General features: G+C 38.6%; 2 protein-coding genes across 2 annotated transcripts; both read left to right on the top strand.

Moving 5' to 3' along the window:
- The first annotated feature begins 26499 nt into the window (after positions 1–26499).
- PRMT6 (protein arginine methyltransferase 6) lies at positions 26500–34632 on the top strand. Its single transcript, XM_089617587.1, has 13 exons — positions 26500–26970; positions 28172–28237; positions 28307–28375; positions 28480–28515; positions 28969–29034; positions 30382–30450; positions 30530–30607; positions 30793–30871; positions 31623–31717; positions 32491–32575; positions 33130–33323; positions 34006–34124; positions 34221–34632. Exons 1-13 carry the CDS (start codon positions 26683–26685, stop codon positions 34261–34263), a joined length of 1287 nt encoding a protein of 428 aa, XP_089473713.1. The 5' UTR covers positions 26500–26682; the 3' UTR covers positions 34264–34632.
- A 22770-nt stretch (positions 34633–57402) lies between these two features.
- On the top strand, positions 57403–59399 carry LOC149394126 (Eukaryotic aspartyl protease family protein). Its single transcript, XM_089618457.1, has 2 exons — positions 57403–58448; positions 58727–59399. The coding sequence occupies exons 1-2, from the start codon at positions 57542–57544 to the stop codon at positions 59275–59277; spliced, it is 1458 nt and encodes a 485-aa protein (XP_089474583.1). The 5' UTR covers positions 57403–57541; the 3' UTR covers positions 59278–59399.
- The last annotated feature ends 1038 nt before the right edge of the window (positions 59400–60437 follow it).

Here is a 60437-nt window from a genome sequence, read left to right as displayed (position 1 = left end):
AGATCAAATCGGGCTTATACTTACGAGAGTGCGACTGAAGAGCCTCCTTCGTCCCGGAGTTTCCCAACCCCCGGACGTTCCAGAATAGGGTGATCATTGCTCCCGGTCGCCCACGTCACTGCGGGGCACCGCTTCAATCGTCGAGAGGACCTCTGCCGAATCCACGTGACTGGAAACAACAAGGGTCGAGGTGAGGGTAGAGGCTGTCGTATGCATCTCATGGTCCTGCCTCTGGTAGGGAACAAGAGAGGTGCCGCTACAAGGCTCGGTCGGGCCTAACCCATTGGTGGAGAGATCTTTTCCAGCCGAGCAAGGGGTAGAAGACGAAGATTCCTGAGCTTTACGGGCTCTCTTTTTCCATGAAGCTTTCTCCGCCGTCAAAGACCTTGCTCGTTTTTGTACTCCCTCCACGACTCTGGAGCTCTTGCGTCGCTGGAAAGTACCCTCCGCAGTAGGCCCAGACTTCCTCCCTCCCACCTCTGTCTCTCCTGGGAGGGCCGATGAGGCCGTGAAAGCAAACATGGCCGGGGTTGTCGCCATGGTCTCCAGACCCGCCAAGCTCTTATCCTCGGCCATCTCCACATCACCGAACCCCTGGGTTGATCGATTCGGGGCCAAGAGAAGCTTCCCCTCCAACAGTCCATCGGTGTCGCTCCCATCTGCCGCCGCGTCGGCCCTGTTACTTTCGCGACCTCCAGCATCAGTGATCACAGGCGACTTTAGCTTCGCTCCACCTCCCTGTTTCGCCACACTCAGAGACGCATCAGTCGCAGCCTTCTTCAGGCCCTCGCATTTCTCCTCCGGTATTGGGTTCTGAGGGTAATGGGTGTTGGCAGACTGGGTTTCACTTGGTGGCCTTGGGTTCTTCAGCCTGGTCTTCTTTTTCAAAAAATTTGGCCCAGCTGGGTCCTTCTGAGATCTCATCTGGCCCTCCAAAGAAAATATCTTGTTTTGGATATTTGGGCCCACATTCTGGCCCATCAAAAAACCTCTCTCTATCCCTTCACGCGCCTTGGGAATGGTCTCGGCAGAGTGAGCCTTGGGAACTTGCGAATTCCCCTCCCCCAAAGCCGCAGAGGATTGGCCCTCGGAGGACCCGCTGGCACGAGGGTCCAGGCCGCCGCCCAACTCAGAACCGCAGCCCACCCCGGTGCTTGCGCCGCTGTTCTGCTCTGGGTCGTTGCCGTCACCCCCGGCTCATCATTCCTCCTTATCCCCGGGTCTTCACTGGTCTTCCTCGTCGGGGTCGGTGGGGAGGAGCCCGACGGTGTCTCCGCAACCTTCAATCTCGTTGGAGATAAGAAGGAGCCCCCCTTCTTCGTGTCTGCTTTAAGCCACGGGCCGAAGGCTTTGCTCTTCTCTCCGTCATCGCGCTGGATTAGGAGAGCCGACTCAGCACACGCCTTAGAGTCGTGGTTCAGCGCGCCGCATTTGAAACAGATGGGCGGGAGCCGCTCGTACTGAAACTCAACCCAGACTCTCTTACCTCCGAAAGGCACGAACCTTCATGGGCTGAGCCGTCCATTCAACTCCACCGCCACCCGGAATCTGAAGAAATTATTAAAGATAACTTCCTTGGGCTTGTTCAAAGTCAAGTCGCAAACCCTCCCCGCCGTAGCAGCAACTTTCTTCGCATTGTTCACCGTTACCATAGTCGGGGGGAGTCCAACTGCTTGAACCCATAGGAGAATTTCGTTCATCTCTTCAGACCTCCAATCCCCATTTAATGGCCACTTACGAACCAAAATTACCCCCTGAGTATAGCACCATGGATCCCTCGAGGTAATATAGAGCACCTCATCCTTCCTCTTGCACCAGAGTTGGAAAAACAGATCTTGGTTGTTGGCCTCCAGGATTTTCAGACGCCACCCCTTAGACAAACTCCACAACCCCTCTAGGAGGGCTCCCAAAGCTTGCCGCCGGAGTGGCTTCCTCATTAGCACCCTGCCAAGGATTCCTTCTTCTGCCAGAGCTGATGCCGGCTCTTCCTGTGTCTCCCAGTCTTCTTCCTCATCTTCCACGCCAAGCATATTGGCACGTCTCGTTAAATCCTCCATCGCTGCATTGTCGTCTTCCATCTCCTACACGAAGTAGTCTCACTCAGAGCCGAGAGCCGAGTGCTTTCTGAGAGAGAACTTTTGAAACTAAATCTCTTTTAAACAAGCCCATTAACATGTAAACTTGCAGAGTCTCAACTTCTATATCTAACACATTTAATTCTACCAAACTTGTAACAACTATATATGAATCCGATATGAATGTCGCTTTCTCAAGAAGTAACTTGTAGACACATGAAATTGAAAACAAATCAGTAATAACAAAAAGAGGGTGACATAAACTGCCCATAGATCTGCACATAATAAAGGAGTAATTATGCACTGGTCATAATTTCGCCCTCGTCTTTAATTTGCTATAAATATTATAGGACTCACCATTTGTTTAATGGTCATGATGACAACGACGTTCGATGAAGTCCGAGGATGAGGAAGAGGAGTTAGGGATGAGGACAATGGGTTCAACATGGACGTCGGGGCAGATAAAAAAATGAAATGAAATTAGGTTGCATTCGTGGTATGGATTTTAGGGAATTTTTATATTTCGTTGATGATATGGAGATATAGAAAATGACACAGAGATAGAATTAGTAAATGTAGCAGCTTATCTTTATTACTAGAACAACTGTTCCCTCTTATAGAATGAGGAAAACGCTCTAGGGTTTTACAATAGCCAATCAGATATTTACAAAGAATATAAATTACAACTATGAATAGATAATGAGCTGTAACTGTCCTTGTCTGGTACACAACGGTAATCATGGTATATTCCAATGTGATATACTCAGCCACCTCACCATGACAGCTTGAAGCAATGTGAATGTCGTTTAACATTAGTCTACACGTCGTTTGTATATATCTTGACACTTCCCCTTGCTTCGAGCTGTCCCCATGGCATCACTCCGAGTTTGTTCCTGAGATTGCTAAAGAAATTGTGCGAGAGTAGCTTTGTGAGGATATCAGCGATTTGATCTTGACTTGGAAGATGCCTGACTTAGAGAGTCTTCTCAAGAACCTTTTCACGGACAAAATATAGATCCAATTCCATGGGCTTTGTGCGCGCGGTTTGAATTGGATTCGCAGATAGGAAGATTGCGCCTAAATTATCGCACCAAATGATGGGGCTTTGTGTCTTCTCAACCCGGAGCTCTTGCAGAAGTGATTTCAGCCATAAAATTTTTGATGCAGTCGCTGCCAAGCTCCGGTACTCTACTTCCGTCGATGACCTAGAAACGGTCGGCTGCTTCTTTAAAGACCATGTGACTAAGTTCTTGCCGAGATAAATACACAACCCACTTGTTGATCTTCTATCATTGATATCTGTGGCGTGATCCGAGTCTGAGAAGCCAGAGAGTGTGAGCGACGGCGATCGATGAAGGAATAATCCATAGTGAATTGTGCCTCTGAGGTATCTTAGAATTCGTTTTACTGCTTTCCAGTGTGGTTGTAGCGGAGAGTGCATGAACTGACTGACTTTATTAACGCTGAAGCTGATTTCAGGTCTAGTGATCGTCACATACTTGAGGGCACCTACTACACTGCGATAAAATGTGGCATCTTCAACCGGATCACCATCGTGAGCAGATAATCTGAGGCCGCTGAGCATTGGTGTTGGCAGAGGATTGGCATCAAGCATTTTGGTTCGCTGAAGAAGCTCGGTAATATAGCATCGCTGTGAAAGATGCATTCCCTCGGGCGAGTACTGAACTCAACGCCCAAAAAATAACTAAGGGCGCCTAGATCTTTTAGTGAAAATACATGGTTCAGTACTCATATGAGACGTTGTACCTCTTTATCATCACTTCCGGTGATGATTATATCATCAACGTAGACCAGCATGTACGTTGTTGTGGTTGGTGTGAAGCGAACAAACATAGACGTATCTGCTCGTGATGCTTTGAATTCGAATGTCAATAGGATAGTGCTCAGCTTGTTGAACCAAGCTCGTGGAGCTTGTTTCAATCCGTAGATGGCTTTGTGTAAGCGACAAACAAGAGGCTGTTGGGAGTGGGACTCCAAACTCGGTGGCTGTGACATGTAGACTTCCTCTGTGAGATCGCCATATAAAAAGGCGTTGTTGATGTCTAGTTGACCAACACTCCATCTTCTGGCAAGGGAAATAGTGAGGATGACTCATATGGTAACTGGTTTGACCACAGGTGAGAGCGTGTAACTGTAGTTGAGGCCTGCGATTTGATCATACCCTTTAGCAACGAGCCGAGCCTTGTACCGTGCCACTGACCCATCTGAATGTCTTTTGACTTTAAACACCCATTTTGAACCAATGACTTTTTGTCCGGTAGGTGGTGTTTTGAGAGACCAAGTTCGGTTTTTGTTGAGGGCTGCAAGCTCAAACATCATGGCTGCCTTCCATTGTGGCGTTGAGAGAGCTGACTCAAATGTCATGGGTTCTATTTCAGAGAGGTCAGTGCTAATATCATCAATAGCAACAGTAAAAATCTTTGGTTTTTTTATTCCTGCTTTTCCCCGAGTGACCATGTGATGTTGATTTTGAAATTCAGACTGATTTTCAGTAAAAGGTTGATTTATCTCTACTATTGGTTGCTCATTCTCAGTGATATGTGTAGAGTGTGTGGCTGAATTCTATGTTTGTGATGTGTAGGCAAAGTATGAGGCGAGGTATGAGAGGATGTGGAAGGTGTATTGGAAATATCCGCACAAGATGTGGGTTTAGAGTGTACCTGATTGTCTTGGAGCACGGGGAGCTTGATCAAGGGCTGTTGAGAGGGGACTGTATCACGATGAGCATCTGAGGGTGTTGATTATGAGACAGAGAAGCAAAGGAAAAAACTGATTTGTTGAAGGTCAAATTCCTAGAGATGTAGAGTCTTCCATCCCGAGCTAAGCATTTGTAACCTTTGTGTTGTGGTGTATAACCTATGAAAGTGCAAGGTTGGGATCGAAATTCTAATTTGTGTTTGTTGTATGGACGCAGGTACGGGAAACACTCACAACCAAAGACTTTGAGCATGTGGTAGTTGGGTTTTCTGTTGAAGAGCTTTTGGTATGGACTGAGGCTGTTGATGACACTCGAAGGTAGTCTGTTTATGAGATATGTACCGGAGAAGAACGCATCATCCCAGAAGCGTTGTGGCATACTGGCTTGTACAAGTAAAGTAAGCCTAGTTTCCACAATGTGGCGGTGCTTTCGCTCCGTCACGCCGTTCTGTTCTGGTGTGTGAAGACATGAAAGAAAATGTTCAATGCCTTGGTCATGAAAGAAAGAGGTAAGTGATCGATACTTACCCCCCCAATCCGACTGCACTCTGTCAAGATATATACAAACGACGTGTAGACTAATGTTAAACGACATTCACATTGCTTCAAGCTATCATGGTGAGGTGGCTGAGTATATCACAAAGGAATATACCATTATTATAGTTGTGTACCAAACAAGGATAGTTACAGCTCATTATCTATTCATAATTGTAATTTATATTCTTTGTAAATATTTGATTGGCTATATTGTAAAACCCTATAGTGTTTTGCTCATTCTATAAGAGGGAAAAATTGTTCCAGTAATAATGATAAGCTGCTACAATTACCTATTCTATCTCTGTGTCATTTTCTATATGGTATCAGAGTTGGAATAGCAGCCTTTTTCAGTAACCTCATCAATGGCAGACCCAATGCCTATAAACCCTAAAATTATGAACCCTGGCCCACAAAACCAACAAATAGCCATACCTCTATAGCCAGTTATAAACCTAGGAAACCAGATACTCACCATTCGCCTTTCAGATTCAAACTACCTTCTTTGGAGGCAGTAAGTCACTGCAGTTGCAAGTCATGGTCTTACCGGCTACCTAACCGGAACAACCACCAAACCACCAGAAATCCTAAACAACCTCCCAAACCCAGCCTTTGATTTTTGGGATCGGCAAGACCAGTTGTTGATATCCTGGCTCTTAGCCTCGATCAGTGAGGCTGTTTTGACCACCGTCGTTGGTCTCAATACCTCCAATGAATGGTCAGCCCTTGAGCAGGCCTTTGCAGGCGAATCCCATGCCAAAATCTTGCAATACAAATTGAAAGTTCAAACCATGAAAAAGGGTCACTGACCATGCGTGATTATCTAACCAAGATGAAATCGTGCATGGATTTTCTTGCTTCAGCAGGTCATAAAATGAAAGAAAAAGATCAAGTCCTACACATTCTGGCAGGACTCGGAAGCGAGTACGATCCAGTGGTTGTTCCCATCACCACACGAACCGAGCCATTCACCATCAACGATGTGGGAGCTCTACTCTTGAGCTTTGAGGCAAGGCTTGACCGGAACCCAACAACAACCAATGACACCTCTTTACCAAGTGTCAACCTAAATACACAAAGAAGGCCAAATATTCCACGCTCCAACCAGTCCTACCAACCCAAGAATAGCAGCAACAACTTCAACAACAGCCGTGGTGGTCGAGGCACCAACAGAGGTAGTGGTCGCTTCAATCCAAATCGAAGTCTTCAATGTCAGATATGTGGAAAGCAAGGGCATTCAGCTCAGAAATGGTTCAACAGATTCAACAGCTCCTACAACTACAACAACGACAACAACAACTATCAAAGCAACACGTGTTGTCAATGGTGCCCACAAGAAGAGTTGTAGTCTTTACTTATGTACATTTGATGTAATAAAGTCTCACGAAGACTCTTGCTTGTAATTTTTTATTTATTAATAAAAAGTTGAAACGTTCATTCATTATTCCTTGTGTGAAGCTTTATGATAAAACCTTAGTCTTTTAGCCCATAAACAAACCTAACAACACGTGAAGAGACAAATGTAGATTTGCATGAACAAACTCTTCATGGTTTGCTTAAAATGATATATTCGCAATCTAAAGGTCAAAGGACTATTGACCTAAGTACGATTGTAAGGAGAATATATGATTATGGGACATTGAGAGTTGGAGACTCTATAGTTCTTCTAGGTATCTTCTGAAGGTACTGAATTGACCAGTGCACTTCTAGAGACAAGATAAGAACAAACCATTTAACATCTTATGTCTCGAGGTCACTACGTATGAATTGCATCATTCTTACCTCAATCCTGAAATGAGACATGGCATTTCATAGCTTACGTATTCTCATTTGAGAAAGTCAGATTTCGGATTCACTATGTGATTCTTAACAAGACTTATTGGTGAAATACTAAGTTATGAAGATGTCATGAGTAACTTTGTGAAGATCTCATAGATATGGAATTCATATACAAGATTGCTGAAATGCAATGTATATCACCTTATGCTTTGTTCCTGGCCAGTGTCCAAATTGAGTCTTGACTCTTTTGGATGAAACAATGTGACTTGTTATCTCCTCTTCAATACATTGTTTCTAACTTATTCACAAGCGACAAAGGAGTTGGGGAAATAACAGCTAGAAGGGTATAATGGTAATTTTGTAAATCCCGACTAGCTGATGATATTCATGAAGGGTAAACATAGATAATATTCAGTGGATCCACTCATCACAATTAGTTGAATTCTTGAGTAGAAAATAAATTCATTTGAACCGAGAGATTCTCAGTGTCAACTCTTTAGTGGAGTCAGTTGACATTAAGCTAAACTTTGAAAAGGTTTGTGAACTTTTGAGTCCAAGTATTTTAGCTCAAGCTTTGTTCATTTGGATCCATGAGGTCACTGTCACAAATCATATGGAGTAGGAGTAGTTAAACTAGAAGCTAAGTCAAAGCAAGAACGAGACAAGTTTTACGAAAATTGTCAAAAGGGTATTTTTGTCTTTTTGGACATAGGATGAAATGAATGTCAATAAATTTTTTGACATGGTCTTGTGATGGCTTAAATCACTCGGCCATGATGAGTTCATTGGGTCTTGTGGATTAATTTCATTTCATAGAATTTTACTTGAAAATTCTTAATGGACATTTCTCATGTTGTCATGAACAAATGAAGAAGCTTCTAGAAGCTCCTTCTAGTGAGTCTTGGCCTCCCAACCCAAAGAAAGAAAAGGGAGATTATTTTGTGCATTAATGTATGAAGATACTTGATAAAAGAAAAAGAGGAAACAAATTTGCATCTAGATGCATAGGGGATTTCGGCCAAATGGGTCAAGGGAGAAGCAAACAAAAGAGGAAACAAATCCAAGGCTTCTAGAAACCTTATTTGGCCGTGTGGAATAAAGGAAATGAGAGCAAATTTTGCTCATGAATATGTGATATTCTATAGAAGAGGAAACTACATTATTGAAAGTAAAACCTCTCCTATAAATAGAGCCCTCATTCTTCACATTTCATTCATCCCAAGTTTTAGAGATTGAGAGCTTATCTCTCTAGCTTGGCTGCCCTCTTCCCTCTCTGTCTCTAAGTTTTCTTTCGTTTTTGTTTTGGCACCTAGGTCCACATTTGACCTAGTATTTTTAGCTCTTCGACTTTGAGACTTGTTCTCGAGTCGTCGTGTTTAAAAGTGCCCACATATTAATTCCTTTCTTTCTCGAGTGATTTTAGTGATAGAAACTTTCGTGGTTGCTCGAGTTGCCGATGAAAGAAGAGAGACGTGCTGCGAGGGGAAACGAACGTTTCAACCATCCAAAGGCTTCTCAACGTTCAAGCTTCTCAAAGGTTAGTAAACTTATATTGCTCGTTTATAATTTTAATTTATATGTACTTGCTCTTTGTCTAGGTTAGTAAAAACGTTTTACTTGTTTTAAAGAAAATTTTAAATTCCGCCGCTTGCTTGAAGCGTTAAACTTTTTCTTAACCCTAGATCAATTACAACAACAACAATGGTGGCTTCCAGGGTCACAACCCATCATCCATGGTAGCATTGTTCTCACCAAATGAGCAGATGTCAGATGATTACTGGTACCCAGATTCAGGGGCCACAAATCATGTGACTATTGAGCTCAACAATCTCAACGTGGCCACGATATACACAAAGGAAACAGTCAAGTTCAGATTGGTAATGGTTTACTTATCTCTCACATTGGTTGTTCAGCTCTTTCCTCACATGAAATTATCCCAAATAAATTTCTCTTAAAAAATCTTCTCGATGTCCCTACAATCACAAAAAACCTTATTAGCGTAGCACAATTTGCTAATGATAATAACGTGTTTTTTTAATTTCACCCCTTTCATTGTGTTGTTAAGGATCGAGCAACGAGGCGAGCTCTTCTTCAAGGGCATCTTAGAGGAGGCCTGTATTAACTTCATCTTTCACCTGTCCATCTTCTCAAAATTAGTAAGGTCAACAACAAAATAGTCCGAGGCAGTAGTGTGTTTTCAGTTTCGTCTTTAAATTCCCTAAAGGTCACTGAACCTAGTGTTAACATGGTTCATGAGACCACAGAGTCTGTACCTAGTGAGTCTAGCAATCAAAATGAGTCGAGTGATGTAATCTCGGGCACCAACGTCTTGGTCATCCCACAATTAAAGTCATCAAGAAAATTGTTTCTCTTTGTCACTCTTTTTTTCCCAAAAAAATACTGTTTGTGCTACCTGTCAACAAGGGAATCACATAGACTACCTTATACTCACAGTGAAACCGTTGTAAACAATCCTCTTGATATCATTCACTCCGACCTTTGGGGAGCCTCGCCTATAACCTCTAGAAATGGCTACAAATACTATGTTAGCTTCATTGATGCCTTTACCCGTTATACATGGATCTACTTTCTCAAAAATAAATATGAAGTCCACCAAATTTTCATAAAGTTCAAAACAAAAGTGGAACTACAGTTCAACAAAAAAAAAATTAAGAGAGTGTGTTAGGAATCCCACATTGAAAGTGAATGAGAACTAACAAGACTTTATAAAAGTCATGGGTTACTCTTCTCATTACCAATTGGTTTTGAGATGGAAGCTCATGATATTTTCACATGGTTTTAGAGCCCATTAAGCCCAAACGGGTATCCGATCCAATCGTTGAGATTCGGCCCAAGATGAGCGAACGCAAAGAGCCGGCATCTTGAGGGGGCGTGTTAGGAATCCCACATTGAAAGTGAATGAGAACTAACAAGACCTTATAAAGGTCATGAGTTACTCCTCTCATTACCAATTGGTTTTGAGATGGAACCCCATGATACTCTCACAAGAGATATAAGATAGGTTAGAGAAGATGAACTTAATTGGAGATATAAGATGGGTTAAAGAAGATCGACAACATGTTAAGTTGATAATAACGCGGTTAATTAAAGCACAGACAGAGCCAATCAAGATCTAGCAGGGGCATAAGTTCCCCCTAAAAAAATTATACATTTTTTGACCTAATTATTATTTTTATCTTATTTTTTACTTTGAAGATGTACAAATTAATCCTCCCTAAGATTCATTTTAGCCTTTGAAATTTAGAGTCTAGCTTCACGTTAACCTAATATTAGCAGTTAATCCAAGTGACATACATTTAAACTATCGTAACATATCGTAAATCATCGTAAAATATCTCAATTGAACATAAATTTTATCATAAAAAATGATTAAGTTTCATCCTAATCTATCATACTCCATCATAAATTACGTGAAATTCCAAATTTTTATACGTCAGATCTAACATCTTAAATGATTATATAGAAATATATCACTAAATCGATTTAAGATAATTAAATAAATAAACTTACCCATTATTCAGCAAAATCTACCAATGGAGAGAGAAATTGAAGGCTCTTCGAGAGTTAGAGAGGGAGAGAAAGAGAATAAGAGAAGAAAAAGAAAATTAAAGAGAAAGATAGATTGAAAGGACATTTACATCCAATTTTGATTTAAAATTCTAATATTATATATTTTGCAACTAATAAATTTACTCTAGATATTTTGCCGCGAGATCCCCTTTATGAAATTTCTCAAATACTTTCACATGTTATGAACTACACGTAATATTCGTGTTGAGAAACAGACGGAATACCATGATAATAGACCAAGGTTTTAAATTCCGGGGGAACCGGTCCGGTTCCCCCTTTTTTAAAGTCCCCGGCACCGGAACCACCAAAACCGAAAGTTTCCGGTGATTCCCGAGGAACCGGACCGGGATCCGGGAAGGAATCCGGTTCTCACTTCCCGGTCCGGTTCAATTAAAAAAAAGGAAAAAAAAAACGGGTCCCGACCGGTGAGGAACGGATTGGCTCGCCCAAAAACTGTCGCGACCCACACCAAAACTTCCCACTTCTCAACCGGATCCCGCCGACCCGCCTAGTTCCCGACGCAACGAAGACCATTTCTGCCCAGATCCCCCCGGTCTCTCGGCCAAGGCGCACGGTGATGGCTCGGTGCTGGAGCTGTTGGCAGAGCACGGGTGAGGAAAAAGGAAGAGTAAAGGAGGTGAGGTTGATGATGGTCGGCCGGTGATGTGGAGTTGTTGTTGTTGTTTAATTTTTTTTTTTTTTTTTTTTTTCTGTTCTTCTTTGATGCAGGTCGCGCGCGTGAGGGAGGAGAAGAACCGAGAAGAAGGAAAAAGAAAGAAGAAGAAGAAAAGAAAATAAGGAAAAAAGAAAAATAAAATTTCCTTTTATATGAAATGAGAATTCCATATTTGCTCATGAAAATCTTCAATTCTCCACCGCTTGTAAACTGACCCCGAGCTCCACATTTTATTTCAACTGAGCCCAGAAAACATTACAACCACGTCCTTGTCACAAAATTTTGTGACTAAAACCGTAACCGATCAAACTTTTAGTTAAATGATTTGAACCGAGAATTTTCTCATTCGTTCTCGATTGATTCAAATTTATTTAAGGTTTCTCGGAATTCATTCACGTCCTTGAGAATTTATTTTCTCAAATTAAATTCCGGAATATCTCATCGGAAAATAATTTCTTATTCGAGACGAACTCGATAAATCCTTCCTTTTTATTCCGAGATTTCTCCTTACCTTAATATATTTCAAATTAATTCGATAAATTCATTATTCCAAACCCAAAATGATGAAAATAATTCTTGGAAAATTAATTTACATAATTTTCTCGTCCTTTTGGCGTACTTAATTTACAACATTAAGCTTAAAATTTCGAGTCGCTACACACATGGCCGCTGTACGACTATCACTTGGATATGTACTTTCGTGCATGTGCTCATTATATGACTTGATATGATTACTGTATGACCGTTGCATATGGTCGCTATGAGTAGTCATTTCATTTATATCATTTTTATGTTGAATTTGTTGAACTATAGTATTTGATGGATTGCGTTGAACTTTATCATTTTGGTTTGTACTATTGAACTTACTTTTTGTTGTGTTTGTAATTTTATATTGTGTTGTAACATTCTACACTATTTTTAATTTTATGAATTTTATCTTACGTACTTTGTATGTTTTTTTGTATATTTCTTTTATGAATTTCTCTCGGTAAATACGGTATTTGACGGTATTCCTCTACGGTAACGGTAAGTTCAACGGTACCGATTTCCTTTTTTTTCTTGCTTTCCCCGGTATTCATTTACGATACCGGGGGTTACCAATAAATTCGAAAGCTCGGAACGGTAACGGTAACCGTACGTATTTTGATCCTTATAATAGACATTCGTGATCTTGGTAAGTTTTTATAAAGGGAATGGGTTCAAAGAATTACAGCTAGTTAATAGAATAAATACATTTATGGGTGGGACCTACCAACGACATCTCGTAGAAGGTCCTCAAATTACACTGCGTCTGACATTGAATTATTTACTCTTCGAATTCATGTACGACCCATGTGTGAGTGGTTCACTAGCCTAGCATCGTGCGTACCTTCACAGCTACACTAGCAACTACATTTAAAGAGAAAAAAAACCCTATATTAGCAACTATACTTAATATCGCCTCAGAAATGGGGGAAAAAAAATTGATTCCCAAAGATCAAAGGTTAATCACCAATGAATTAGGCGACTTCGCTTCTCTCTTCCCATCCCAAACCCTTAGCCGGCTTTCTCTCCTGTTCTAAAAAATAATACAGATTACACACTCAAAATACATAAATAAAAAAATTTGATTTTCTAAGCATTTTTTCTAATTAATTACTTGAGATGCTTTATCTGAATAAATCTTTTTTAATATTATTTTTTTGAGATATTTTATCACAGAAGATCGCCATGCTCATATGCCAAACAAGAATGATGTTTTCTATTGTATTAAATGATCACCAATAACGTAAAAATCTTTATTTTTTATATATACATTATCACGAGGGTATGTTTGTCTTTTTATTAGACATTACATTACGTTGTCAAATCAAACACAGTAATGCAACATTCATAGGAATCTATTTAAATATTAACTTTCATAACCAAACATTGTAATCTTACTTTTTTTTTTGTGAATCTGATTACTTTAATTAAATTTTTGAGAATGTGATTACACTGTATTACTTCCAACTAAAAAATAGTAACAAAGAGCAAATAGATTTTGTGGTTGATACATCACAGAGAACAAAGAGATGTGAAAAATATCGTCTAAAGTTCAATGTAAAAAAGAAGAAGTTCACATTCAATGGAGCACACTTTATCTTGTAAAGGACAAGCTCATTGTTTGACGAGTGAGTCCAAATGAATTGGAATCTATAGAGATTATCCAACATGTAGGTTGCTATTTATCCCCAAATACAATTCAACTTTGTACGCTATGGTGTGTTTGAAATTCTGATTAATCGCAAAGATAAGATGTCGCACACAATGTATTGACAATGTGTCCGACAACTTGCTTGAACACAGATTATGGATAAACAACCAACAGTGCAATAAGAAAAGTACACACGATATGGTTACCCAGTTCGGTGAAATACACCTACGTCTGGGGGCACGTTGCCAGTGGAAAGTATTTCACTATCTTGTAGTCAATAGTACACACAAGGTTTATATCTGATTACAATCAACAAATCAATAAAACCTAGAGACTATTACCACCAGTGATCACCTAGTCAGGGACTCCCCCTGAATTTGAGCTCCGTCTCAATTCCACCCTTCGAGCAACCTCCTGGCTCGGATGACCTTTAGTCTTCAGCTGTACGTGAACCTTCAATCACGAGAACACAAAACCCAACTCTCACAGACACTCAATCTTTGTGGAATAGTGTTTGAGAGAATACACCGCTATCAACAAAACACACAGCCTCCCAGTCTGCCGGTCTTGCACGTCTAAGAGCTCTGAGTATTTTATCAAAAGCGTCGAGGCTGCTAAGGGGGAGCGCATGGCTTTTATAGCAGCAGTACAATCCTGGAAGGTATCTCGGGTTTCCTTACCCGACCTCAAGCGAATATCACATAGTAAAGTTTCCAGCAAGGCGAATATCGTGCAATGAAGACAACAGCGAGAGATATCTTGCAATGAAGTCACCAGCGAGGCAGATATCTCGTAATGAAGACAGCAGCGAGGCAGTAACTCAGCAATAAGTCACCAGCGAAACAATCTGTCAAAACTGGAAACTTGCTTGAAAAAGAGTCTGCACACAGGAGGAAAGATGTCATACTAGAAGAGAAAACATAACGACCGACATCTTTCCACACATCTTGCACTAAAAAATAAAGCCAATAAATAACGTATCAACAATCTCCCCCTTTGGCTATTTTTTAGGCAAGCACTTCCAGGACCAGTTCTCATACAAGCGTCATGACCAGAGAAGAGAGTCAAAATAAATGACCTCATGACGCCTCCCCCTGATTGCCTCAAAATAATACCAAAAGCAAGGATAGACCAACATAGAGGGAGGAACAACAGCCTGTAAAGGAATGAGAACTAGAGCAACAACATATCATTAACCAGCAAAAGTACGAGAAAGCTGTCTTACAGACCATCCAGAAAGAACACCTCAGTCTGAAACACACAGACACAGTAGCGAAAAACCAACAAAAAGATGTCTAAAAGGAAGTTAGATGTTACAGACCGGAACAAATAAACATCAACAAGAGGGATTAGAAACATCGTTGGCATGACCTTCAGGACCCTGTGAATCGCTACTGACATCATCCTCTGTATCTTCATCATCAGGACAAACAGAAGGACTCGGCTGAGAGGTAGTTGCACCATCAGTGGTAGAGGAGGGAGTCATGACAGAGATAAGACGCTCACAAGCGGTCTTCCTTCGAGTAGAGATGTCAATGATGTCTTTGAGAGCAGCAACTTCTTCCAACAGGCCTTTGAGAATATCGCTCTTGTCATTTTCCGAAAGGGGAGCCACTTTGATGGTACGACCAAGGGAGACAGAAGTTGCGACAGAAGGCATAACAAGATCTCTGGCATGTTTCCCTTCAAACAACTTAGGACTGAAGGAGAGTTCACTGGGAGGTTTACCTGCAATGTCATCAGCCCTTAGAAGATCTCTCTTCTGAGCCACCAACATACCTGACAAGAGATAGGGGAAGCCAATAGGAAGCTTCACGGCATAGGACTTAGCATGCTTGGCCAGGTGGTTGAACACAAACTCCCCAAAATCGAAAGACGCCCGAGTACCAATCTGATAAATGAGGCATGCCAGGTCTGACTTGATGCTTGAGCCGTGAGAAGAAGGAGCCCAATTCGCAATCCCAATTATGTACAGAACAAAGTATTTCGCCGAGAGATCTGAGGAAGGCAGAGAACCCTTAGTAGGCCAAGTCTTCTTCTCATCGTTAGTGAGCTCTTTGGCAATCACATCCAAGGAGGGAAGCCGATCGGCAGTGACAATTTTTCCTCTTCCCAGAAACTCGTTGATTGCAGTGGAAGAGACATCAAAGCAGTGGCCACGAACGTAGACTTTCCCAAACTCAGGGTGATGAGGCTGGTCAATTTCAGAGGACAAATTCACTATGCACTCTTTCACCAGTTTTGGATAATAAGGCCCGACCCCAGAGACAGTTTTGCCGAGTTGAGCATCGTACAAAAGTTCCATGATCACATCAATCTTCAGGGCTTCCTTAGACAATTCATTTTCCGGAAAAATAGTTCTGTGATAGACATACCTCCATTTTCCGACGCGATCTTCCTCATGAAAGGAGACATTATCCAGAGGAGCGGCGGGAACATCCTTAGGAAGCTTTTGGCCTCCAACAGATTTCCTGGAGATGTGGGACACGAACTCAGGACAGGCATCTTCCTCTTCCTCCTCTATATCCTTCAGAACATCCGGAATAGTCTCCTCAACAGATTTTCCCTTCAGCTTCTTCTTGTTCAAACTCATCTTCACCGGTTTCTTCATCTTCTTCTTAGTAAGAATGGGAGCGGCACCAACACTTTCTTCCACCACTTTTCTTTTCTTCTTTTTCTTCTCCGACAGAAGTGTGGCTAAGCAGACGTCATCATCTTTCTGAACCTTCTCCTTCAGAGAAGCAAGAATGTCCTCTCCAACATCCTGGACTTGATTAGTCGTTCTTTCTTGCCCCAGAGAAGATGCTGGCACATCTTTCGCGACTTCTTTACTCAAACCCAGAATGCCACCAATGGCATCAACAAGAGTAGGCTCTTGAACATGGAGTAGCGAATCCATTTCCCTAGGATTGTCAATAGGGGTGACAGAGGCTACAGGATTACCTTGTACAACCTTGTGAGGGCTTTTGATGAGGGATCCACCGGTGAGGGTTTCTTCTTCTGGAGCATCGTCACATTTTCTTCCTTCCTCAGACGAACTGCTGGAGCTTACATCTCCTGTAATGTCAGCAATCGAGAGAGCGGCTTTCTTGAGAATTGCACTTCTAGCGGCGGAGAGAGAGGGATTCACAGGAGGAACTGATGACCCAGCGATTGCACCTCCGGCCTGACCATCGGCGCGTTCACTGGATCGCAGTCCTCGTACCCTAACACCGTGCATGTTGCTTTCAGGGCCAGGTTTCTTTGTCGCGACATTTTTCCTTTTCATTGTAGCTTTCTCTTTCTCTGAGGGAATGGTTGTGATGATCCCGCTTCTAGTGCCAACCATTTTGAAAAGAATTTTAAAGAAACTGCCATACAAGTAACCGTCGAGAGGGGTAAGCGAGCAAATATGGGAAACAAAGCTCACGAACACAGATGAAAAGAAGGAAATTTCAAAAACTGAACAAGAGGTAACTTCCCTTTTTTCTTGAGAATGGAACCGTCTGCATGAGCGAGAGCATGGCAAAGAGTGATACGACGTCGTGACATATGGTGGGCCTTGATCGATCTTAGGCCCAGAGGAACAACAATTGGCACTTTAGCCCGGTAAAAAGGTCGAATGGGCCAACCAGTTAAATGGGCCCATGAAATAAAATCCACAACGTAACTGTGATCAAATAACAACGAGATTCCAGTAGTAAAACCAAAAAATCCTCCGAAACACAGTAATTGCTATTGTTCTATCACACACAATCCTAAAGAGGATCTGAGATTTTCAAAACGGTTAGCATCCAAAGCCTTAGTGAAAATATCTGCAAGCTGTTTTTCAGTGTGAATGTATTCGAGTTTGATCTTCTTTTCTTCTACAAGGTCTCGAATAAAATGATGTATGATCTCAATATGCTTGGTCTTACTGTGTTGAACAGGATTCTTTGAGATGTTGATGGCGCTAATGTTGTCGCAGAATAATGTCATGACATCTTGTCCAACATCATATTCAGTAAGCATCTGTTTCATCCAGAGGAGCTGAGTGTAACTGCTCCCTGCAGCGTATTCAGCCTCAGCTGTGGATAAGGAACACAGTTCTGTTTCTTGCTGAACCAGGATATGAGATTGTTTCCAAGGTAGAAACATCCACCAGAGGTACTTTTTCTATCAACCGTGCTACCTGCCCAGTCAGCATCACAGTATCCCACAAGCGTAGAGGAAGTATCATAAGTATATAAGAGGCCAAAATTGGCAGTTCCTGAGATGTACCTTATGATTCGCTTGGCTTGAGCCAAATGGTTAGCTTTGGGATTGGCTTGATATCGCGCACACACTCCTACAGAGTAGGCTACGTCTGGTCGGCTGGCAGTAAGATAAAGAAGACTACCAATGATACTCATGTAGAGGCTTTGATCAACAGATTCTCCATGCTCATCCTTAGTGAGTTTGATGTGAGTAGCAGCAGCTGTCCGCTTGTTAGAGGATTTTTCCAAGCCAAACTTCTTCACTAAGTTTTTTGCATACTTACTTTGGGAGATAAAGATGCCATCTTCCATTTGCTTGATCTGGAAGCCCAGGAAGTAGTTTAGTTCACCGACCATACTCATCTCAAACTCTGACTGAATTTGCCGAACAAAAAGGTCCACCATGTTGCTTGTCATTCCTCCAAAGACGATATCGTCAACATAGATCTGGGCTATCATGAGATCGCCACTCTCCTTTTTCACGAACAATGTCTTGTCAACTCCACCTTGCGTGTAACCATTCTGCACAAGGAACTGGGTCAACCTCGCATACCATGCACGAGGAGCCTGCTTAAGGCCGTAGAGAGCTTTTCTGAGTCTGTAGACATGCTGTGGTGAGCTGGGATCTATGAACCCTTTTGGTTGTGCAACGTAGACTTCTTCATTCAGGTACCCATTGAGAAAAGCACTCTTAACATCCATCTGGTAAAGCTTGAAGTGCAGGTGACATGAGATACCAAGAAAGAGTCTGATGGCTTCAAGTCTTGCCACAGGTGCAAAGGTTTCATCAAAGTCTATGCCCTCTACCTATGTATAACCCTACGCCACAAGTCTAGCTTTGTTTCGAGTTATATTACCATGTTCATCAGATTTATTCTTAAAAATCCACTTAGTTCCAATGACATTCACATTGTCAGGTTTATGAACTAGCTCCCAGACTTCATTTCTTTCAAACTGAACAAGTTCCTCTTGCATAGCATTAACCCAATATTCATCATCAATAGCTTCATTTACATTCTTAGGTTCAATCTTAGAAACAAAGCAGAGATTACCAATCATCTTCCGATAGTTTACAGGAGGTTTTGGACGAGTCTTTATTCCTTCACTGATTTCGCCAATCACCTCATGAGCAGGATGATTTTTCTGGATTCTTCTGGAAGGAATTCGTTGTTCAGTCTCAGGAGGAGATCCTTCATCTGGAACAATGTCGCTCACTTTGTCATCAGCATCAGTCCTGAAATTTGGGTTTCCAGAAGAAATGTCGTCCAAAGAGTTTTCAGCATCTGTCCTGACATCTGTGTTACTAGGAAAAACTTCATCCTCATCATTAGTACTGTTAGTAACATCATGATCATCGTTTACCACCACATTTATGAATTCCATCATAGTCTTAGTTCGTTTGTTAAAAACACGATAGGCCCGACTATTCCTAGAATATCCAAGAAATATACATTCATCACTTTTAGGGTCAAATTTACGTCGAGGATCTCTGTCAGCAAGTATATAACAAACAGAACCAAAGACATGAAAGTATTTCACATTAGGCTTTCTCCCCCTCCATATTTCATAATGAGTGATGGAAGTACCTGGACGAATAGTAACTCTATTGTGAATATGGCAGGCAGTATTAAGAGCTTCAACCCAGAAATGTGGTGGAATGTCTTTAGCCAACATCATTACTCTAGCCATCTCTTGGAGGGTTCGATTTTTTCTTTCAACAATTCTTTTTTGTTGTGGTGTGATAGGAGCAGAAAATTCATGGGCTATCCCTTCTTCAGTACAAAACTTAGCAAAGCTCATGTTCTCAAATTCTCTCCCATGATCACTCCGAATTCTGATCACTTTGCCGATGCTCTCTCCTTTTTCTCTCTGAACCTTCTTACATAGAGCTTCAAAAACAGCAAAAGTGTCAGATTTCTCACGAATAAAATCAACCCAAGTATACCTGGAGTAGTCATCCACACACAAACACGTATCTCTTTCCTCCAAGACTTTCGACCTGCATCGGTCCCATCAGATCCATGTGAAGAAGCTCCAGAACACGAGATGTGGTAAGATGTTGCACCATCTTGTGAGACTTCTTGACCTGTTTCCCAATCTGGCATTCATCACAGATTTTTCCTTCAACAATCTTCAGATTTGGGACACCGATGATGGCTTTCTCAGAAACAATTTTCTGCATGCTTCTGAGATTAAGGCGACCAAGCTTTTGGTGCCATAGCTTGGTTTCGTCAACCTTGGTCAAGAGGCAATTGTTGTTTGGTACGGGTGACCACATGTAGCAGTTGTCACGTGATCTGGTTCCTTGCATAAGTTCATCATGTTCCTCATTAACCACCATACACTTATCACGAGTAAAATTGACACGTAAGTTCAGATCACAAAGCTGACTAATACTGATAAGATTAGCAGTAAGTCCTTCTACCAACAAAGCCTCAGTCAAGCAAGACATACCAAGCTAGTTTAACTGACCTTTACCCACAATTTTGGCTTTTACTCCATCTCCAAAGGTAACATGACAGTTAGAATAAGGTTTCACGTTGGTCAGGAAGGTGTGATCACCTGTCATGTAGCGAGAGCAACCACTGTCGAAATACCAGTCACTCCCGATGGATGCACTCAGAGATGTGTAGGCAATATTGGCATGATAGGACGTATTTTTCACTCTCCATTCCAGCCGAGTAGAAGGTTGTTGACGAGGTAGGACATTCCTGTGAATGGACTTTTGCTGACGGACGTTTCTCCCGTATAACCGATAGCAAAAAGGTCGAATATGGCTCTTTCTACCACAATAATGACATACCCAACGAGGTCTGTTGACTAGAGACCTGGTTGGTCCAGAGAGATGATGCCGAGGAAGATCATGAGATTTGTCATTATCAGATGGTTGAGGCATGTTTCGCGACATCTGGCTAGTCTGCTTTTGGGGAACAAACGTAGTCTGGGATGATGAAGCTCCATGGGTATATCCAAGCCCCTTCATGTTCTTCGCAGGTTTTCCAATTGTGAGGATTTTGTCAAGACTGTCAGTCCCAGAGTTCAGCATTCTGACCAATTTAGTCATTTGATCAAGTTCTCCATTCAGCCGACTGACTTCCTTCTTCAGATCCACAATCGTCTCTAGGAGCCTTGCCTTATTTTCAGTCAGAGTGAGAATAAGAGCACTCTGTTTGTCGAGAATCTGGGACTCCTCAACCCATTTGGTGTGCAAGGTATTGTATGCTTCATTCATGGCATCGTCAGATAGTTCCTCATCTAGAACAAATTTCTGAGAGCATTCACCAAATTCATTAGTAGACTCATGAGTATGGAGAGAGGCAGTAAAGGCCACAAAGTTACTTATCTGATCGGAGTCGCTATCTTCATCTTCTTCATCCGATAGAGTAGCGTTGTACCCCTTTTTCTGTTTCTTGAGAAAATTAGGACACTCATTCTGAATACCTTTCCCTCTTCCGGAGCGTTCACCACTTTTACTATTCCTGTGAGGGTTAGTATTCTTCTGGAATCTTTGTTGGAAATTGTCCTTGACATCTTGCGAGACATTTTTCCCATTCATCTGGTTGAGTCTCTTCATAACCCTGCTATAATTTTTTGCTAGCATAGCTATAGTATCGTCAATATCATTGTCAGAGTCTGAGTATACTTGTTCCTTTTGTTCATGAACATAGTTTTTGAGGGCCATCCCTCTGTGTTTCTTTTCCACTTTAGGTAGAGAAAGCTCAAAAGTCATGAGGGATCCCATGAGTTCGTCGAACTTCAGCGTTTTTAGGTCATGAACTTCCTCAATGGTCGTGATCTTCATTTTGAACCTTGGGCTCAAAGCTCTCAGGGTTTTTCGAACAAGATCTTCATCTGTCATTGGTTTCCCGAGAGAATATGATTCATTGGCAAGGTCACAGATGCGAACGTTGAATTTAGCAACTGATTCATCCTCGAACATAGTGAGGGCTTCAAAATTGGTTGTGAGATATTGAAGCTTCTGCTCACGGACCTTTGTAGTTCCCTCATAAGCAACAGCAAGGATTTCCCAGGCCTCTTTGGCACTGGTGCATGTGTTTATCAACCTGAAAACATTTTTATCGATTCCGTTAAAAATCGCATTAAGAGCACGAGAGTTACCAAGGGCCGCCTCGTCTTCAGTGGGAGTCCAGTATTTTTCGGGTTTTGGACCAGCCGGGGCTCCTTTGTCATCAACTTTAACAGGAACTTCCCACCCGTGTATCACAGCTTTCCATGTACGGCTTGTGGGAGTGAATATCTCTCCCTTCCACCAGACGAACCGGACCAACCAGGCCCAAAACAGGTGAGATCGGCCCAAGACAATATTTCGAAGAATATCAACTCGACCCGGGCCCACAAGCAATCCCGCCAAGCAATTTGAACGACGACTCATCTGAGAAACGGTCAAAACGCCTAAAGGTGGGGATATATGCGAGATCAGAGGATGGGAGACCGGTTCTGCTCGTACACGTGTATCGATCTGAAAGAGGAGAATCAGCGAGCTGGCTATAAAAGCTCAATTCTATTTTCATTTCAGGGGATTATTATTGAATTTTCGGGGAGATTAGGCGATATCCTTCTTCTCATTTCGAATCCTTCCCGCTTATTTCTACAACAATTTTCTATTATTGTAAGATTGGTGTTCATTGATCAAATAAAAGAATTTCCTTTCGCGCTTTCCATATTAATTCGTATTATATATTAGTTTCTTTCGGATTTCGGTTCAATCTTCATAATCGGATTCTGAGACCCTTATCTTATATAAATAAATATACGAGACAATTCGAAATAGTCTGGTATAGATTATTGGGACGAGAAATCGGTTCAACACGGCTATCAAGGGACTTCATGAAGGCGGTCATGCGTGCCTTCCAATAACCATAGTTGGTTCTGTCGAGTACTGGAGGGCGATTGATAGAACCTCCCTCTCGGGAACTATCCATATTAGGTAATCAGAAAAAAAAATCCAGGAAACCACCAAAAAGATCAAGGTGCCTGCTCTGATACCAATTGAAATTCTGATTAGTCGCAAAGACAAGATGTCGCACACAATGTATTGACAATGTGTCCGACAACTTGCTTGAACACAAATTATGGATAAACAACCAACAGTGCAATAAGAAAAGTACACACGATATGGTTACCCAGTTCGGTGAAATACACCTACGTCTGGGGGCACGCTGCCAGTGGAAAAGATTTCACTATCTTGTAGTCAATAGTACACACAAGGTTTATATCTGATTATAATCAACAAATCAATAAAACCTAGAGACTATTACCACCAGTGATCACCTAGTCAGGGACTCCCCCTGAATTTGAGCTCCGTCTCAATTCCACCCTTCGAGCAACCTCCTGGCTCGGATGACCTTTAGTCTTCAGCTGTACGTGAACCTTCAATCACGAGAACACAAAACCCAACTCTCACAGACACTCAATCTTTGTGGAATAGTGTTTGAGAGAATACACTGTTATCAACAAAACACACAGCCTCCCAGTCTGCCGGTCTTGCACGTCTAAGAGCTCTGAGTATTTTATCAAAAGCGTCGAGGCTGCTAAGGGGGAGCGCATGGCTTTTATAGCAGCAGTACAATCCTGGAAGGTATCTCGGGTTTCCTTACCCGGCCTCAAGCGAATATCACATAGTAAAGTTTCCAGCAAGGCGAATATCGTGCAATGAAGACAGCAGCGAGAGATATCTTGCAATGAAGTCACCAACGAGGCAGATATCTCGTAATGAAGACAACAACGAGACAATAACTCAGCAATAAGTCACCAGCGAAGCAATCTGTCAAAACTGGAAACTTGCTTGAAAAAGAGTCTGCACACAGGAAGAAAGATATCATACCAGAAGAGAAAACATAACGACCGTCATCTTTCCACACATCTTGCACTAAAAAATAAAGCCAATAAATAACGTATCAACAGTGTTGATATGAATTGAGGATTATTATATGTCACTTGCGGATTACACGTATCCTGAGAAAATTAGTATGATTGGAGTGGTTGCCTGGAAGAATTGGGGACAAACAACTTGATTGTGGAAAAGAAGGGTTTATGCAAATTCAACAATGAAAACTAAGCTCATGACTATTTATCTGAGTATGTACTTGCGAAATTCAGAGGTCCCTAGAGGACTGCGCTTGAAGGAGATAACATTAATGCTTAGTCTGAGCTCTAGCTCTTCTTAGTGCCCAGATTGGAAGTTGTACTCGTTGTGTTAGAGATGAGGCTTAGTTTTAATTGTGTTTATTTTAATTAGATTAAGAAGAATCTGAATCACGAAGCTCATGTGTAAATGGGCTTTGAAATATCAGATTTCATGTTTCACGTTCTTAATAATTTTTGGACCAAAATCCAATAAGTCTATTTTAATATAAAAGTATGACTACTCATTATGTATATTTACTTTTTTAACCATTTTTTTCTCTCTCTCGTGCGTGGCTGAATTTTTTGTTTTTGAGTTGTTGAATTCTCATGACGTTCATTTTTGTTCTCATAAAACCGTTTGAAGATTTTTTTTCAATTTTTTTTTGTTTTGAAGAATCGAAAATTTCGTTTGAAGATTTATTTACATTTTGTCAATTTATTGACATGGATGTCAATAAATCTTCAAAAATTCTAAGAATTTCTTCAAAGATTATGAGAATTCGTTTGAAGTCTGTTGAAGATTTATTGACATTCAGAATATTTATCGACAAAGATGTCAATAAATCTCCTTATAAATTCTAAAAAATTTTGAAGATATATTGACATTCATGTCAATAAATTGAAAAAAAAAATGTCAATAAAATCTTCAAGAGAATTTTCAGATTCTCCAAATGAAAAAAAAATAATTCTTCAAGCGTTTCTATGAACGTTGTGAGGATTCAGCAACGAGGGAGAGAGAGAGAGAGAGAGAGAGAGAGAGAGAGAGAGAGAGAGAGAGAGATGGTTAAAAATGTAAATACACAAAATGATAATCATACTTTTGGATTAAAATAAATTTATTGGATTTTGGTCTAAAATTATTGAGAATGTCTTACTTTTGTGTGGTATGATCTCTTTACCATTTTTAGGGAAGCTCCACCCACACTTTTTCTGGCTTATGCCGAGTGAATACAAGTTCTTCGGGAATTATTTTTCGTCTTCATCACACTTGTTCGGGGGCATAGGGGTTTTAATGATTTCCCTTTCAAAAAAAATAAAAAAGCATATGTGTTTGTCTCCCCAATGATGCATGTGTTGCTCTTTTTGCAGCTTAATTCGTAGCTGTACTTTTAATGTCGTCATTTAAACTTGGTTGATGACAAGAGATTCACAGCCGTCATACTGCACATGAAAATTTCAAATGTTTGATTTTCAGACTTCTTACATATATATTAGAAATCTTACAACTTCTTCGTTAATACAAATTAATTACAGAAAAACATTAAACAAATATACTGCAGCTTAAGAATTTGCTATCAAAAATTAAATTGAACTACTAAACTTTGTTTTTGAAGACTCGACAATGAAGAAAAAAAAGGATGGCTTCAATGGTCGATGCTGTCAACAAATTGCGATGATCTATGACTAGGTGTATCAATTTTGTTACCACTTACCATGTCGATGAGCGATGAGTCGCAATGACGATGTGATCATATGCCTTGCAATAATTTGTGAGAGTCACAATTAGACAAAGTTTTTTTGAGCGAGAGATATAGCGAGGGTTTGCGAAAAAGAGCTTAGGAGGAAGGCCACATGAAAAATAGCTTCCTTGTTTCAGTTAAATCCTCTCTATCATGGACTCCATCCTAAACAACATAAATTGTTGTAGTCCCGCGCAGGGACGAAGTCAGGAATCTAGATTAGGGGGGGCTAATTTACAACAAAAAATTCAGGGGCTGGTTTGTAAATTTTGAGGGTAAAAAAATGTAAAAAATAAAAATAAAAAATGGGCAAAAAGTGAAAAAAAAAAAAATTGAGGGGGGGGGGGGGGGGGGGGGGGAGGGGGGAGGGGCTATAACCCACCCTGGAATGCTATCGGCTTCGTGCATGGTCCCGTGCCTTTCGTCTCTTTTGTTATCCTCTATAAATTTGGCTCTCATGACATCTCTCTAACCGTCTCGCAACGGATCATCGGAGCTCTCATGCCAAGCTTCTACACAACCCATTGGATCTACGGGTGCCAAACTTTCAAAATAATGATCTATGGTGGTTAGCCAGCTATAAGTTCAAAGATTCCGCATGATCCCGCTTAATCCATGATTAATGTACTTCATGAGAGACATAAATTCATTTTGGGCTAGTTTCTTGCGTGATGAATTTTATTATCATCACAATTTTCGTACAAACTTTATTACATTTCAAGATAAGGAGATTCATCGGCAACTTCTGAGTAAGTTTACCGGATACCAAGGATCTCTCTACTCATCGGTTTAGGTTGTGTTAGTAGTGTTTTGAGATTTCCTTAAAGAAATAGTGTTAGTGAAGTTTACACCCACACTAGGTCTCCATAGTGTTGTTAATGAAGTTTTCCCCTTTAAAGAAAAAAAAAAAAAAAAAAAAAACTTGGAGAGTCAATGTGACGTTTGAATAAAAGTCGACCATCAACGCGGGGCATATAAATTTATCCAAACACAATTTATCGGACAAAAACCTCACTTTTTAATAGTGCTAAAAGGATTTAAATTATTTATTTATTTATTTATTTTCTTGAAATATTTCTTTGAAGTTGAACCCTATGCCATGCCATTTCTTTTATTTGTGAGTCCGTTAGAATTTTCCAAGTCGTCACTCAAAACTTCCCCAAAAATTACGAGACATTCCATTTCATTTAATTTCGAAACGAAACGCTTTTAAAACTCGCTCGCTCGCTTTTGTGTCTCTACAGTTAAAAAGAGAGAGAGTTTTAGTTCGGTCGTTAGAGTAAGATAGTTGAAGCTCAAGCAGCCATTAACGATGTACTCTCCCTCCGGCGGCAATGGAGGCAGCAACGGCTACCACCACACCAGCCCCGCCGCCGGCGACGCCCGGCCGTCTCAGCCTCTCCGGACGCGCGGCCGGCGAGGTTCTCGTGGCGGTTCGAGGTCGAGAGACGGCCATGGCGGCGTTAGGGTTTTGGAGCAGAAGAGCGAGCTTCAAATTCAAGGGAGCCAGGAGCAGAGCCAGACACCGCCTTGTACGGACTTCGACATGGCCTATTTCCACTCCTACGCTCACGTCGGTATTCACGAAGAGATGATCAAGGTTCTTCATAGTTTTCTCAACTCCGATTCTTTGTTCTTTGTTGAATTTGATTTAATTGGATGTCGAAGATTGCTCGTAATTTTAGCCTCTGCTGTTAGACCTTAAATCAGTTTTACGTTTAGGCTGAGTAACGATCGTTTCTCTGCCTACTGGGTTTAGATTCTGGTCGGACTCTACTGAGTTTCGGAATTTTCGGAGATGGTCTAGCCTTAATGACAGCCTTTGAACTGCGACTATGTGACTGAGAATCAATTGTGAATGTTTTTTTTTATCACTGTAGTCTGTAGTAAACACAATAATGTGATGGATTGAAGTGTGTCTTGACTCTTGAGCGCATTTGAATATCTGTTCATACCTCTAATATGGGGATTGACCATGCCAGATTTTTGTTCGTTCATTATACTAGGGGATCAATTATGTAACGAGACTTGGTATATTGGCATAGGTAGAATATGGATTTGTAATTAGTTCTGATAATGAAGGGCATGAAGCGATGAGAACAGCTGATAGTAATCAGTTCTAAACCAGAGAGTTGAAAATCATCCTGTTCCGAGAAATCCAAATGGACAATTTGTAGTATTCAGTTTCTTCTAATTCTCTCCTGTTAGATTTATGTGAAACTTTGAGGTTCCACACCCCTTTTCCTACTATCACTATCTTGAGGATCTCAGTTGGATGCACAATGACCCGTTCTCCGCTGCACACAGCCTCGTAAAAGATGGAAAAGATACTTGCATCTCATCCCGATCCAGTCCAGCCTTGGTCCCATGTACCCAAATGACACTCGAAAAGAAATTTGAGGCTATTCAAGATATAGATTTCCTAGAAGTCCTGAAGGTCCTTGTTGCATTATTTTATACCAATGTATTATGTGGGCATACCTCATATATATATATAAATATATATATGAAGGCGCATGCAATATTTTTCTGGTAGATAGCCATTGGGTTTGACTTTATTCCAGGCATGTGAATGAATGTTGCTTCTGATTTGGTTTGTGTTGTATACTGCTGTTCGATTGTTATATTCTGATATTATGGTTTTTGTATTCTGGAGCTGGCTTATGTTGTTGAGAGGATTTGTGTTATGCTTTTGGGACTGAGTTGCTTCACACTTTTTTTATTAGAAGAATGTCTCGATTATGAAATGATTCATGAATGGTAGACCATGGCTGATACGTACCAACATATTTATTGTGCAGGATCGTGTACGGACTGACACATATAAGGCAGCTATAATGCAACATCAGAGTTTTATAGCTGGGAAAGTAAGAACCTTAAAAAATATAGCCGGGGAAGTAATTTGAATACTCCACTAATGTCAAACCTTTTTATAGGTTGTTGTAGATGTCGGCTGTGGCACAGGCATACTGTCCATTTTTTGTGCGCAAGCTGGGGCAAAACGTGTAAGTTAATATACTTTATTCATGTCCCATGAAGTGATGGATTTGTAGATGTTTCTTAATTTAAATTTTGAGGTTACATTATTCATATTGGAAAAATGGTGCAGGTGTATGCAGTTGATGCTAGTGACATTGCAGTACAGGTACTAAACAGTCGATGGGGTTTTTTTCTATGTCCTCGCATTATTCATATATTATGCACTTTACTTTCCGGCTGTTTAAATTTTCTTTAATCTTGCACGGTTTTGTCAAGGCTAGGTTCGGAAATCACTACTATCCGTGTATTGCTACTAGGTGTGTAAGGAAATGCATGTTTATTAGTGTTTCTGCTTTGGTACATTTAGTAATATTATGGAAATTTTTGCGTCCTTCATTTTCTAAACAGATGAAGTAGCCTTTTATTGAGATAGAATCAGATAAATTCCAATGCTGAGTGTGTGTCATCCTGAAAACATGGAAAAAAACATCAAAGCCACAAACCAAACAAAGCTATCAAAAACTGTAAACACGAAGAACATAGCTCACAATGTATAAAATTTGGAACTATTTAAAAATATGGATTTTAAATTTTATGTATGTCTTAATCTTGGTTGCAGGCAAATGAAGTTGTCAAAGCGAACAACTTATCCGATACCGTCATTGTACTCCATGGGAGAGTGGAGGTAGGTTACTTAAAGCTTTCCATTCAGATAGGAAACGAAGTTTCTTTTTCTTTAAAAGCAATAACTATAGATATGATATGTGAATTCAAATCTACAATAAGATAGTTTGATTGTAATGAAAGATCAACTTTGTAAGTGGAAAAGCTTATGGTGAGGGCTACTCATTGTCACTGGTGTTGATATCTTTCTAGGAGTTGTGCTCATGTTGAGGATGGTACCGTGCATATATATTAGAAAAAACTTGAATAATATATTAAAGGGGGAAGAAAAACTTTGGTAAAACCAAAGCAAAGTGAGCATATGAAGCACTTGACTAATCTCGATAGAGATCAATCAAGGAAAAAGAAGCGAAGTCTGAAACTAAAACTGACAACCAAAAGGCGATAATATGATTTACTCTCACACCCCTCCTTGAGTTACAAACCATGCTCCTCGAAAATGCTTGTACTTCAAAAACCCCAAATGCCCAACATGAAAAGAGAAATCCAACTGTGGCCGCATGCCACCCACCACTTGGAATTCCTACTTGGTCTTTTATGGAGAGAGCATAGTTCCGAGAAATATATAGGGACTTCTTCATCTAGCTCTAAGAAGCTTAACATCCTAGCCCAGATGGTAGCAGCAAAACAACACTAGAAAGTCTTGCTGCTCGGTTAAGCTCGCTGCGGGACTCCCCAATTAACGGCTTTGCCGTCTCAATGGAAACACCAGGGCGTATAAGAAACCGTCGAAGCTTCTGAACTGCTGTATCTGTTACCGCCGGTTACTCTTTGGGAGGGTTTGCACGACACAGACTAATTTTCCTCGAAGTCTCTTTAACTGACTCTTTCCTCACGGAAAATCCCAATGTTCCTTTCTTCGTATTCATTTGGAAACCCAAAGCTGTGAAGAAGAGTAAAGTCCAAGTCCAAGATGGCACAGGGCGGCAAAGGAATAAGTTTGGAGTTCTAGCAGCAGTTTGGGTTATATGGGGAAAAAGGGATGAGGATTCGAACTATTCGAAGAATTTTCATTTCAAGCATTTCATAATGGGTCCGCTAAGAAAATAGCAAACTTAAACGTTTGATATTGCTAAATAGCCAACGTTTGGTAAATCTTAGGTAAATAGCCATTTTCACGTATTTACAGACGTAAATCTTAGAAAAATAGCTACCTCCATACATTAGGCCACGTCATTATTTACGGCTATTTACCTAAGATTTACCAAACGTTGGCTATTTAGCAATGTCAAATGTTTAAGTTGGCTATTTTTCTAATTTTCTATTTAATAATCAGATGATTTTTATAACATTGCTCTCTTTTATGTTATAACATTGCTCTCTTTTATGTTCTAAATGATTTCTGCAGGATGTTGAGATTGATGAAGAGGTTGATGTCATAATTTCAGAATGGATGGGTTACATGCTTTTGTATGAGGTGAATCCACATCTTTTGATTCATGAGTCATAACTAAAGAAAACATCGTGATACTTACGGTTTATTTTTTATTTTTTAGAGCATGCTGGGAAGTGTCATTGTTGCCAGAGATCGTTGGCTTAAACCTGGAGGCCTTATATTACCATCACATGCAACAGTATGTCTTATCTTTATTTTCCCTTCTTTAGCACATAGCTTTCTTATGAGCTGCGAGAGTTGTAATGTTTTTCAACTGCAGCTTTAATTTGGGTTTTTGACAAATTAAGCTAGTGACAGAGAAAATTAGCAGTGATTTGAAGACTTATTTTCCTCTATTACGATCTTAGTTGTAATGGCTTGCAGTTGTATATGGCACCTGTGACACATCCAGATAGATATAGCGACAGCATTGATTTCTGGCGGAATGTTTATGGAATAGATAGTAAGTTTGATCGCATCTATGAATTTTTCTCTTCTGGTTTATAGAAATGTTTGGTTTCTAGTTTTTTTTTTTTTTCGATTTGTTTCTGTATTTCCAGTAGCGGTTTGGCCTTCTCTTTTAAATTTTTACCATGGTTTTAGAAGAAACTGGATTTTATTTCATTATTATCAAACATAAGCTCTCATATGCCAGGTGTTACGCCTGACTAATTTTATATCAAACTAAGATATTAATTACCTAGATATATAATGTCTGCTTTATAAAAAGAGTTAAATAGCTTTTTTTTTTTTTTTTTTTTGGATAAATAGCCTCTGAACTTTCATGTGACATTTTGCTCTCTAAACTAATTTAATTGGTAAAAATACCTAGCTATTAGAATTTAGCATGTGCTATGCACAAGGTAAACTTTTTAACATGAAATATCGGTCACCCTGGACAGTTGTAGTCTTTTCTGTCAATTATTGCTAAATTTTGATGATTTTAGCATGATCAACTTTTTAACATGAAATTTCACAAGCACCCTCAAGGCTATTAGTTTTTTCCACTTATTTTACTTTTACTATTATATTTGCTGGTTGTGCATATTCGGAGTTTCCATTTGCAAGTCTGTTCGCTTCGAATTAATACATGTCCCTCCCTCTGACCAAAGAAAACAATATTTTCTATTGATGCCTGTTTCTTAATGCTGTACAGATTAATTATGTGCATTTTGTTTTCTTATCCGCTGTATATGTTTTATTCTTTGGTTCAGTGTCTGCCATGATGTCTTTGGCAAAACAATGTGCATTTGAGGAGCCATGCGTGGAGACGATATCGGGTGAAAATGTACTGACATGGCCGCACGTGGTGAGTTCAAGCTTTTTATTTCTTGAGACTGATTCAAAAGAAAACTACTCGTTTGTGCTTGTCTTGTTCACTGCTATTAAAAAATCTTAGACTTCATTCATTCTGATTAAAAAAGAATTCCTCCAAGTAGTTATCCTACGTGTAATTCCAAAACATCATTATTTTCTCGAATGAGAGTAGTGCTAAAAGTATTGACCAGAATAGTTCTCCAATTTTTCTTTCTTCATGTACTTCCCATAAAGAGGAATATCTGAAGCAGAAAATTACATAAATCATCAGAGTTTCATCGTAATAACGCAATACGTACAAAGCTTTCAGTAATGACTAAATCAATGTTATGTTACTCCATGACAAATGAACTCACTTACCTTGTGGATTAAATTTTCTTGGACTCTTAAATTGACAATTTTGTCCCAAGTCAAATTTGCCAAGTGTAGACCATCTTACTTTAACTAATAAATTACATTTTGTTTTTTGCCTATATCAGTAAATTTGAACAATTATCAACAAAAAATGAAGAATTCTTATGGCGTGGTTATTCAATTAAACTTAATACAAAACTGAAGAACATCCTATTTTTACAAACTCTCTCTTTATGTATTATATTGTTCTTATAAGTATAGATGTTGGTTCTTGTGAGACGCGTAACGCATTGGAATCTGAAAAGAATTAGAGGCCAAATTCTCACTCAAGCTATAAAGCGTTTGATGAGCCTTGCGGGTTAGAACCTGCCCGAGGAACACCACTAACGCTTCATCGCTTAACTTGTCCAGGTTAAGCATGTTGACTGCTATACAGTGACAGTTGGCGAGCTAGAGTCTGTTACAACAAAATATTGTTTCAAGTCCATGATGCGAGGTGACATCTCTTTCTCATTATTTTTCTCTAATTTTCATTTGGAGCTTTGATTAATGTAAGGATGGGTGGTTGGTGCGTGCTCGAAATATCTGATTTTGACGTAATACCAGACCATTCTTCCCTTTATTCTTTTGCTTTTCTATATCTTTGTTATCTTAGGAAATAAACGTTTCAAGACAATGCGACTCTAGTATTGGGTTTGGCCTATTTAATTTTCCTAAAGAATCTGACATTGCTTGCTAAATAACGCAATAAGCGTAAAGCTATAATTTGAGTTTCCTTGCTGGTGAATTTATGAAGGATAGTTATGTAAAATTGGGTTATTATTGAGTGAAGTACAATATCGGCTAGTTCCGTTTGACATCCTCTATTTATATTGAAAGACTAAATAATAAATTGCTAATATAATCAATAACACCGTAATTATTCTAGCATGGTGTTACTACAAAACCCTCTTGAGTATCAATGTTCGTGCTATTCAGGAGATGCTTGAAGCGTGTCTACACCATTTTTCTTTAATTAAAGGGAGTGGTTTCTTCTTTCTGTATTGGCAGCGTCGTTTCATGGATTTGCATTTTGGTTCGATGTTGAATTCTCTGGAATCACAACGCCTCCGACCAACAGTCAAACAACCGCTCTTGCCGAAGCAAATCCCATTGAGGTAAGTCAGAGAAAGAAACGGACAAATCCAAATGAAGCACTCATTCTATCCACTGCACCAGAGGACCCTCCAACGCATTGGCAACAGGTACATTACATTTAGTCTCCAAAAGCTTCGAATGCCTGTTTAGTGGTGTCTTATAAGGCAATTCTAATAAGCTTTTGAGGTTGTAGCTTATTCCATTCTATAGATATCAGCCATGGTCCTTATACTGTCATGGAAAATGTACAAGGTCCGACCCATTATATTAAATACAAATCGCGTGTTATATATGGCTAAAATGTTAGCAAGTAGGTCTATTGTGCCTGTTTCCTCGCGACACTCATGTATAGCTTACCTATGAGTTTAAGACTATTGTTTTTAGATTTCTTAACTTAATGATTATGGGTTTTAACAAGTGCTGAATATAGAATAACTGCATGAAATCTCAAGTGAGTCGAATATATTAAAGAAAGTATTAGTAGTATGAGAGCTTATTCTTCTTCTTTTTTCCACCCGAATCTTTGATGAGTTTTCTTTCGCTTATAAAGATTCTGTTGCCAGATAGGGATAATAGGTTGATCAATATTTTTTTTACATCATAATAGGTATATTAATATTGTCATTGTTATTTGATTCATTGTCAAGAGATCGATTTCAGTAGCATGAAATTTAGTAATAGCATGAAAATTTCACACCTGACTCTGCAAAGACAATTCTGAATTGTGAGAACTTAGCCTTGCCACAGATCTCTGGTTCCGTCTTTTAACAAAACTATTTAATTTTGCAGACATTAGTATACTTCTATGATCCAATAGACGCGGAGCAAGATCAGCTGATTGAAGGTTCCGTGACATTGTCACAAAGTAAAGAAAACCCACGGTTTATGAACATTCACCTCGAATATGCGTGAGTAATCACTTCTCCGAAATTTGTCAAACTTATCATTTATAAAAATAAAAAATGTTTTGAAATCCATGTACCTATGTTTTTTCCTTCTTGCAGCTCAGGAGGACGTTCTTACGTAAAGGAATCTGTGATGCGGTGATTTGCGCTTTCTTTTTTCATTCGTATTTGTTGGCTACTCAAAGGGCGTCAAATTCGATACCTTATTCTTTAGATAGTTTGAGGGTTCACCATGATTTTCGCTGATTTAACCATGTAAAGCATCACAATGGTAGAAATACTTCGGACATCAGATTTTAATCAAGTTTTTGACGCTAAAGCCCTCTCTGCGTATCTGTGATGCTGATTTGAAATGGTTGAGGTTCATATCATAATCGCATCAAATGTTTGTAACTTATTTTAAAAGATTTGTTCATTGAACTCTTATTTACCGGAACTATTTCTTTTACGGAATTCAGATGAATGTAAACAAGATATTACTCCGAGGTTTAGAGTCCTTACTAATTAACTATATTATATTCTTCCATGCAGTGTCAAGTACCCTATACCATAATATAAACCACACAAAAGCATAAATTATTTAGAACTGTTTTTATTTATGTAATAGGTTAGCACAGGTTTGAAAGTAAAAGTAAAGAGAAGTGTCAAATTTATACATTGCAACTTGGCGATTGCATGAAAATTAATTCAATGTTTCATGAAAATGTAATAAACGCATTAACAAACTAAAATTCTAATTAATTATATTAAGAATGGATTATCTATTTATCCCAAAATTAAAAGGAGTGTTACATTGCCTCTTTGTTTCAAAATTCTTTAAAAGTAGTCTGTGTTTATTACTCTTAGTATTTTATTTTATTTTTATTGAAAATTACAACAAAAAATTTGACTTGCCAAAACAGAAGCTATTGGCTATAGCTATCTCAAACTTATAATAGTTTTATTCATCAAGAAATTACCCCCATTACCGTCTTTAAACTTTAATATCAGGAATACCGTCTTAATTATTTTTTACTCAACAAATACCATGCATTTCCTTTTTTGCCCTTATAGTTTATTAGTATTTTTTTTTAAACTGTGTTAGTTCATTTATTTACTTTATAATTTTTTACTTAATTATATAAATATCCCACATGGCAAGTGCCAAATAATGATCTTTCGGACTTGCTCCCACCTACTAAAATTTCCGGGTCGCCTTATGAAAAGACCGAGAAAAGGATTTTGGTACCCGAAAGGACATCATCGCGTACGACGGAATAATGAGCCCCAATAATTTAACGAGTCATTCGTCCAAATTGGAAGAGGGACTTGTCCATCCACCTTTCAAGTCTATTAAAGACCTTCTTGAGATCCTGAAATCCCATCATTCAATCACGCGAAGAGCAGCACAAAGAGATTCGCGTGTCTCGACCATGTAAATATTAGAAAAACGAGTCTTGATTTTTTTGTGGATCAAAACGTTGTCTCGACCATTGTTGGTAATTTCTCAAGCACCCAACAACGACTCCACACGTTCCTCATGAATTACTGTATGATCCGCAAACATAAAACGATAGACGCTCGTAATATTTCTTCCAATTCTTACACCATGGATTCCACCATCCTCCTTTTAGGCAAGAAGCCAGCTAAGCACCCCCCGAACCTAAGATAAGTAAGTAGCGCAACAAAGAATCTCCTTGTCAAAGACCCCTCAATAACTTCATTTATCAAGAGGGGTATCCATCAAGCGTAAATGGAATATAAAGCCATAGAAATGTGTTTCCCGAATATCTTAATCATCTTAGGTACGGCTGAAACACTTGGCCTTTCGATGGTGAAACTCCATTCCAATCATACACCTTGTTCATTCAATCTTTTTTTTTTCATAGTTGCCGTAATTTTCCTAGCTAAATTGATATTTTTCGTACTCCATCGACTCGGCTCAAAAGCCGATTGGAAAGTGGAAATCAATATCCAGGAAATGACAAAGAAGAGCTATATATGATGCTCTCTTTAATCACGTTGAAGCTAAAGTTACAAAGACTAATTTTCCAAGATTGGTCGAAGGAGTCCGCTCGGCCACTAGACTTTGGGATGAGAATGGTATGAGTATGGTTTAGAATTTTCTAGAGTTTTCGATGAGTGAAAAATTCTTTAACCATCTTCAAGTCCTTATATATCCATTATATCCCACCACTTATAATAAAACATGCCTTGAAATTCCCTAGCGCCTTTAAAGCGTGCATTTCCAAACCCTCTTTTTTTTAACCATAGTCGGAATAGCCTCTAAGCACTCATTGTGATCACTAATTTCATATATTAAATTAATCCCTCGAGATCCTCTTGGAAAGAAGGATTTGTTGATACGTACAAGCCCCGCAGACTTCCTTTGGATGTTCCCCAATGGGGACTCTAAAATTGAGCCAAGCACCATCTTGTTGTTCCACTCCTCCGATGTAATTTCTTTCTACTGAATCGATGTCGCGATACGAAAGAAGCGCGAATTTCTATCGCTCTCCTTTTACCAAAGCTTCTACGATTTTTGGTGCCAAATCATGCCAATCATGTTTTCCAACTCTGGAATCTCCGCTTGTAAAAGAGCTTCTTATTCCAAGTTCATAGCCGTTTGGACCACTATATATGAGCTCATTCTCGTTCCCCTTGAGACAACGTAGAACTCGTGCCATCTCATACTCTACCATATATTCTTCAATTTCCTTCTATAAGAGAGATCCACAAATGGAACCTCCAACTAATATGTCCACCAAATTTTTCGTTTCGCGCTTGAGTCTCGGCAGCTTTACAAAATCGCTCTCCCATAAAAGCTTCATAAATAAAATGGCTTAGGGCCATTAGGCTATCAATTTTTTTTCTTCTCATTTTTAGTTCTTATTTGTTGTTATAAATCTCTGAATTATTTCTGATAATTTGATGATATAAAATTGTTCTTGAAGTTTTTTTGGAATATATCCTGTAGGAGATTGTATAGTTGAGACATTAAAATTTCTAACTTAGTTTACCAAACTCATGCGTAACGACTTGTATTTAATTATCAAAGTGGAAAATGGCATCAGAGCTTACAACAATTTCTAGATTGCACATGCAGTAACACCATACAACATGTCATGTCAATCCAAAAAGACAAATTTGTCGTCTTGATATTTTCAGAAGAAATGGACTGGTCTTACTTTTGTAGTTGTACCAAGAAAAAAAAAACATATTTTAATTAATTTTTTTTACTTAATAATTGTTTCAAGTAGCTGTATCGCATTATTTATCAGGGTATTGAGTGGCATCTTATAAAAAAAGAAGTTTAGGAAATATTACGACGTCTGAAGAGGTATAAGCGCATGCTTGGTAAGTTACGTAATCGACAAGATACGGTAAATCAATATTTAGGCTATTATCTAATATAAAACTAATGCAAGATTAAGGGTCGTTTTGTTTAGTATTCTAAATTTGTTTTTAGTTTTTAAATTTTGTTTTTTTATTCTAATTTTAAATTGAAAAACCAGATTTAGAATTACGTTTCATAATATTTTAAAATGTTGTTTGGTTATGTTTTACATTCAATTGTTTTAAAGTTTAATTTAAAATATATGAGAGATAAAATAGAAAACACATTTCCATTGCTCTCTTTTTTTTAAAACAAATTTTAAACAAAAAGAAACATGGTTATAAATTTGTTTTCTAAGTACTATAACCAAACATGTTTTCTAAAAGTATTTTTTAGAATTTAGAACTAGAAAACAGAAAACAAATTTTGAATCACGTACCAAACAGTCCCCAAATTTTGACTTCTTTCTTTCCAAAAAAAATTGATATTCCCACAATCTTTTGGTTATATATATATATATATATATATATATATATATATATATATATATATATAACCAAAAGATTGTGGGAATATCAATTTTTTTTTTTTTTTTGGAATAAATGGGAATATCATTTGAAAGTTGATGTTTCGTGATCAATATAATTAAACAACGACAATCAAATAGAATATTGCACGTCTGATTACATTTCGCACTAAATGAATATATATATATATATATATATATATATATATATATATATATATATATATATATATAATTGTGAATATCTTATAAATTTAAAGTTAAAGACACCGTAGACTTCTCCAGCTTTTAAGATTGTAGTACCTGTAATCTCACGAGATATTGTAATTGTGTATGTGATTATGTATATGTACAGTTATTTAAGAGAAAAATAATAGAATTGAATCTAGTACAAACAAATTATATACTCTTATGTTTCTCTTATTTTAGCAATCAAATAATACATACACATGTGTGTTTGACTGATCATATATATGTATAGGGAAAAAAAGTTCAACATTACTACCTCACGTACGTTGCTTTTAATCAGGTATCTCTTGTTAAAAAAATAAAAAAAATAAAAAAATAAAATAAAAACTAAAAACTTCACCAGGTATATATCATGAGTGGAAGCAGGTGGCAACTAAGAGGGCTTTAGAGAATTAAATTTTTATTTCTAATTTTTTATTTAGTTTTAAATTATATGATTTTTTTTTTATATTTTTCCTTCCTCCGAAAAATATTTTCTTATACACCCTTGATTTTTTTTTTCTTTTAAATTGTTATTTTTGTCACATAACTGAGTTAAAATTATTGTTTATAAAACGATTAAATGAAATGAAATAATCGTAGTTGAATTCATATATAAAACACAGATCTTAAATCAACGGAGTGAGAGATCAAATATTATTTGGAACCTAGCTAGGCCTAACAATTTGAGATAATAATAAAAACAATACAGTATAAAGCATAATATTTTAAGTAATATATATGCAGGCCAAATAATGTGTCTAAAAGAATACACAACACGCATCAATGTCATGGAATATATATAATATTTGATGTAAAGAAATATTTATACATTAATCAAATATACATTTATTATGCTGATCTGAAAATGAAATAAAGTCATTAGTGATCAAAACATCTCGTCTCTTCCCACTAACTGAGCATCCAAATTCGAACCGTTATTTTATTTATTAACATGAAATGAAATCTTCATAATATATTTGGCTTTGTGGAATAATATTTGATCTGTGTTCACAATAACTGTGATGTGATGACCGATATAGCATTAATTAACATTTGGCCCCAAAAACAAATATATATATATATATATATATATATATATATATATATATATATATAAACGGTAACTGAAAGATATATGAGTGCATTAATAGATTATAAAGTATAAAATTCGTACATCCCATTCAAACGTGCATTATAATCAAATATTCATGAAGTAATTGTGGTAGTAGTTACGTAAATAAACTAATTGCATGAATAGCATCGAAGATGCACGTAAGATATATATATATTTATGTCAATATCAGGCGGATACAAATTCTATGAGAGAGAGAGATGCACTAAATAATACTAAATTAAAAAAATAACAAGACCTTTTAGGGATTATAATGGTTCAATTATTGGGAAATCGTGCAAAACCATGAACTAACCAATCCCTAATTTTATATTCTAATGTCTCTTTGGTGACATTCCCACTTAGTTCTTTCTTGTATTTTTATATCATATCGTTTTGGTAGGTATTGTCGTATTAACATGCAATAATGCAAATAATTTATGTATATATCTTCGTAATCTATATATCCTCTCTCCGCGCATATATAACTTTCGTAGCATGAACGTGACATGTTTGTAATGTTTCATTCCAACTGCATCATAGCGATGAAAATGGTGTGATTAATGGACATTTTTTTCATTTTATATTGCATAATTATATCGTTCTTCTTCACACTTTTTAAGTAATAATCTGATCGATCTTCAATTTCCACCCTTTGCGCATTATCTTTATTTTCGTACTTTTCTCTTTTTCTTTGTCGGAAGAAGGAGCGAGATAAATATATATTGTAGTATATTAATTCTTTTATAGTATATGAGAGAAAGAAAAATAAATAATATAGGAAAGCTTGACCATTTTGCTAAAATATAATTAATAGTGAAACATGACTGTGTTTCTGTACTTGTCCAATATATGTGTATATATACAACTCTGTTTAAGTGGTAGTATCACACGTACATTTATTTTTATATGTACATACGAAATGAAACTAATTTTTGTAGCTGATACATATGTAAGCATAATTTTATATTCTATAGATCCCTAAATATTTAAAATGATTAGATATATCATTCATATAACGCATGCTTTTTATTTTTATTATTATTCATTAATTAGCTAAATAATCTCTCTCTCTCTCTCTCTCTCTGTGAGCGCAAAAAAGTTCATGTTCTCGTAGCCTTGTGCTATTTAATAAAACATATAATACTGTGGTATACGTTTAAACTTTGATAATCCTAGCCATTAACGTAAGAAAAGTTTTTTCAATATGGCATCAAAATAAAGATTTAGGAATTGACCACAAGTAAACGTATCCATATGCATATGATATGGTATGCAATTTGTTTAAACACTAACTAGCAATAGGCATTAATATATAATTAGTATATTAAAAGATATGGCGTGCAATTTTTTTTTTTTTTTTTGAAGGCTGGAATGTTTTTTTTTTTTTTTAAGTAGCAGAAAATCTCAGCCCCATGAAATTTGCTTACGCACGTATATTGTTAACTCAAAAGGCTAAGAATGCACTAACTGACCCTACGATGTTATAATAATAACTAACGTGCTTTTATGATAAGATCAATTGCAATGTCCTCAATTTAATTTGAATATATACATATACACATTATATATATATATATATATATATATATATATATATATATATATATATATATGTAATCCACCGTCCTAGAGATCGGCCAAAATGGTTCAAATTAACCGCGGCGAGATGTGGCTCGCCGCAGCGAGTCATGGAATGTTAAAAGTCTTTTGAGTTTGCACGACGGAATAGTATTCTGTCGTGAAAACTTCAAGGGTTAAAGTCAGGGACCAAGGATATTTTTATGTATAGTCATTGCGGCAATACTAACACTCCTTGTAATGATTTGGTTTGTAAGACGGAGTTGTTGTAAGAATAAAAAAAATAAAATTTATATGAGGTTTTGGGGCAGCAGTTGTATTTTTAGCCGCAGTAAAACCTTTTTTTTTTTTTTTTTTTATTTAGTTTTGGGGTTCCAAATTAGAAAGAACATTATTTTTATGTTTTTTTTCTTAGTATCATACTCTCGCTCTCCTTCTCCCTCACCCTCTCCCTCCGCCGCCACCATGCCATATCCCTCTCTTCCACACCGGAGCCCTCTCTCACTAGGACAAAAATCGTCATCCGGTGCGACGTATGTCGCACCAAATACGTATAATGTCGCACCTAAAGGTTTATTAGGTGCGGCATTAAGTGCAACTAAGTTGCACTAAAAAGCCCGTCGCTAAAGACATTAGGTGCGAGATGTCGCACCTAATAATCACACCTTTAGGTGCGACACTTTCAGGTGCGACATGTTGCACCAAATGCCCAAGCTATTTTTCTGCCAAATTTATTGAAATTGACGGGTAAATTCATATCGGGTGCGACAATGTCGCACCTAATAACATTCCCGCCATTATATTTGGTGCGACAATATGTTTTTTTAATTAAAAAAATTACAAAATTAGAAAATTAAATCAAAATTCATTTAGAATTAAATAAAAATTAATTAACAAAATTCTAAATTAATTAGAAATAATATTCTGAAAATTGAATTATTAATTAAAAATACAAATTCATTCTAAAAAGGCGAAAAAATTAATTCCTAATTTTTTTTCCTATAAAACTTATCAATAGTAGAATTCCCTCTACCGAATAAGTTTTCAGAACCTCGGGAACCACTTCCGCGTCCTCGTCCACTGCTGCCTGACGCGCTACCGCTCGTTCCGCCGCTTCCGTAAGGACGGTCTCGCAAGAAATCCATAGAACCAGGCTCAAAACCCGGTGTGGAACACGGCACGAAAGGTATTTGGTGCAACGTTGTCGCACCGAAAAGTAATAGGTGCGACAAAAACATATCCGGTGCGACAATGTCGCACCGGATACCACTACACATTAGCGAAATTTTTAGTCATCTGGCGGAGTATCCGGTGCGACATGTCGCACAAAATATGGGCTTAGGTGCGACTATTAAGTGCGACATGTCGCACCTAATACCCTTCCGCACTAGAAATGTGAATTTGTAGTAGTGTCTCTCCTTCACTCCATCTTTTTCGCCTCCAATCTCGCCTCCTATTATTGCCTCTAACCTCGCTTCTGGCCGTGCTACGTCGCTCTATTTGGCCTCCTTCAAGTTAGAGCGTTAATTTATTATAAAATTACTAAATGTGTAATGTGATGGTTGTTGCGGACCAAGTTGAAAAAACTACTATTTTATGATAGAATATGAAACCAAATCAATAAAGCACGAGTAAAGCAACAAAAAGACTCATAGAAGTGGTAACTCAATTTAGTGATAAAACACCTAGTCTCGGGGTTGTGTGTCAGGTGGTAGAAAGCCATTCACCATAATAAATGAGAGCTTATACCGCTGATGTGAGAGAGCATGTGGGCCCAGTGGCGGATCCAAACTTTGAGAAAAGGGGGGGGGGGGCAAAAAATGAATTTAGGCTGAAATTTTTTTTTTGTTTTTTTAACCCCGAAAATTGGGGCTTAGGCTCAAGCCACCTGAAGCTTGAACCTGGGTCCGCCACTGTGTGGGCCCCGCATGTCAGTGGATCCCACAGCTTTCCCACATAGGTGGTCCGCTGACCGTCGACGTTTATCTTTTTTTTTTTTAATAATAAATAGAGGTGCAAGTTTCCAAACTCCTAGACTCACTCACGCAAGTGTCTCTCCTCTATCTCCCAGTGATTTGCACTTTAAGAACCCCATATTTTCGAGATCCATATCTCTCTTTCACACACCCTTCGGAAAGATCATTCAGGGATCAAAGGAAAATACACACCATGGACAATCCTCTGTCAATATGGTGCAAACAAATATGGAACACTCTCTCCCGCACAATTGAGGGCGATCCATAATTATAAATGAATATGAGAGTAAGTCGGCATATGTGACTAAAAGATATAATTTGACAATCAAAGTCCTACACAAGTTTTGTTAGAATCGAGAAACAAATCTTTCATGAAGCGGGTAATGAACCAAATCCCCTTCGAATCTCCAAGAATCTCGGAAGAAAAAATCAAAGATATTTTAGTTCAATTCATATGACGAAGAACACGTGACCAAAGTAATCCTAAAATCTTGAACAAGTAATTGCACAATATCTTATTCAAAATAAGTTTCAAAACCAAACCATGCCATAAGAGATTAATAGTCTCACCTTTAGCATTTTTGGTTAACGATCCTTTTTTTTTTTTTTTTTAAGTATAACGATCCATATAGCACTAGGAAGACTCTGTCCAACTACCATACAAAAAACATTATAGTTGAAAACAACTAAGAACTAAGCAGTTTAAAAAGGTAATGAGAAATACGATTCTTTAACTAGCTATTGCCAACCAAAAAAAAAAATTAAATTTGAAACGTTACAAATCAACCAAAATAATTCTAGATTGCCATCTTAACATAACCAAAATAAAGAAGAAGAAAAAAAAATTACATCAAACTTCTCTAGGGTCTTCATATTGATCTTCTTAAGCGGTCTTTTCTTGAAATTCACCAATGTGAAACATTGCAAATATTGATCTCCTTAAACAGCTGGATCTAGGTCCTCCTCTGAATATCTGAAATATGCTTTTGCCCTTCAAGAACATGTGATCAAACTTTTAATTAATGGGAACTTCAATTTCCACCCTTTGCGCATTATCTTTATATTCGTACCTCTCCCTTTTTACTTGGTTGTTATGGGAAAAAGTTGATGATTTTGCTAAAATAATTAATGGTGAAATATATGACTGTTACTGTACTTGTCCCAAATATGTGTACAACTAGAACCATTAACTGATTAGGCACAAAGACAAGATGTCGCACACAATGTATTGACAATGTGTTCGACAATTATTTTGAACATAGATAATGGATAAACAACAAACAGTGCAATAAAGAAAAGACACACAATATGATTACTTAGTTCGGTGCAACATCACCTACGTCTGGGGGCACTCTGCCAGTGGAAATGATTTCACTATATAGTAGTCAATAGTACAAGCAAGGTATTATATGATTACAACACAAAATCAAAGCCCTAAAAACTATTACCACAAGTGAATACCTAGACCAGGGACTCCCCCTGAATTTGAGATCCCTCTCAATTCCACTCTTCGAGCACACGTCTATGCTCGGTCGTCTTCAGTCTTCAATCTTCAATCGCACCTGAGTCTTCAATCACGTAAACATAGAACCAAAATCACTCAAACACTCAATCTTCTCAAATAGAATTTGATGAATAACACCGCTCTTATCAATACATAAAGTCTCCCAGTCCGTCAGATTTGCATGTCTAGGAGTCCAAAGTATTTTGATAAAGCGTCGAAGGCTGCTAAGGGGGTAGCGCAAGGATTTTATAGCAGTCATACAAACCTGGAAGTGTATCTAGGCTTTTATAACATGTCAAGAGGTTTGGTTACATAAGTCAAAGAAGTTTTGTGAGTAGAGGGCGAGAAATCAAGAAATATGGCTTCAGTGAAATTTGAAAAAGAGGTAACTTCCCAGGCTTCCTCGAAAAATAAACTATCAGTTGCATGTTTGATGAGCTGAAGATGATTAAAACGACGCCGAATAATTAAATGGGCATTGGTCCAGCTCCAGTCCAAACTTAAGTTAGATGGCATTTTAGCCCGACAAATAAGTCGAATGGGCCAACCAGACAACTGGGACCATGAACACACACTTATGTAGAACAAAGTAGCATAAAACAGAGACAAATTATCAAAGAGGAGAGAAAAATCACAAACAAACAGCTCTCCACATCTCAGTAATTGCTATTGTTCGATCACACATAATCTTAGAGAGGATCTGAGACTTTCAAATCTGCTTGCATCCAAAGCCTTTGTAAAGATGTCTGCAAGTTGTTTCTCAGTGTGGATATATTCAAGTTTGATCTTCTTATCTTCCACTAGATCCCGAATGAAATGGTGTCTGATTTCAATGTGTTTTGTTTTACTATGTTGGACCGGATTTTTTGAAATATTGATGGCACTGATGTTGTCGCTGTTGGAATAGATCTAGGGTTTAAGAAAAGATTATCGCTTCTAGCAAGTGGCGGAATATAAAAATTTCTTTAAAAAACTCGTAAAACGTTTTTACAACCTAGGCAAAGTGCATGAGCGTATAATTTAAAATTTTAAAACTACTTTGAGTTTTCACTCGATATTAACCTTGAATGGAACTTGAACGTTGAGAAGCCTTAGGAAGGTTGAAACGCTTGTCTCCTCACTCAGCTCGCCTCCCACTAGTCTTCTTGAACCTATGAGCAACCACGAAAGTTTCTACCACTAGAGTCTTTAGAGTTTAGGTTGGATTTAGTGTGTGTGCACTTTTAAACACTATCAAGAACTAGTCTATAAGCCAAAGAGCTCAAACAAAACACTAGGTCTAATGAGGACCTAGGTGCCAAAACAAAAGAACAAGAAGAGATCTAGAGAAAGGGTGGGGGGGGCTACAAAGCTAGAGAGAGTAGCTCTCATCTCTAAAATTGTGTGTTGTGAATTGTGAATGAGGTGAGGTATTTATAGGAGGAGGATTTACCTTGAAAATGTAGTTTCATCTTTTCCATTGAATATCACATATTCATGAACAAATCCTTGTTTCCTCTTTCTCTACCCTTGCACGTCCAACATGTCTTCATGACATATGGATTTGTTTCCTCATTTGCTTGCTTCTCTCTTGGCCACCCATTTCAATTCCTCATAGAGGAAATTTGTTTCCTCTTTTCATTTTTGGCAAGTATCTTCATACATCAATGCACAAAATAAACTCTCTTTCTCTCTTGGGTTGGAAGAAAATGAGGCTTCTAGAACATGCTCTTAGATGTTTCTTTATTTGTTCATGACAACATAAGAAAAGCCCATTTAGAATTTTCACATAAAATTCCATGAAATGAAATTCAATCCTCAAGGCCCAATATTCCTATATGGCCGTGTGACTTGAACTCATTGTCATCATATGACAATGTCAAAAAATTTATTTATTGACATTCATACCATCCTATGTCCAAAACGACAAAATTACCCTTTAGACAATTTTCGTAAAACTTGTCTAGTTCAACATTTGAACTTGTTTTGACTTAGGTTTCATGTTTAACTAATCATGCTCTAATGACTTGTGGTAGTGACCTCATGGATCCAAATGAACAAAGCTTGAGCTAGCATAATTGGACTCAAAAGTTCACAAACCTTTTCCAAGTTCTAGTTTAATGTCAACTGACTCCGCTAAAGAGTTGACACTGAAATCGCTCGGTTCAAATGAATATATTTTCTACTCAAGAATTCTACTTAATTGTAATGAGTGGATCCATTGAATATTATCTAAGTTTACCCTTCATGAATATCCCAACTAGATGAGATTTACAAAATCGCCATTTTACCCTTTTAGTTGCTATTTCTTCAACTCATTTGTCACTTGTGAATAAGTTAGAAACAATGTATTGACGAGGAGCTAACAAGTCACATTGATTCATCCAAAAGAGTCACAACTCAATTTAAACACTGGCTAGTTCATTTATTCACATTCCAAGGAACAAAGCATGCGGTGATATACATTGCATTTCAGCAATCTTGTACATGAATTCCAGCAGCAATGTATTCAGACTCAGCTGTGGACAAGGAAATGCAATTTTGCTTCTTGTTGAACTAGGAAATAATGTTATTTTCCATATAGAAACATCCACCAGATGTGCTTCTTCTATCAACAGTGCTACATACCCAGTCAGCGTCGCAATATCACACAAGAGTAGAAGATGTATCAAAAGTGTATCGAAGACCAAAATCAATAGTTCCTGAAATGTACCTCATAATACGCTTGGCTTGAGACAGATGACTAGCTTTGACTTTAGCCTGATAGTGAGCACAAACTCCTACAGAATAGGCAATGTCAGGACGACTGGCAATGAGTAGAGATGGCTACCAATGATGCTTCTGTAAAGACTTTGATCAACAGATTCACCAAGCTCATCCTTAGTGAGTTTAACATGAGTAGCGGCGGGGATCCCTTGTGAGATGACTTTTCCAAACCAAACTTCTTCACAATATTTTTAGCATATTTACTTTGAGAGATAAAAATACCGTCATCCATCTGTGTGATCTGAAAACCCAAGAAAAAGTTAAGCTCATCAGCCATGCTCATTTCGAATTCAGATTGCATTTGTCGCACAACAAGATCCACCATCTTGTTCGACATTCCTCCAAAAACAATGTCGTCAACATAGATTTGAGCAATCATGAGGTTGCCATCTTCCTTCTTTATAAACAGGGTTTTATCGACTCCACCTCTAATATATCCATTCTGCACAAGAAACTCAGTTAGTCTTTCATACCATGCCCGAGGTGCCTCTTTAAGGCCGTAGAGAGCGTTTCTAAGCTTGCAGACATGTTGGGGCGAGCTGGAATCTACAAAACCTTTAGGCTGGGCAACATAGACTTCCTCATTCAAGTACCCATTGAGAAAAACACTATCTGAAAGAGTTTGAAGTGGAGATGACATGAGATGCCAAGCAAGAGTCTGATGGCTTCAAGCCTAGCAACGGGGGCAAAAGTTCCATCGAAATCCACACCTTCAACTATGTATAACATGTGCTACAAGTCTAGCTTTGTTTCGAATTATATTGCCATGCTCATTAGATTTATTTTTAAAAATCCACTTAGTTCTAATAACATTAACATTATCTGGTTTAGGAACTAACTCTCAGACTTCATTTCTTTCAAACTAAACAAGTTGCTCTTGCATAGCACTAATCCAGTATTCATCATCAATAACCTCATTCACATTCTTAGGTTCAATTTTAGAAACAAATGAGAGATTACCAATCATTTCTCGATAGTTTACAAGAGCTTTTGAGCGAGTGCGCATACCTTCATCAATATCACCAATCACCTCGTCAACAGGATGATTTTTCAGAACTCTTCTGGAGGGAGCTCTTTGTTCTAGTGAAGATTCTATTTCCTCAGTGGAAGGCTCTTTATCATGAACAATGTCATACACATTGTCAACAACATCTGTCTAGACATATGTGCTACTAGGAAAGATGTCATCCACCTTGTTACCAACATCTGTCCTGATATATGTGTTACTAAGAAAAACTTCATCCTCATCATTAGCAATTTTGGAATCATCAGAATTATCATTGATAACCACATTTATGGATTCCATCATAAGACTTAGTGCGTTTATTAAAGACACGATAGGCACGACTGTTTCTAGAATACTCGAGAAAGATACCATCATCGCTTTTGGGATCAAACTTGCGACGGGGGTCCCGATCAACAAGGATGTAACACACCGAGCCAAAGACATGAAAGTACTTGATATTTGGCTTTCTCCCCTTCCATATTTCACAATGAGTGACAAAATCGAATAGTAACTTTGTTATGAATATGACAAACCGTGTTGAGAGCTTCAACCCAGAAGTGAAGATGAATGTCTTTGGCCAGCATCATCACTTTAGCCATTTCCTGAAGAGTTCGATTTTTCCTCTCAACGATCCCATTTTTCTATGGGGTTATAGGGGCAGAGAATTCATGAGCTATTCTTTCTGCAGTACAAAAGTTAGTAAAACTTATGTTCTCAAATTCCCTCCCATGGTCACTCCGAATTCTGACCACTTTGCAAATGCTTTTTTCTTTTTTCTCTTTGCACTTGCTTGCATAAAGCTTCAAAAACAGAAAAAGTGTCAGATTTCTCATGAATAAAATCAACCCAAGTATGCCTAGAGAAGTCATCGACAGACACAAACACGTATCTCTTTCCACCAAGGCTTTCGACTTGCATCCATGTGAAGGAGTTCTAGAACCCGCGAGGTAGTAAGATGTTGCACCATCTTGTGCGACTTCTTGACCTATATTCCAATATGATAATCACCACATATTTTTCCTTCAACAATCTTTAGCTCAAGGACACCGATAATGGCCTTCTCAGATGCAATTTTGTGCATGCTTCTGAGATTCAAATGGCCAAACTTTTGATGCCAGAGCTTAGCTTCTTCTGCTATGGATAGGAGGCACTTGATGACCTGAGAGATTTTTACTGGAGACCACATGTAGCAGTTGTCCTGAGACCTAGTTCTTTTCATAAGTTCATCCTGTTTCTCATTTATCACCATACACTTATCACGAGTAAAATTAACACGTAAGTTCAACTCACAGAGTTGACTGATACTAATAAGATTAGCAGTGAGACCTACAACCAATAATGCCTCTGTTAAACAAGACAAACCAGGATAGTTGAGTTGACCTTTACCGATGATCTTGGCCTTCACTCCATCACCAAAGGTGACATAGCAATTGGAGTAAGGTTTTATGTTGGACAAGAAGGCCTGAACACCAGTCATGTGACGAGAGCAACCCAGTTCAAGTACCAATCATTGTCAGTAGAGGCGCTCAGGGAGGTGTAAGCAATGTTGGCGTGATAAGATGCGTTTTGAAACTCTCCATTCCATGCAGGGAGGGGGTTAACGACGTGGTTGAGCATGTCTGTGAGAGGATTGATGTTGATGAAGGTTCCTCCCATATAGACGATACCAAAAAGACCAAATGTGACCCCTTCATCCACAGTGATGGCAGACCTAACGAGGTCTGTTGACAAGAGACCTGGTTGGTCTATGAGGATGTCGCTGATGCTGATTCTGAAACTTGTCACCACCAGATGTCTGAGACATACCTCGCGGCATCTGGTCAACAGAATTTTGGGGGACAAAAGTAGTCTGAGACGTGGAAGCACCATGAGTATACCTAATCCCCTTCATGTTCTTCGCAGGTTTCCCAATAGTGAGAATTTTATCTAGGCTATCGGTGCCAGAATTCAACATCCTGACAGATTTTGTCATCTAGTCAAGTTCCCCATTTAAGCGGCTGACTTCGCGCTTTAGATCAATAATGGTTTCTAAAAGCCTTGTCTTGTCTTCAGTAAGAGAGAGAATGAGAGCATTTTTCTTGTCAAGGACCTGAGACTCTTCAACCAATTTAGTATGTAAGACATTATATACAACATTCATAGCATCATCAGAAAGTTCATCATCAGTTAAAATTTCTTTAAGGATTCAACAGATTCATCAATAGATACAAGGCTATGAGTAGGAATAGAAGCTGTGAAACCAACAAAATTGCTTATTTGGTCATAGTCACTATCTTCTTCTTCCTCATTAGAAAGAGTGGCGTTGTAACCCTTTTTCCGCTTTTTCAAGAAGTTATGACACTCATTCTGAATATGCCCATAGCCTTCACACTCATGGCATTGTATACCTTTTCCTTTTCCAGCAGTATTGTGAGAGCGTTCACCCCCTCTGCCGTTTCTGTGAAGGTTTCCATTCTTTAGGAACCTTTGTTGAAAGTTATCTTTTACATCTTGCGAGACATTCTTCCTAGTCATCTAGTTGAATCTCTTCATAACCCTGCTATAGTTTTTGGCCAACATAGCAATAGTATCATCAATTTCATTATCTGAATCAGAGTATACCTGCTCATTCTTATCATGGATAGAACTTTTGAGAGTCATTCCTTTGTGTTTCTTCTCGATCTTGGGAATAGATAGCTCGAAGGTCATGAAAGATCCCATAAGTTCATCAAACTTCAGCATTTTAAGGTCATGAACCTCCTCTATTGCAATGATCTTCATCTTGAATCTTGGGCTTAATGCCCTCAAGGTTTTTTTTACCAGATCTTCATCCGTCATAGGTTTTCCAAGAGAGTATGACTCATTGGCGAGATCTCGAATACGCATGTTGAAGTCGTCAACAGATTCATCTTCAAACATAGTTAGTACTTCAAAGTTTGTAGTGAGATACTAAAACTTCTGCTCGCGAACTTTAGTGGTTCTCTCATAGGCGACAACAAGAATTTCTCAAGCTTCTTTGGCACTCATGCATGTGTTTATAAGCCTGAAAACATCTTTATCAACCCCGTTAAATATAGCGTTGAGTGCACGAGAGTTACCCAATGCCGCCTCATCTTCAATAGGGCTCTAGTCCTTCTCTGGTTTGGGACCGGTCACTGCCCCTTTGTTATCAACAAAAACAGGCGCTTCCCAGCCATGGATCACTGCCTTCCAAGTCCTGTTGTCGAGAGATTTCATAAAGGCGCTCATACAAGCTTTCTAATAACTATAGTTGGTTCGATCAAGAACCGGAGGACGATTGACCGACCCTCCTTCTTTGGAACTATCCATTTTCTGGTAATCAGAATAAAATACCCAGGAAACCACTCAAAGATCTAGGTGCTTGCTCTGATACCAATTGAAATTCTGATTAGTCACAAAGATAAGATGCCGCACACAATGTATTGACAATGTGTTCGATAACTTGCTTAAACACATATAATAGATAAACAACAAACAATGCAATAAAGAAAAGACATGCAATATGGTTACCCATTCGGTGCAACATCACTTACGTCTGGGGGCACTCTGCCAGTGGAAAGGATTTCAGTAAATAGTAGTCAATAGTACAAGCAATGTCTTATATGATTACAACACAAAATCAAAGCCCTAGAAACTATTACCACAATTGAATACCTAGACCAGGGACTCCCCCTGAATTTGAGATCCTTCTCAATTCCACTCTTCGAGCACACGTCTATGCTCGGTCGTCTTCAGTCTTCAATCGCACGTGAGTCTTCAATCACGTAAACACATAACGCAAATCATTCAAACACTCAATCTTCTTGAATAATATTTGATGAATAACACCGCTCTTATAAATACACAAAGTCTCCAAGTTCGCCAATCTTGCACGTCTAGGAGTCCAAAGTATTTTGATAAAGCGTCGAAGACTGCTAAGGGGGTCGCGCAAGGCTTTTATAGCAGTCATACAAACCTGAAAGTGTATCTAGGATTTCCTTACCCGAATATTGCTTAATAAAAGTCACCAGCAAGGCTATCTGGCAAAACCGAAAACTTGCCAGAATATTAGTCTACGCACAAGAGGAAGGATGTCTCAACATAAGAAGAAACAGGATGACCGACATCTTTCCATACAACTTTCTCTAAAAAATAAAGCCAAGTTATAACATAACAACAATATCCATTATTATTAGGATAAATTACGCATATGCTCTCTAAACTTTTGATCATTTAACAACGTGATCTCTATTTCTTTTTCCGACATCGTCAGCCTCGAACTTTCATTTTCTTACGAATTTAGTCGTTCCGTCTATTTTCTCTATATTCCGTTCACTTTTGCCCATTTGATTGGCATCTTTAATAATATTTATTTTAAGAAAAAACATCTATCCAGATCCATCTCCATCGCTGAAAATAAACAAGCGAAACAAAAAGAAAACTCATAATAACAAGAAAATTAGCACTTCCAAAAAAATATACTAAAAAAACGAAAACAAATTATTGAAAGCAAAACACCAAAGAAACTGACCCAAGAATGAGAGGTTGGATGATTTAGGTGAGAGAGAAGAGAAACTCCCACTTCTTCGAATGCTCACCATCTTGACTTGTTCACTTCCAACACTACTCACATCGTTGTTGGTATTCACTACTACAAATTTGGTTTTCTAATGCGCATGACTATCAGATGCGACTAGTCGCACCTAAAAGTCGCATCTAAATTATTTTCGGGTGCGACTAGTCGCACCAGACTGTCAACTAGAAGTCCAAAAAATTTCGCTTAAATTATTTTTTCTTTTGAGTATCAGGTGCGACTTTTCGCACCAGATAGTTTAAAAAACTTTTAAGTGCGACTGATTGTTTAAAATTTTAAGCGGGTCAATTCTCCCCCTTCTTTTTTCATTCAGTTATGACATGGCTTTTTTCTATTCCTTTCCTTCTTTCTTTCTTTATCTTCCTCGTTTTTCTTCTATTCTTTCTTCCTCTTCATTTCGCTCGGTCACCTGCAGAGAACAAGAAAAAAAAAATTCCAGCAACGAGAACCATCCCTCATCACCATCCCGACCACCATCATCCTTTCCTCACCTTCTTCTTCTTCCTATTCGCTCAGCCCTCGCGTGCCATCACAGCTCCACCACGCACGCGTCCCAGCCGAGCAGAGCGCCACCGCCGCGAGCTCGCTGTGGCCGCCGCCCGAGAAAGAGACGCCGGGAAAGAGAGAGAGCACGCCGAGGAGTCCAAATTCACGGAAATTTTGGTAAGAAAATCAAACCCGAATGGATTTGTGAGAACTAGGGTTCGAAATGGGAAAAAAATGGGGGATTTTGATTTTTCTTGTTTGATTCCGTGAATTGATGTGTCTTGGTTGTTGTTTTAGATTGATATGAGATGATTATCACCTTAACTTGTGGATTTCACGTTCTTTGGAATTTTCTCATGAATTTTGGACGAATTTCAAACAATTAGGGTTTATGAATGTTTGAAATTGGGGGTTTTTTATTTTGAACGTGGTATGGAGATTTTGAGGTTATTTTCATGATTATTGATTTGATTTGAGGTTGGGTTTGTGTTTGTTTTGGATTTTTGGACGAGGTTGGTTTGAATTTTGTTATGTTGGCCGTGAGTTGTGCTTGGCCGTATGATGTTGTTCTGAGTTCTGGCTTCTGGTGATTAGTGTCTTGAGAATGATTCACTATGGTTTTGTTTTGGCTGATTGAGTTGGATTCTTGTTTTGTTTTGAAATTGTAATTTGACGGATTGTTTGACGTCGTTTGTGTGAGTTTTATTATCCAGGGTCTAGGCTCGGTTTAGGACGGGTTACGCTATCTCTCTCTATCTCTCTTCCTCACAGCCTCGTCCCGAGCCCCTCCGAACCTCGCCGTGCGCTCAGCCCCTGCTCCCTCTCCGCCGTGCGCTCGCCTCGTCCCGAGTCTCTGCAGCGCCGTTGTCCCTGTCTCCGCCGTGGCCTGCTCCCTTTCCGACGTAGGCAGGTTAGTTTTCATTTTTCATTTTTTTAGGTTAAAGTGTTATTAGTTTAGGTTAAAATTAAGTTTAGGTTAAAATTAGTTTAGGTTAAAATTAAGTTTAGGTTAAAATTAAGTTTAGGTTATGATAATGTGATTAGTTTAGGTTAATATTAAGTTTTCATTTTTTTTTACATCTTTTGATATAGTTTGTGATATAGTAATATGTTTAAGTTATTGTTTAGTTTAAATTTGTTTTTGTTTTAATTAGTTTTGATTTATTGTAATTTATCAATTAGGAATTGTAATTGGTGTGGATTTGGCTATGTGATTCATTTTGGCTATGTGATTCATTTTGACTCTTTGTAACCGAAAAAGTTGTGAAATAATTATTATATAATTAAATTTAGAATAAAAATTAATAAAATCAGCATATTAATTTTTTTTTAAAGATAAAGAGCATCAGATGTGACTTTTCGCACCTGATAGTCAAGACTTTCAGGTGCGACTTTTCGCACCGAGGAGCATTAGGTGCGGACTTTCGGGTGCGACTTTGTCGCATCTAAAGTCGCACCTGAAAGTACTTTCAGGTGCGACTTTTGCACTTTCAGGTGCGACTTTTGCACTTTCAGGTGCGAAAAAAGTCGCACCTGATGCTATATTTTGTACTAGTGATTGTTAGAGCTCGAGCATATGTATTGTAAACTTCTTGAACCAAGCTCGTGGTGATTATTTGAGCCCATATAGTGACCTTTTGAGCTTGCTCACTTTGTTGAGAGATTCTCCGTTGATGAAGCCTGTGGAAATTTACATATTTACTTCTTCTTTGAGTTCACCATTTATGAATGCATTATTCACATCAAGCTTAAATAGTATCCCATCGAGGTTAGCAACTAGAAAAAGCAGACCTCATATAGTGTTGAACTTTGTCACATGAGAAAAAATAAATGATAGTGGATTCCATAGGTCTAAGTATAACTTTTGGCTACGAGTTGAGCTTTTGGCCTCTTCAAAGTTTCGTCAGGATTGTTTTTTATAGTGAACTACATTTACATCACCCAATTCCTTTCCCTATAGGCATCTCTGTGTTTTCCCATGTTTTGTTGCAAAATTTCACTGCACAAATGCACGTGTTGCTCAAGTAATAAAGTGTTTTAAAAGTACCGAGTAAAGAATTTACGGGGACTAAGCTAATTTCTCATGAACTAATTTAGAAAGGTAACAAATTAATTTCACATAACTTATAAAAGAAAAATAAAGAACGAAAGAACGTTAATGCAAGAAAAATAGAGGTTGTGCTTTCACCGCAGACAAGCTACAGACGACTATCTCTAATTTAATCACTATTGGCTCGTTTCTTTTTGTATGAATGACTTGGATAGAGCTGTTGAGATTTTTTGTGGAATTTCTTTACTAGTTGTTGGTTTCTGATTTTTGTTCCATTAGGTAGCTCCAGTTAGCCCTATTGTGATCGTCTATAAGAAGTGAATCACCAATATCTAATTATGTTTGCTGTCATCGAGGCACTCTATATATCACTGTGAATCATTGCATATGCTTGAGATATAGTGGCACTATTTCGCATTACTTATTGCTTTTAGCTGAAAATCTCATAGTTATATTTTGCAGCTTTTTGGACGTAGCTTTTGTTTCTGACTTATACTTTCTATTTTTTAACTCTTTTATTCTCTTACTTTAACTTTTAATTCTGATTACCTTTATATTCTTTTATCAATTTTTTTATATCACCAAAATTTATAATTTATTTTTTACAATCTATAGACACACATTTTAATATATAATATCTTAATATTATTATTAATTATATTTTATATAAATAATTATTAATCACATATATTAATACATATAGTAACAAAACACTAAATATGTTTCCGCTAATAACTACAACTATTCCACAGCAATTTACCAAACATCTATCTACTTTTGAAAATAACAGTTTTTTTTTACGACTGAATCTAAAAACATTTTTTTAAGCACAACGTCAAACTCAGCCAGTATATGGATTAGTTGTATATGAGCTACAAATATGTTTAGCAAGTTCACATATATATATAATATTCAATTGACCTAGTATCTTTATTAATGAAGAGAAAAGTAAACAAGCATTCAAGATACATGAAATTTAGATGTTCAAACGAAGATGATACGACATGATGTCTTTACGCGGGTACAGGGGCGGACTAATGAGCGCATGAGAAAGGGTCATTTGGCATTGAAGTGGATGAGCTGAGGTGGTTTTGAAGATGTAAATTCTGAAACATAGCTCAACATTATCAAACCTATTTCCCCAAAAACCTAGTCTTGAAACACACTTGAATGCGCATCAAATATATAGTTAGGCAACAAGAATCTTATTAAGCTTGTGTAAATAAAGTACATTGCCGTGAAATTGTGGGATGAAGAATATAGATTCAAGCTTCAAGCTCTCTGTTCCTATACCACTGAAACGAAAATGAAAATGAAATGAAATGTTATTTAGAGAGATCGCAACGTTTCAAATTCTTCAAAAAAAAATTGACAAAATTGTTTACAAAGGTTAACTAACAAAATAATCACTTGGATTTAATATAGCAGTTAAAAAAATTATGTAAACAAAAGATAATATTAACTAATAGATTTAATCTATGTTGTTAACGTTTTGTTTTATTCCAGCTAACTTTACATTATAGTCATGATTCCAGCTAACATTGTTTATCGAATATATATATTATTTTGCGACATTATTTTCGTCGGTATTTCCGTATTTTATCGAAATTTCCGTCTGCCACTGCAATTTTTGTCGACATAATTTTTTTCAAATTTTCACATTATTTCCGTCGTAATTTCCATCGGCCATCATAATTTTCGATTTTCAGGATCATCGACATAAATCGGCCACCAACATTTCAATCCTTGATTTTGATGTATATGAAGTATAAGAAAGAAACAATAAAATAAAGTGGTTACGTAAATATTTGATTTTTTTTCTAATTCTACGACGTAAAAACTAAACAAATAGAGAGTTGGATATTGGAATTTTCGAGACTATGTATCAAGCGCGCAATTATTTCTTCCTGAACAGAAGAAAGAAGAATTATAAAATCGAGTTTAGCAAACTAGCTAGGTAAGAACAGGGGAAAGCAGAGAAATAAGACGAAACTAGTAAAAGTCTTTTGAAAAATCCTGAATCCAATATAAATAAAATTAAAATAGATTTAATTTAAGAAAGAAAAGTGCCAAACAGAAACCCATCACTCAATTATTCCAAAAACCACAAAGCTGCTGTGGCACCTCTCTCTCTCTCTCTCTCTCTCTCTCTCTCTCTCTCTCTCGCTCTCTCTCTGTCTGTCTCCACTTTTTTAATTTTTTTTTTTCAACTCTGTCACAAAACCAAACCAAATAAATTCCAAACTCAATACACACACATAAGTCATAAGACTCATAACCAAACCAACCAAACCCTTAAAAAAAAAAACATATCAATGGCATTCCTAGCAGCAATACCACTCCTATCACTCCTCATGATAATATCTTCCACTTTCAACACCGCATCATCATCGTCAAACCGAATCCTCAATCACCCGAACTTCCAACACTTAAACGTCAAAGAAACCATCTCCGCCGCGTCCAAAAACCCAAACCCGATTAACACGTCCGAATCATTGTCACCCAACGCCGAGCAGCTTCTAAGCAAAGAAGAAACCCCCCGGAAATGGAAGCTCGAGCTCCTCCACCGCGACGACATTCACACCCATCGTCCTCGCAAGGCGTTCGAGGATCGGATGAAGAGAGACGCGCGGCGAGTGAAGAGCGTGATCCGTCGCACCACGGCCGGAGGGGCTTACCGGAGCAGCTCGGCGGAGGAGTTCGGGTCGGAGGTGGTGTCGGGGATGGAGCAAGGGAGCGGAGAGTACTTCGTTCGGATCGGCGTCGGAAGTCCGGCGAGGAGCCAGTACGTGGTTGTTGACTCCGGCAGCGACATCGTGTGGGTCCAGTGCCGGCCCTGCACCTCCTGCTACCGGCAGTCGGACCCGCTCTTCGACCCCGCCGCCTCCGCCACCTTCTCCGGCGTGCCCTGCTCCTCCGCCCTCTGCGGCCGCCTGGACGCCGGCGCCGCCGCCTGCCGCGCCGGCCGGTGCCGCTACGAGGTCTCGTACGGCGACGGGTCGTTCACGCGCGGCACGCTCGCCCTCGAGACTCTGACTCTGGGGCGGGCCGTGATCCGCAACGTGGCCATCGGGTGCGGCCACACCAATCAAGGGATGTTCGTGGGCGCCGCCGGCCTCCTGGGGCTCGGCGGCGGCGCCATGTCTCTCGTAGGCCAGCTCGGGGGACAGACCGGCGGGGCCTTCAGTTATTGCCTCCTCACCCGCGGCTCCGGCTCCCCAGGTAAAAAAAAGAAGGCCCGCATTTTATACGGTTAAAATTAATCGACCGCTTAATTTAATTAACCAAACGGATAATTTTAAGGGCATTTTAGTCATCTAGCCAAATTCAAAATTGATCGTAAAAAAAAACTAGTAACTTATTACTATCTGATTAATGAAGTCACGTCAACTAGATTTTTAATATAAAATCACGGTTAACCGGTTGGATCTTTAATTGTTTTGAGCGGTTAATGGTTAAAAGTTTAACCGGATAACTATTATGGTTACTTTTGTTCTCAGGGAGCCTCGAGTTTGGACAAGGAGCCCTGCCCGTCGGGGCAGCGTGGGTCCCGCTCGTCAGAAACCCCAAAGCTGCGAGCTTTTACTACGTCGGGCTCGTGGGGTTGGGAGTAGGGGGCATGCGCGTGCCCGTCCCTGACGACGCCTTCCTCCTAACCGAGTCGGGGGAGGGAGGCGTCGTCATGGACACCGGCACGGCGGTCACCCGCCTCCCAACCCAAGCCTACGCGGCGCTACGCGACGCCTTCGCGGGCCAGACTCTGGGTCTCCCGCGGGCCCCGCCCGTCTCGATATTCGACACGTGCTACGATCTTTCCGAGTTCGTCTCGGTTCGGGTCCCGACGGTGTCGTTTTACTTGGCGGGCGGGCCCGTGCTGACCCTCCCCGCCAAGAATTTCTTGATACCCGTCGACGACATCGGGACTTTCTGCTTCGCGTTCTCGGCTTCTCCGACGGGTTTGTCCATAATTGGGAACGTCCAGCAACAAGGCATCCAAATATCCTTTGACGCTGCTAATGGGTTTGTTGGGTTCGGTCCCAATGTGTGCTAACTAATAATAAATATTAAATTTTTTGGTGTTACGTTTGTTATAGTAATAGTAGTATCATATCATTAGGTGTATTGGTTATTATTAATAACATATACCTCGAATAATGGGGATTATTATTATTATGTTTTTGCTATATACCTTTCCCCACCCAGAAAGTAATTATTATATATAACGCAAGGCTTTGGTTAAGAAGCAAGGGATACACAGCACATTTATATTTATAATTTGAGTCAAACAATATTCCAAAGAGAATTAATATCAAAGAACGGTCAAGAGAGAGGATCCAATATGACCCTTTTACCTCTTTGTGTAGAAATGGCGCAACTTCTTCTTCTTTTGTTTGTGTGTTTTGGCCTGTGGGGTTGGCTGTGACAGTGACGTAACACATTTTGTTCATTACCCAAACACTTTTATTTTTTTGTTGTTTTTTTTTTCTCAGCTTTGGGGATTGAATCATTAGTCACCACTGTTGTAGACATGTGAATCAATCAGTAAGAGGGGTTTTGGTCGTTCTCGCTCGTGACCTGAGTTAATTGGAGTGCAAATAAGCAATGACTTTTTGCAAAAGCCTCGTTCTTTTTTCCGCTTTGGTTTTTTTTTCCCCTTTTTCAGGGATTTCATATTACTTTTTCTTTTCCTTCATTTCCTTTTTCACATTTGGAGATTATTTAGTATTAGGTCCCGCTTTTTTTTATCCTGCACAGTTTTTATTTTTATTTTTTTTTTGTGCCCCGCCATAGTAAAGAGCTTGGAAATATTACATGTCAAAATGCTGAATGGAAGAAAGAAATCACAAATGAAAATCATTTTTATAAATTTTTGCTGTGAAATAAATTAGGATTTAGGACCATTGTGGATATACATTGCAGTACACTACAGTTCTTTTAGGTTTTTTTTTCAGGCTCAAATTTCTCCCTAAAGTGAATGACAACTCATAATGTCAAAGCCAAATTTGTCCCCTCTCTCTCTCTCATTCATTTATTAAAATAAAATATTAATCTGGTAGGTCCATTTGTTGACTTCTTTGATGTACATAACGATCAAATATATCCAATTATATTTGATACGCAATGCCATTCCGTTAGAACTATTTCGTGTGTGAAAAATCAACTAGGTTAGCGAGGAAATTAGTAGCACAAGAGATCTAGTACATATATATA

The sequence above is a fragment of the Urtica dioica genome, chromosome 6 (genome assembly GCF_054948205.1).
Source record: "Urtica dioica subsp. dioica isolate 48M chromosome 6, U.dioica_male_clone48M_v1_H2, whole genome shotgun sequence".
NCBI classification, from domain to species: Eukaryota; Viridiplantae; Streptophyta; class Magnoliopsida; order Rosales; family Urticaceae; genus Urtica; species Urtica dioica.
Note: the sequence above shows the minus strand (reverse complement) of the source record. Positions and strands in the feature narration are given on the sequence as shown.

Excerpts from the sequence above, each read along its gene's own strand:
- PRMT6 (XM_089617587.1), top strand. The coding sequence starts at position 26,683 with ATGTACTCTCCCTCCGGCGGCAATGGAGGCAGCAACGGCTACCACCAC. Across the intron at positions 28,516-28,968 it reads CTAGTGACATTGCAGTACAG|GCAAATGAAGTTGTCAAAGC; the intron begins GTACTAAACAGT and ends TCTTGGTTGCAG. Across the intron at positions 32,576-33,129 it reads TTTCAAGTCCATGATGCGAG|CGTCGTTTCATGGATTTGCA; the intron begins GTGACATCTCTT and ends CTGTATTGGCAG.
- LOC149394126 (XM_089618457.1), top strand. The coding sequence starts at position 57,542 with ATGGCATTCCTAGCAGCAATACCACTCCTATCACTCCTCATGATAATA. Across the intron at positions 58,449-58,726 it reads CCGCGGCTCCGGCTCCCCAG|GGAGCCTCGAGTTTGGACAA; the intron begins GTAAAAAAAAGA and ends TTTTGTTCTCAG.